The following is a 72,089-nucleotide window of genomic DNA, read 5'->3' on the forward strand; positions in this document are numbered from 1 at the left end:
CATTATTTTTAAGTTAGAGGTACGATTGCTGAAAATATACAGTGGCCATAACAACTTACCTGACTAGATTGTGAAAAAGGGTTCACATAAAAAGCATTTTATGAAATGATACTCCCATTTCCGTGATCAAAATTTACAGCTATTCCTATCTCTTAAACAACCCCAGGTTTTATTTTATGCGAAAAACAAGGAGCCTTCCTGAGCCTGGGCTAGGCCTCTCCATAGCATTAGAAGGGATTCATCTCTGCTAAGTGTAGAAACCTGTACATCTCCTGGCTGATCAAGTGCCTTCCAGTGTTAATAAAGAGACTCTTCAAGAGCATGATTTGTCTCAGGTGTCTTAAATATTCACTCAGTTACCCCAGCCAATCCTGCAGCAGAGACTCTCTCGAAGGCTAGCTGAGAGTAATTAGCTCATTTGTGCCTGAGCAGATCCATGGACACCTGGAACCTGAACTTCCAGAGCTAGCTCAACCACTCTGATTTCATACTCTCTTTCTACGGGCTTGGAACTCTTATTTTTTAAGCTCAAAACAAGAAGGATGGCTTTTTTCTGGTGTGTCTTGTGTTCCTTATTGGAGTGCTTTGTTGTTGAAGACTTCTGAATACCACAAGTGGCCGACCTGATTCACCACCACCAGCCTTTTCTGCTCTGAGTGCTGTGGCCATCGCTGCCTCCTGGATTGCCTGACCCCAGGGAGTGTATGCAGCCTTGCTCCTGCTCCTCGAACAGGTACTGCCAAATACATATTGCTAAGATCATTTTTTGCTGAGTTGATAAGAGCTATGAATATTTTGAGTGTCACAGACAGTGTTTGGCATTCCTGAAACACTATTGTTTTTATTTTGGCTTGACCAAAGAGACAAATGTAAATAACGTTCAAAACTTTTGTTTGAGTAATTGTTATAGAAAGACTGTGCAAGCATAGGTTTAGTTCAAATATCTCTGTTGGTTGATATATAATTATAGTGAGCTTTTTCAATCATGAAGAGCAATGCTGGAGCATTGTGTTGTGAAGTTGCTGTGGGTTCCCTACTGAAACTGCCAACAGGTCTTCAGGTGGTCATACAGATGCCATTTATTTATCACTGAAGCAGATTTTTTTTTTAATCTAATATTTTTTAATGGTTTCTAAGTGGCAGTATCATGTTGTGTGTGGAAATAGTCTTCCTGTTTAATTTCCAGCATGCTGTGTGACTGTCCTTCCATCTGTGGCTTTGTACAAGTTTGTGCTGCGTATGATAAGGCTTTCCCCACATTTTATTACAATGAAGTTATTTCTTTGTCAGAATTTTCAAGTGAAACTAGGAGCACCTGCATGTCTGTAAGGACAAGAAGTGAATACAGCTGGTATCTTGCATCTTCAGTGGTGCTTAAGTCAAGGGGGCATCACCAGTGAAATGAGGGAAAGAATAGAAAGTGTAAAACAAACTTTTCAAAAAGTGATGACCATGTGATTTTGGAGGAAAAGCTTCAAAGATTAGTTGGTTTTCTTTTTTCCCTTGAGCCTTGAGAAACAAAAGCCTTACTTTTTTACTGTTTTAAACCCTTAGGCTTATTTTAGGATAGATGTTTGATTCTTGAAAACTGCTGATTTTGTTGCTGTTTTTACTGCCAAGGGCCATATTTTAACAGAAATGCAAGAAGAGAGAGCTACCTTGACAGGTGCTGACCCATTTGAAGCTCTGCTAAGAAAATAGGTCTCTTCATTCTGAGGAGCAGAGGAAGTTAGAAGGTAGTGGAACCCAGTATAACCCCTTACCTATGCTCCCAAGAGAAGGTGGGAAGGCCAAGAACATTTTAAGGAAGTTGTAAAAATTGAGTAAAACCAGCAGAGTAAGAGGTTGCTTTGATTTACAGATTAACTTCTTCTAAGAGGTGGTGTTTTCTCAGACTTGCAAAGTTTTAGTTTTTTTCTTGTGCTTGTTGCATATTTCTGGCCACTTTTGGGCCTTGTGCATCTGTATTCTCTTTCAGCTCCCACCATCCTGGCTCTTTCTTCTCTCATTTGCTTCATCAGTATGCTTTTCCATTGCTACTCCCTCAGGCAGAGGGAAGCTGAGTGAACTTTACTCCTAATATGTCTTCCTTTGAAGATCCATTAATCTTGGTATAGTTTTCCAAAGTAGGTGGTAACACTGGTGTTACTCTACCAACCTTGTCTCTGTAACAAGCTGATAACTGAGAAAGCAAAATGAGCACTAGCAAGTTTAGTCTTTTATTTGAGACCACTGGAAATGAGCCTGTACTTCTATTTGCGATGGTCAGCTGCATCATCTTGGAAAGTATTTCTCTTCAGAAAAACAATAACTCTCTCCTGGGCACCATGTGTAGGTTTGGGCATTCTTAGGCCACAGGTGAATTAAAAAAGCCTAAAAGCTTCTGCCACTGGCCAGGAGATCCCACCCTATAAATGCTAACACAAGGAACAGAAAGCAGGACTTTGTGTAACTATGCTCTTCTTATTAAATCAATGGCAAAACTTGTCTCAAATGGTAAAATTAATTTTCATGGGCTCTGCCTAAAGTGAAGTCCTTAACTGATTCCACACTAAATAGGTTGCCATTGGCTATGGGAGTAGGAGCATTCTCAGTGATATTTAGTGTAATCCTCCCCATTTAATTCATTCACTGAAGCCACAATTCAGTATTTCTGACGTCAGACTTAATTCCCATTGAGGCCATTGTGGCCTCAAAAGCATTGAACTGTGGCCTTGATGAATGAATCAGGCAGAAGAAATAGGGATAATCATCAAGGAGAAAAGTGTATATTTATACATGGATCGTTGTCATTGACAATAGCTGAAAGTAAAATGCAGAAGAAATACATAAGGGTTTTAATGAGGATTTTGAGTAGCAGTTCTCTAGCCACGCTGCAGGAGTAATTGCTCATCAGAGGTATAACTCGGGGATTATCCTAATGCAGTTTTGTGAAAGTGAACAAGACCTCTTTAAAAAAACACCCACCCCTTTAATCAGTGTTTCCCTTTGACAGCAGGTGCTTTAGCCCTGCCAAGACATTTTTACTATGAAGTCAGTTCAGCATCAAAGTTCTAAATGATGCATAGGATTTCATGGCTAGTTCTGTGGTTTAAATATTATGACTGATCAGGGCAGAAGAAATGCCTTTTCATTTCACTGATACTACAGGAAAGTCTCATGTTGTGTGGAAAGAAACCATCTTTTTTTTTTCTCTACCTTTTCCTCTTCACCACACATCTGAAGTTTTTCCCCCTACTGTTAAAGCAGTTCAGTCTAAACAATAAAGCACCATAGGCAGGCTGTACAAAGATGAAGCCAGTTCCCATGTTTATTAGCCTGCGAGTTCTGGGGTTTAATAATGGCCCAAAGACAGGCTTTTTTTGCAGAGAAGGGGAGTATGAGCAGCCTTCAACCTTCAGGGGTCTGCCTTCTCTAGCAAATATCCCAGTGGTGGTATCGAGCTGTGTGGTTCAAATCTTTGTCTTTGTTCTTGGATCAGCTGAAAAGAGCAGATGTCAGGAGTGCTGCTTTTCACACAGCCTGGTCTCAAACCAAGCTAAAACTTGGGCTTAAGGCTCTGTGGCATCATTTTCTCTGGGCATGAAGAGGGGATGTGGCCAAACCTTTTGGTGCCCAGGGAGTCTTATGGAGAACCAAGGACAACAGAGAACTGCTCTATGCACTTGTTGAGAAATTATGAGTGTAAATAGAGCAAGGGAAACTCTGAGTGGCAGAAAACAATCCTGTATGGTATTGTAGAGGGGAAGCTGCCTCCTTTCTACTGTAGCTCATCCCTTGTCTGACTCTGGAGATTTGCTCACCTGTCTGGTACAGGGTTAGTCCATGCTAGAGGCCAGCAGAGCAGTTGGATTTCCCTGGGGATTGGTTTTTCTTTGAATCTTTCACTTCTGTAACTTCTAATAGGAATGCATGGGGTAGAAGGTTGTTTATGTGTGGAGCCTCAAGTAAGAGGGATGTTTGTTTGAGTTAGTCAAAGAGGAAAGATTCATGCTTAAAACAGAACATCTGGCTATGACTGAGATGGCATTTCCTAACAGAAGATTCAGTGTTAAAGGGATCTATTTATAAATACTGGGGGAAATGGGACACATGTAGATCCATCTCTATTGGATATTTATGAAGTGTCATAGTTTTATTTGGGCAGAGGTTTGGCAATTATCAGCACCAGCCCTGTTTATTAGGTTTGAAAGTAAATCAATAGCAAATTGGAATTCCATTTATTTTTTGACTGCTTTGCTGTTGCCTAAAAAGGTGCAGCAGAACACACCTACTGGACAGTCATGCATAGCAGATATGAGGAGAGACTTGTGTATATATGTATATATATATGCACACTTACCACTGTCAATTGCTTTTGTGAAATGAGTTGTGTTGTAGTAATGAATTTTCAGAGGAAAATCAGGAAGAAATTCCCAAGGTAAAGGAAAATCTAGTGAAATATATAGGGTTTAGCTGATGGATGCCAGTGATAAGGGAAGCCCTTAAGGTGTTGCATGACCTGCTTAGCAGCTCTATTTAAACTACCTTGAAGCTTTTGCAAGTGCTGAGAAAAGCATTTGCTTCTTATTATTATTTCTGAGAGCTGCTAAAAATGCAGAGCACTACCCCAAACTATGAAAAATATTCTGCTCTTGAATTGTGGTCAGTGATGATGAGAGAGCAATTAAAAGAATGCTGTAACAAAAAACAAAGGACACCAAAACCTGAAACCTGTCTGTTTTTACTGGCAACACTGTCTAAGTTTCTGGTGATACAGGTGGAGGAAATAAAATTATTGGAGATGAGCCTCTAATGGGCAGCTCTTGGTAATGACATTATAGTTCTTTGAGGATGGCTTGGCCCTGACAACATCTGAGTTTTGTTGGAGATTGCTGCTATTATGCTCAGGATAGATATATCTTTCTGTTCCTTTGGTTTTGCACTTTATAACCAGGCTGCTGTGGTAGTCCAGGGTTGACATTGAAGTTCCCAGGGAGATGGGAGCATGATCTTGCCCCATCCTATGGACTTGGCTTCAGCTGAGCTCGTGGAATGAATGCTGTGCTTGTGAATGCATGAGAATTAACACTCCTTATTACATATCAAGAAAGGGAGCAAAAATAAAGCTACAATACATGTAGTTTTCAAACTGCTTTGGGTTTTATGGCAACAGCATGAAGGAAGGTCTTTTTGCAGTGGAAAGATGCAGGATTCAGTAACTGAAACCTACCATTGGGTGGTTGCTTGAAGAGATTGAACTAAAATCTAAGATTCTGACTTTTACTGGTACCAGCCTAGCATCCAAACCCAAATCCCTTGGCACAGATTAATCTCTGCATGAAAGTGTGCTGAGAAAGGTATGAAATATTTCAGTCTTGCTAATATTACTCTAATTAAAAACAAAACTGAGGGAAAGAGTCCAGACACTGAGAAAAGACTAATTGCCTGGAAGCTGTTAAGAAAGCATAATGATCCTGGTGCAATTAATCCACAGGAATTACTGGTTTTTAGGCTCTCCCAGAGGTCCTTCTGCCTTTGATTTTGCCTATTGCTGGTTAGCAGGTGGAACATGGTGTGCTGTATTTGTGAGTTTTCTGTTCTGATTTTGTCCTTGTGAACTTGGAGCTGCCAGATGACCTGTGATTTGTTGCACTGAAGGAGAAGTTTGGAATTTTGCATGTAGACGACTTCTAAGGTTACAATTCAGCCTGGGGAGAGGTGGTCCTGCCTTCTGCTTTCAGAATTTATTTCTCAGGAAGCAGAAACTGTGGCTGGTGACATCAGTGCTACTAGGAAAGCAAATGAGTGACCTGTTAGCAGTGGATTTGTCTTTTGAAGCAGAGGCACTGGAAAATTCTCTCATGCTCAAGAACTGATCTGATGGTTACGTGAACTTTTACAGAGGATATTTTCAGTCATGTAAGCAACATACTTGGGTATGTAGCAACATACTTGGTCTTTCCAGCTGAGGATTCTGTAGTTAGGTGTTGTTTTAAAGTGTCCTCCCAGCTGTAAATGCATCGTGGGCAAGAGGGTGTCAGGCTCTAACCTGGCCTGAGGAAAAAGCCAAAATTTCTCAGATTGAAAAGGCTTTTTTTCAAAATCAGAGTTGTTTTTGTTAGGGCAGAAATGGGAAAGATTTCTCTTCTCTGGTAAAGTTGCTGTGTCAGAGGAGTGCAGTAGATAGTGAAATATGAAAATACAAATAACATGGAGCCAACAAGCCATTTAGCTGAAAGTGAATGAAAAATAAATATTCTCCTGCAGAGCAAGCAGGATATGTCCAGAACCTGTCTTTCCTGTGACCTACAGGATTTTAAGAGAAAAGCTTCAGAATTTTATTGGCATTGCCACTATTAGACGAACTTTTCTTTCCCTTCTCCCCAGACTGGGGTCAGCTTTAAAGAGAGCATTAAGTGAATGGCTAATGGAATTAAGGGTATAATAATAGAAGGATATAGTGAGACAATTGTATTAACAAGAAATAAATCATGTTGAGTGTAAGGTAAGTGTTTTTTAATTGATTGATGGGAAGGATGCTCCATAGGTTTTTTCGAGGACTAACAGCCACTTGCCTTCTCATCTACAGTAAAAAGCCAAAAGGGAAAAAGAGATAAGAAAATTATGCAGTGGGGAGATAAATTATTCAGAGAAGATGGCCATTTTGTGCTGACATCACTAATGTGAAAAAGCATTAAATCTTTGATACTAGCTGCATTCCTCAGAGGTTGTGGTGGCTGCACAAAGTATTGGAGATTACAGCTAGAACACTACTTCAGCTTCCTTGGATGCCTTAAGTGGCTTCCCAAGGTGATCCACTAAGTGAAGACTCAGCAGTGCTTGTGGATATCAGGCTGCTCTGACTTTTTCAAAATTTAAATTATTCTAGTGGCTTCATCAACTCCCATGTTTTGTGTAATATGGCCTGGAGATACAGGCAATGTGTGTAGAAATAAATGAAAGCTGGTGGGTATTTTAAGTGTGGAGCTTACACCTTGTACATGTATAATTCCACTGTAAAGGAGAGATAGGAATGTTAAATATGAAGTGAAGCTTTTAAGGCCAAGTCTTTCTGGTCTGTAAATAATCTGATTTTACAAGTAGAAACACAGTGTCAAGCTTGCACCTTTTCAGGACCTGATTTTCTTCAGTCAGAGAGTGGAAAAATTAGGTCCTAGCTAAGATGCAACTGAAATGGAAACTTTGTCAAAAAGCAATTAAGAGTAACTACTAAAGGTCTATAGAGTACGTGAGAAAAATCGAAGTAACATGAAGGAAGAGAGGTCATTTCACACCCTTTTTATTTTTTTTTCCAGTTGAGAGCTTTTAAGCTGCGCAATTAAAGTGCCTTTCGTTGTCAGTAATTCAGCAGGACCCTCTGTGTGATGCAAGACCTTAAATCTAACCTAATTTCATTCCTCAAGACTTTAATCAACTGTTCCCGCAACAATTCCCCCACCTGTTCAGTGCCTGTGTGTGCGGCTTTTGCTGAGGTCAGAGCTGCAGTTGGCAGCCTGCACTGGAGGAGCTGCCTGTGTGGAGGTAGCACACAGAGACCACTTCAGCAGCCTCATTGCTGCACTTTTGATGTGCTCCCACAGTTTTCCATCAGAGAGGCTGGGCTGTCTGGTGAGGCTGTTACATACAGCAGCGCTCATTTTAGTAGAAAGAAAAAATTTGATAGGCTTTGAGAAAGATTTGGAGCCTTTAGTGGTATGTGTGTTGTAGGAAACTGATGTGAGAGTATGAGTGGCTGAGTTGAGGCTTGCTGTATCATCACAGAGTCTGAGGGAGGCGTGGTGACCCACTGAACCTTTCAGAGATGGTCAGCATAAGAGGCTTTTTACTCCAAATAGGGTAACCCCTGGCTTCTTGCACCACTTAGGCAACAGATTTCACCCACAGCCCTTTAGTGAGTGTTAACAACGGTTAATGGGTCTCTTAGAGTTCAGAAATCTAAATCAATCTCACCAGGCAACTTGAGCATAACTGTTGTTGCTGTTTGCAGCCAACTGGAGTTACATATGAACACACACAGTTTTTTCAAATGGAACAGAAACCTGTGTAATTTTTTGATACACTTGTGTAGCTCTCAAATAAAGCAAAAGTGTTTTCAAACAGTCAGATTAGTACAATACAATAAAAATAAAACTGAGATTTCTAATTAATGTATTTTTTTAAAGGCAGTCTCAAAAAACTTGCTAAGTTAGCAGCTTTGGATATTGCTATTATCCCTGAGGAGGAATTGGCTGTGATGTTGCTGTCCTGTAGCTTCAGAACTCTCTAAATGCCTGTCTGCATTAGTGGTGTCCTGTGGTCAGTCTGTCATTGACTTGTCAGTAGCCAATCGCACCAATTTTTGACCAAATGGTGTCATTTGCTGTAAATTAATTTACTTTTGCCATTAAGTGCAGACAGTATGTGGTCAATTCAATTTTGTCCATTAGAGACAATAACCCTAGCCAAGCTCTTTGATGCTATTCTTAGTTCACCCCTTGGGACTACTCTACTTACATCTCCAGAGGTACTGGTAAATTTATATCATCATTCCTTGTCTAATATTCGTGATTTGTTGGATTTGCTTTAAAACATGGATAGTTAAGTCTAAATGCAAATATTCTTGCACAGAGTAATCTTAGGGATGTGAAAATTCTGGGAGGAGTAGAAAGCAGAGTGATTGTAGCAAATCCAGCACTTCTCTAGTTTGGAGAGTGGTTATTTTTCCTAGGCTGACAGACATTTTACTACAAGCCACAGTGGGGACTCCTGGTTTGCTCAACACATGGCCTTAGATTATAGGACAAGTTTTATATATACATATGTAGATATTCTACTGATGGAGGTCCTGCTGCAGATAACTTTGTGAACCCCTGACTTAGAGAATATTTATTATTAAACAGGGAGATTGAGATCCTTGTGGTTAATGACTCTTCCATGGATTTGTCATGTATTGGTGAATCTTCTAAACTGTTCACTTTTGGCTGCTTTTAAATGCAAATATTACTGGAAAATAAGGAGACAGAAACAAAGGAAAACTTTGTGATCTGTCCATCTTTACTCGTTTACATTCTTGTATAAACCCTCACATCCAGGTTCTCCAAAAGTTGTTTTCTTGATCCCCTGTGACATGATGAAAACAAGTTGAGCTGCTGCTTGTGCAGATCTAGTGATGAATGATGCACACACCCAACACTGTTTGCTCCTGGCTTGATACAAATAGCTAAGTGCTTGGTTTTGTTCTACAAAGCAATGTCACATTGCCTGTTGTATATTATCTGCTGATAGTGTGCCTGTGTAGTAGGTACCTTCAGAAGTCATGTTTTCCACTACTGATTCAAAAAGACTAGAAGCTATATTGAATAGCATGTAACTTCTTGTGGTCCCGAGTTCACTTTTTGTCCTACTTGTCCAGTTAATGAGGAGATGGTTTTGCTTCAGTCCTCTCTGTAACAATATTAGTTACGTTTTTCTTTGTAGGACCTTGTTACCTAAAAACTGGATCAGGCACTGGCTTGACAGAACATGGTTAAGTGGAATGCAGTTGTGACTTAACAGTTGTGCCTCTAAAAGGGAGGAAAATGCACACAGCATGACATGGAAACAGCGCCTGTACAGGACACAGAGAACACTCTTCCTCCAAAAGCACATGTGGTCTGCTCTCTCTGTGGTGTAGGAACCCTTCCCACTGTGCTTCATTGCTGTATTTTTGGCTGTCTGTGTAGAATTGAAAGGTGGTGTCAGGTGTTATGTCTTGGTAGTGCTGCATGGTTTTGGACAGGTTGACCAGAAAGATCTTGACTGCCGGTTGTGAGCTTGCAGCATTCAGAGGGATGGAGGAAATGCAGGGGAACATAGAAAAGTGTTAACTACTAATCTCTGAAAAATAAGAAAGCAAATCCAATTTATGTGAGACCTTGGCCAACATAAGGAGCAGAGGCTGCATGTTAATCAGAGTAACTTTAAGAGATAAGAGACTACAAGAAAAATCTCCATTTCTTTGGATTAATGCAGTGCGCTACCCTTTTACCCCTTGAGACAGTAGGATCAATGCAGTTTTGGGTCACGAGTGGAAATGAGGTTGCAGTCTCATGCTAATCTCTAGTGGACATTTACCTACATTGTGGAGTCATTGTGTGATATGTAAGAATGGCCAGCAGCATTTTCAGGGAGTCTGGAGGCACTGGGCCTGCCTCAGCAGTTGTACCTGTAACAAAACCATTACCTCTGTTCTGCTTCAATCTGATTCCCAGGCATTTTGTCTTTTTGCTATCAAAAAAACCCAACAAATAAATGCTTGACCCTGCAGCGAGGCCTACTGTAGTGCTGTCCAAAACAAAGGAGGTCTGGAAATGATTGCTATGGCTGAAATTTGACTTCTAATGTGTGCACTCTGCTAAGTGCTTAAGCCAGTGCTGGTGGAAGGCAATTCTGGCTCTCCAAATATTATGACTTCTACCACTAATAATATCTTCAAAGCAGTTGCAGGAGGTCATCTGAATGGCTGATACCCCTCAGTGAGTAGGATGGTCAAAAAAAGAAGCTGTAGGAAATAAGAAAGCAAATAATAACTTTCAATTGTAAAGAAAGGCAGTAGAAGAGTAAATGCTGCAAAAATGGGAAAGGGATGTATCTGAAGATATACAGGTGACAGTCTTCATATGACAGGCTTCAAAGGGGATTGTTGTTGATCCTGAAGGGCCTGGGATGGAAAACAAACTCAATTTTGGATTCTAGCAATTGCTAATTCACAGGATGGAATTTGCAGGGAGCTAAAGTAAGCTTATGAGTTAGTAGCTTGTTCAGTCTCCTGGTGTGTATTCTTTTTAAAAGGTTAAGATAAAATTATGTGTTGCAGGGTTTCTTGCTCTTGGGTTGAAAGTGAACAAGTGTAAAGCCAAAAATAAAAGGGAAAGAAAAAGACTGTCAGTGGTGTGCAGAGCTGAAACTGTTTAAATACCTGTCTGTAATCTGCTCCATTTCAAAGCTTTCAATTCACCCATTCCTTAATTTAGCTATTTAGCTACTGGAATTGCTTCTTATACCTTGCCTCACAACCCACCTGCTGCTTTTGTGCTTTTCCTGGGGTTGTCTTCTTTACTTTGCAAAATGCTAAAAATAAGTTGTCCTCTCAGGATAAAAACTCAGGGTGCCTTGAAAATGTGTCTGCTGCTGTGTTAAGTGGTGTAGTTCCTGCCCTTTTGATTTCTCCAGCCTGGGGCTGAAGTGGGAGCTCAGTGGGCAGCCTAGCAGCAGGAGGGGGTTGGACAGTGTTTGTTGGCTGTGCCTGCTCCTGTGCTAATGGCCTCATGATTTTAAATTCCCCCAGCCAGCCCATGATGGATCCTTGTAGCCCTCTCCCCATGGCTGACTCTTTAGGCACAATTGCTGTTTCCAGCAGTTGTGTGGGCCCTAGGTGGGAGGTCAAAATGAGGCTCAAAGTAGCTTCCCTGCAGAGTTTTGCTCACTAATAATTTGCAACAGGTGGGATTTTTTTCTTTCTTAATCTGAGGAACTTCCATTTTCTTTGAGACTGATAACAGTGGTTACCTCTGAGTGTAGAGCAAAGACTGGATCCCCTGTTAAACATTTAAGTGCCTGGAGCTGATGTCGGGACTATTGCCACAGTGGGAGCCTGAGTCTCCTTTTCCTGGCAGGAGCCGTGTGTTAGGTCTGTGTTTCTCAACCCTGGCTTTGCCCCTTGGCAGTGTTGGGGGTTATTGGCTCAGTTGCTAATAATTAACTATATCAGAACCTATTTGTTGGAAACTTGTTCAGCCTGATGAGGAAGATATGCAGATTGCAGATTTTGAAGGATGAGCTGCAGTCCATTCAGATGGTGAGTGGGATAGAAGGAACTGAGTTCCTGGAACCAGGATGTGCATAAGTGCCTGCTATTGGAGGCTCAAGACTCCTCCATGCTGGCAAAATGTGGAAAACCATTACTTTCTTCCCCTATTCTTTGTTCCCTTTCTGCTTTGATATCATCAGGTATTCAAGCAACTGGCACCTCACCACAGGCCCGAGTGAGAAAGGCAATTGCCTGTAAACCCTGGTTTAAGAGTACATGTAGAGATTCTCTTTTAATCCAGTACAGGGGATGGGTGGCAATGACAAGCCTCATGCCTCCAAACTGGTGAGGCTCTCCAACAGAAAGTTGTAATTTAATTTTATAAATTACTATTACTGATTAATGTCTACAGGTTTTTGAATGGACCAAGTGAGATAAATCCCCCTGATTTTTGATCCCAGGGAGAAAAGTCAACTTTTCAAGACTTAGCTCCTATATATAATTTTCAAAATTCCAAGTCACAAGGTCATGAAAATCATTGGTTGGCAAATCACTTCCAGTAGATGCTTTTGTGTGAGATGTTTATTTAAAGGGTCTAAGTCTCATTCTGTGGTGGTCTTTCCTGTTAAATACAGAGTAACCACACCTGGTCTAGGAAGTAACTAATCCAAGTCCTACTAGAAACTGAGAAACTATTCCAAGGAGAAGTCTCCAATACTTTACATACCACCCCTTGCACTTTTAATTTTCTTCATTCTTGTCCCTAGACATCTCCTATGTCTAGGAGGAATATCAAGAGCTTTACTTAAGCTGTGCCTTGAAAATACAGGAGGCATTTGTCTCTTGGGATCACTTGAGTAGCCCTGTTAACTTTGCACATGCTGGAGGAGCCCTTGCAAAGACAGAAATGGCAGCATGATCACCTTGCCTTAAAAGTCGATGGTGGGGTCAGATCCTTTCTGCTTAATCAGTAGTGTTTGAACACCGAGCATTTGTCCATGGCATTCAATTATGCCCCAAGTCGTGGGAGTTTTTCATGCTTTTTTCCTGATACAAATTTTGCAGACTTTTATTATAAATGTTGAGACTATGAAATGGCTGGAGTTTGTATATTACAGTCACGGAGTTGGATAGCAATGGTATCTTGTCTAATGGCTTTCTGGTTTTCTCAGGGAGAACTGAATTTGCACTGGGAATGGGCAGAGCTATTAATTGCATGGTTTGCTGCTCAAACTCACAGCGGGCTTTCATCTAGACAAGTGAGAGAGATATGAGTCCACATCTATCTTCTCCCTACACATTTATTTCTTTTTCACATATGTAGAGCCAAGAGCAAAAAAAAAAATATTCTTTTAAAAGCTGTGAAGTGCCATATTATGAATGAAGCATACGTTACGAAAAAATATGGATTGGAAAGTAACATCACTGAGCTGAAAGGAAAGGGCACCCTGCTGAGAGGCAGCTAGCAAGGACATACCACAGAAGCAATAACCAAATTGAGACATTAAAATGTCTTATCTCTCAAGCTGTCAGCAGAGCTCTGTCCTTGCTGCCTTCTCCCTTAACTCAAGTTTTTCTGTGGACTCCTGTGGAGGTGCTGCTCTCTTTCTCAAGAGTTTTGGGTGCCATTTCCAATAGTGGGAGGTGAACTGTGCATGACAGGCTGCCCTCTAAGTGATGGTTGCCATCAAATGCTCTGGAGTGTGCAGCTGCCAGGTCAGTGAGTGCTGCCACACCCTTAGACCCATGGGCAGGGTTGGGACTGACTGTATCAATTCTGATGTGCCGGACTTGTCTGCATGTGCTGCAGCTCTTGCGTGCCCTTGGAGGAGTCAATTTACTGCTTGGTTTACGTACTCTGCCTTTAAAGCAGAAGTGATAGCATGCATTTGATCCTGTTTTCCTATGCTGTCAGAATCCACCTGCATAGGTGAGGGCCATGTAATGAAAAGATGAGATGAAAGAAGGATCCATTCCCAAAAAGATTACAAACCTGCGAAGAAAAACCCCTGAAGGGAATTTTTGTCTTTATGCTTGGATACTGACCCAAAGTAAACCTTCAAAATTGCAAATCTGTAAATAATGGAAGTTCAGTTTATTATTTGTCCTAATAGCACTTGGATGCCAGAGAGAAAAGCAGAAACTTAGTCCAACAGTGCAAATATTGAAGCCTGGATTCTGCTGATACTCTTTTATAACTTGGCAATGTTTTATTTGAAATATTGGAATGCTGGTCACAGACTCTCTGGTAATACAAAATTCCTACATGCTGTTCCTTGGAGGCCAGCAGATAAAATTTCAGGGACCAAGATTTCAGTATATTGAAGGAGATTCTAACAGTCTTTGAGCAAAATCGATGGACTGCAAAAAGTGGGAAGAATATTTTTGTGTTTTCCTGAATTTTTACAGGTCCCTGTTGAGCTCTCTCTGGCCTCCTTGAAGCAAAACAAATAACAATCAGCCTGCTGAGACTTTAGAGGTAAAATGACAACAAATTTTGTTGCTGTGAAGGCTGCCAACATGCAGCTTTAAAATATTGCTGAGAATACTAGATAATCAAATCTTGTTAAGAGAGTTATTTAAACACAGGGTGAATGAGTTGACCAGATCAGCTGAAAGTCAACAGTTGTGTTTCCATTGCACTGCTGAAGTAAGCTAATTTATTGGCCCCTTCCTAGATCTCTGACTCGTGGAAGTGCTGGGGAGAGGCTTGTGTGCCTTTGCCCTGCTTGGGCTGATCTGCCTTTGGACAAGTGGGATATGCTCAGCTCCCTGCAGTTGCCAGTGAAAGCTGCTGTTTTGCAAAGGGCTGGGGTTTTTTGGCTGCCTGATCTTCCCTCAGGAGCAGCTGCTGCACAATGCCAAGGATGTGATGTCTGGTTCAGCAGAGGGGTGGATCATGAATTGCTTTCCCGAACTGAACAAATCAGGCTCTGCTGCTTCTCTTTCACAAGCGTCTGTTTGGCTTGACTTGAGTAAGTTCGTTCCCTAAAAGGCAGCTGCTTACATTCCGCCTGCCTGTTGGATATGTAAATCAGCTTTTTTGGAAATTGTTGTAAGAATATCTGAAGAGCTGAGGTGTTGCTAATCTGATGTGGTCTTAGATGAGCAAGAAATGAGTGTCCCTGGCACTGTTATTCAAGTTCCTCCATGGACCAGAAAACTGTGAGGGAGTGGTTGTCCTGAACTGAAACAGCAGGAGAACAGACCTGTGTGTTAAGAGATGCAGCATCTGAATTCACTGAATCCTGGGTGAATTTTTTTGGCGAGTCCCTCCTCCCAGCTGGCTTCATTCCTCCCCTCACACAGCCTCCTGCACCCATGATAATCATCCACCCCCAACTATTATGAGCAGTACAAACAAATGACAAATCTCTGGGTGCAGGAAGTTAACAAGAGGCTGATCAGTAGCTTTAGTTATCTTTCCTTCATGTTTATTGCAGTCTGCTGCAGTTATTTCAAAGGCACTGACATTGATCGACAACTTCTATTAAGGCCCATCCAAGGCAGCTGGATTGAACAGATACATTAAATAAAGCAGTTATTGCTTTTCATTGCCTTTCCGTAAAATATCACTGCTAAATAGCTTCTGCCATCAGATGCAGTTAGGTACATGGTTTTAATTTGAGGGACTGCTTTATAACACTGCACAATTGACATTGGTCTTTGTTTCCCCTACAATAATGATTGTGTACATCCTGGAGAATTGATGAGCTGTCTTCTGAGGCGGGAGGGGGGGAGCCGGGGAGGGGGCAGCCGCCTTTGTTGCTGTCGCTCTTTTTTTATACTTGCCATGCTTGTCAGTTGTTTGCAGCACAGACAGAAATAATGTCAAGCAGGGCCCCTTATCTCAGGATGTTGTAATGTAGCTGCTGTAAGCCCTCGCCTGGAGACGAGATAAGAGCAACCTTACAAGCTTGTGGGGGAACGAGGAGGGGGCCAGCAGTGCCATCGCTGGGACAACAATGGCAGAGCTGTCACTCGCACATTATGGCTCTTTCTGGTGCCAAGGAAAGATATGTATGCTGAGTGCTGAATAACAAGCACAAAAATAAAAGTCCCGAATGTTCATCTAATAATGATGTATTTGTAACAGGATTATACTGCCCAATGATATTCTTTCTTTATCTCCTCACTAAATGGTGGGGCAGCTGTGTGCTTTGGCAAGGCATGATGTCCTTTCTTTTGTGTGCTGCATATTAATCCTTTATTGAAGTAATTAAATGTGTGCTTAATGGCAATGAGCTGGCAGAATGAACGTACAATTGAATTAGCAGTTATGATGGGGACCATGCTACAAGATGAACTAAATGCAATTACTGTAGGCATTTTTCTCCAAGTCGAATCTGGCTACATGACATGACTTAATTACAGGTTGTTAGACACACTCTGATCCCGTAGAGGAGCATGTGGAAGCACAGCTTCAGCTCTGTTGTGTACCTGTAACACACGTAGAGGCACCGTTCACTGAAAAATTCAGCCTGGTGTCAGTGCAGATTTCTGAAGGCAGCTCTTGGTTGTGCTGGAGAAACACAGATTAAACACCAGGCAAACAACAACAGAGGAACACCAGTACTCTCCTACTGGGAGCATCTGGTGTGGTCTTTGATCTGATGATCATCTTCCCTTTTTCAGGGAGTACTTGTTCTTCCTTGAGGACAAGGTGGACAAAGAACAGGTTGTGGTCTTCTGTACAGTCCTTTTCTCAACATGTGTGCCTCTGGTGAATCTCTGCTCTCAGCAGGAGTACAGACCAACTTGTCTGACCCCAACTGGACATCTCTAGCCTAGCAGGAACACAATTTGGGAGCTGGAGTTTGAAAATGTTTCAGAAAAAAAAAGGAAAAAAGGCAAAACCATTTGAAGCTTTTAATTTTCAACGTTGACCAAGTTCTTAAACATTACCCAGAGCTGAATCAGGGCAATGGTAGTGCTGTAATTTAGGATGTGGTAAATTGCTGAGATTTCTGACACTAGGGGGACTGTAACTACAGTATTGCAAGTACAGGTCTTACAGCTCTTTAGTGATCTAATATGTCAAATCCTGGATTCCCAGAGGAGTTTTGCCACTTGTTCAAAACTGGGCTAAACTTCAGCTGTCACCAAGGGAAGATTTGGTCTGTTTTGATAACTATAGAGTCTGGGTCACTGTAAGCAGCACAGAAACATCTCCAGTGTTGGGGCCTGCTTTCTGTTACTGGCACACAGATGGCAACAAGTCCTTCTTGTCCCATGCTGCTCTGTACCTGCTCTAGCAGCATTGCATTCCCTTGATGGAGGCAGAATCTGAGGTGAGGAATCTGTCAGGGAGGGTCCTGAGTGGGGAATGTGTTGTGGCCACTCTAGAGGCAGCACGAACCTTCCCTTACATCAGCAAGAGTTCTGCTGCCAAGCAAGTGCACCCCAGAGTTTAGCAAGTCCCAAACTGCCAATCTCCTGCCACACTTCCAGGTGGCTGCAAACATTCCAGTGTGTCTCTGAGTTCCTGTGCAAAGGACTCCAGGTCAGTGTCACATTTGGGTGCCTGAGTCTCTTGTCTGCAATTGAATTTCCAGATCTGAGGAGAGGATGGTGGCATAAGTGATGATGAAAGCTGCTGATATAGTATGTAACCATGTATGAAACAAAAGATAATGTTTTCTATTCTAACAAAATAAGAAAAGCCTTCTGGTCACCAGGACTCTCGAGGTTTATTTTACAGCCTTCATTCTCTTTGGTGCCATAAATGAAACCCTTTCATCCCTAATGACCACAATGACTTTCCTCGATCATGTTATTGCTACTTTGGCACATTTATTGCTTTCACATGCACTAATGGATGAGTTTGGATATGTTAACAATTTATATATCATTTAATCCTAAAAAAGAGCCACCTCCCACCAACCAAACTAACTTAGCCTTGAGGATTGAGTAGCTTTTAAGGAGTATAAATGAATTTAATGCTTTAGAAAGAGCTTCTGTAAATTATGAACATGACACCTATTACATTAAGCTGCATTAAACATTAATACATCTTCATTACTGGCAGGTTGCCCAAACCTCCAAGGTTGAAAAAGCTGCCTGAAATGCCCAATGTGGTAGTCACCTAAGCTGAGATTTATGACCTCTTTTTGGGCAGATGGGACACTAACTCTCAACGTGCTGCATTTGCCCATGAAGAAATGTCCTCGGAATACCTGTTGCACGATGGCTTTTTTCCTAGAGTTTTGCTGGCCTGTCTAATCCAAGTGTCAGGCTCTAGGTAAAAAGGTGCGATAAATCTTGTGGAAGCTGCTGTAGAAATAGAAACTGGCTTCACTAACCTTTTTAAGCCACTGGTAGTGGCAGATTTCTTGGCAGATTTTTCTAGTCACTGGCCAAAAATTATCTCACTGAGCATGTAATAATAATTTCTTATTGTAAATCTTTTCTGTACTGTAGGCACCAAAGGCTGGAATTGCTGAATTGGTGTTTCCAATGGTTTTGGAGGAAGAAAGTCTAAAAAATAATCACAGTACATTAATGAGAGCCTGCTCTACACGGTCAGGGAAAGAAATAAAAGTGATTTTAGTGTCTTAAAAAGCAATATCCATTAGACTCAGATTTGGCTAAAAGTGGACTGAAAGGCTCTTATTTCAACAAGATGTACAGGCTCAGGGGAAAAAAACAAGTTAAATGCTTCTGACATTGTAATTGATTTTATGTGGTACATTTATGAGACTTTCAATTCATGTTCCATACGGGATTTAGCACTGAGATGTTATTGCAACTTCTGAGACTGTTATGTTGTCATTTTGAAGGAAGTATTTGGTGCTTCCTCTGCTCCCAGAACAAGTACTGACTAGGGCTCAGTGTTTATGCCTTACCACAGAGAAATACTTTAAACTGGAGACTGTTTTCTCACAGATGGGAGAATACATAGCACATCTTGGGAATTTGGGTGCCACAGGATGCTGTAATGAGCCTCACATTGGCAGGGAGAGGGTAATCCACTGTCTGGGAGAAACTATAATACTGAGACTGTGATCCAAGCATAAAGCAACGTGGTCACTATATGAGATGGAGATTTAATGGATATTGTTCATGGTGTTGGAATATATGAAGCAATAAATTGCTTTTCTGGATGATTTAATGCTGAAGCAAGGTTGAAGACTTAGGTAACTGCAGAGGGTTTACAGCAAATACTAGCTTTACAGAGGTAAATGGATAACCTAATAGACAGCACAGGAGGGAAGGAAAAATAAGCAAACCCCAAAGCCTTTTAATCAAAGCATTATTCTAAGATTCAAAGTCAAGCTCTCAGAAGTTGAGAAATATTGTATTTAAGGCAACCTATTTAAATTACATGCTCTGGGAATGTGTGTGTATTTGTGTGAGGATATTTTTATATGGGTTTCAATTATATAAACATGTTTATTTCTTCCAGATATTACCAGCTTCAGTGCACAGCATGAACCATGCACAAAGTGTGAAACAACTCCGCAATATTTCTTCCTGTAGTGATGGCTCAATGCCAAGGGTTATGTAAACCTTGCAATAAATATGCATTTAATAATTTCCTGATGTTGTTCTTTGTGCTGACTGTCACTGCTGTGGACAAATATTAATGAATTTATCTTTAGTGCTTTTCTGTGAAACAGCCAACTAACATACTTACATCATTGGGCATAATTCACCAGAAGTCAGTGAGAAAGTTCGAGTGCTTGAAGTTAAGCACATGCTTAAATCTGTGAGATCAGGGCCCTGAGTACCTTCACTGGATTAGTGGCAATGTGAAAATTAAATTGTAAATGACATTAGTGTGCCTTATTTGAAACTGTGAAGCTTACCAGTGTATCCTGAAAAAGCACATTAAGAGGAAATACTTACACATGCAGAGTTTAGACACCTGCTTACCTCTAACTGGAGCTGTATTTGTTGTTCCTTGGCTTGTTTGCTTGTTTTTCTTGCTGTTTGCAAGCAAACACAAGTGGTGGTATTGTTGTTTGCTCTCTTAAGAGAAATCTAATTTGAAAGGACCTCAGGTTTTAGGAAGATTATCCTGGTTCTCTCTGTCCATAGCAAAATTCCTATACTGAGAAGTGTATCCAGGGTGATGTCCCTAAAGGTGATATGCCATAAAAGATTCCTTCCTGCTGTAATGTACCTTCAGGAAAGCTCTGTGCCTTTTGCCCCCCTCTAAGAAGTTTGGTGTTTCTTAATATACTTGTTTACTTCATTAACTCATCTTATGGAGATTGTCCAGCTTACTGGGTGTTTCTCAACAGAAAAACAAGATTTGCTTGTTTAATGCCTTTCCAATTTTTAACAGAGGCTTTTCATAAACAGTCATGTTAATTATTTGCCCAGGCCTTGTTATAAATGAAATCTTTGCCAGAAGAATTATCTCTACATTTGCTATATAATTACTCATTATTTCCTACACATTTTAAGTTGTAAAAGGGAATATGGTCTTGAGCCTTTTTAACTATTGTAAAGTCCTGCTCATAAGCTGGTAGAAATTATAGGTCACTGTTGTGCAAAAAAAAAAAAAAAAATTGCATCTACTAGCTCTAAAGGAATTGAGAAAATATCCTTAGATATTGAATAGAATCAACTCTAATATTGAAGCAAAGAACTCACAAGTGTATTTGCACATGGGAGGATCAAGTTCTTGGGGTTTCTCTGGAAGATGGAAAAGGCTGCATTTCAGGTTAGTATCTCCTTTAATTGCAGACTTGTATGATAAATGCATCCAAAGACAAAAGTACATCTAGTTGATTTTTTTTTTCCTTTCCACAAAGTGCTGTTCTGACTCTGAAAGATACTATAGTTTGGTACAAGAATTAATTCTTCCTTTTAGGCAAGGTAAGAGAAAATAAAGATGTATTTAAAGCATGTAAACTGCTTCCTTCTCAGTATAAGCTTTGTGTTTCTAGGTGGTTGATGCTACAGTAAAGAGCTTAGCAACTTATTCTCTACTCTGCTTTACAGGGAAATTTGGTGAATGTACAACACATTCCCTGGCTTAGTAAGTACACACAATGGGTCAGGGCCTGAAATTCTTTCTTGGGAACAGGTGGATAAGAAGAAAGATAAGATGGATAACTCTTTGTAATGCTAGAAACATGTACAGCACAAGTTCTGTGTGTATGTATTATATATATACATAATATATATAATGATAATTATTTTTATATATACACACAAGTACACTGAAAGTGTGGTGTGGATTAGGTGCTAAACTGCATTTTAGTGTGACATTACCTTGTGTATAAGTATCCAAGTGTTGTCAGTTTGAATCACTAACAGGTATAGAAAATTATAGTGATGTTATGTGGAAGAATTTAATATAAATAACTAGTGTTTAATAAACTAAACATATTTTAGAAACTGTGATTATAAAATATTAAACAAAATATTGCACTTCATAGACACGAGGTTGGGAATTGTAAACTCAAAGTTAACCATATTTAAATTTTTCTCTCACAAATAAGTAGAGGAAAAGATAAGAATTAGGCAGCTGTTGTCTTTTAGCCAAGCATCTGAAAGCATTTGGCTGTGCCTAGAACAAATGCAGGGTGGCCTTGGGCCCTTTGGGTGAGCTCATTCTCACAATTGGTAGCTTATGTTGTTGCAGCTTCAGTCCTAACCAGTGGGATGCCAGATTCACTGAAACCATGTCATAGTTAAAACTGTTAAAACTTCAAACATAGTTAAAACTTCATTATTTTAATGCTGCTTGAGCACATGTCTGTTGGGACAGGGACCAGCTTGATGTCTCTTTCACAGCTTGAAGTGGATATTGTTTCTCTGTTGAGTCAGTTAAGTAAGAAAATGCTCTGCTATTGTAAGTAAGGACTGCTTTGTCCCTGTGTAGTCCCCATTTGGTGTACCTGATTGCTTCTTTATTACTCAAGGGTAACCTAAATACCAGAGGTGAGGTCAGTGTAATGCAGCAAGCTGCTTGTAAGGCACATGGGACTCAGCTGATTGTAGTGAAAACCTCAATGACCTTCTTGGTGTCTGTCAACCACCCAAAGAGCAGGGCAGCAACTGATCTGATGACCAATTTCAGCCCAGTTTGGTTGAAAATTGGAAGGCAGGTACAGGAATGAACTCTTTGCAGAAATGGTTTTGTTGCTGGTAATGTCCAAACCACTTCGGTTTCAAGGCAATGTTTGCCCAAGATGACCTAGAGAAAGGAGTATCTTTTAGTTTTCCCGTTCAAGAAGATTTGGCCTTAGACTGATACGTGTTATAGATGTGCTTACAATGTTGCTCTGTGTGTGAATTTGCTTTTGGTCAGCTAGAGAAGTACAGACATTCTGTTTATGAATGTGCTTCAAGTAAAACCTCAGCATTTGAGGACATGAGTTTGGTCAGTTCCCTTTCCCTTCCAGATTTTGGGAGGAAGAGGAGTCTGGCACAGAGCTGTGCGTGGGATGCCTCTGCAGGCATGGGCTTGGGGATGAGGTATTAGGGAACATGAAATGGTTGTAGGCGGTGCTGCCCCATGCTATGTTGATGTGTTTCACAAAGCCTGTTGTGTTTGACCAGCTCCAGTGCTTCCCAACAGGAAAGAAGATTTGAAGTCAGGAATGTTCTGCAGAGTCAGCTCCTAGATTTGTAGCTGTGTTTTAATGGTTCATCTGACTCCAGGGTCACAGACATTTGTTCTTTCAAATCCCAGTAGATGCAAAGTCTTTTGTCTTTGTCCCCGACTGATTTTAGCCAGAATCCGTCCAGCTCAGGTACAAGGGATCCTCTTACTGTTCCTATTAGACAATTTGTTGTCATGATTGCTAGGAGCTTTCTGGATGATATAACTGCTGAAAGTTTTAATGAGACTAAGATTGCTTTTACAAATGAGCACTCAACGTGCCATTAAAATTGTTCTCTCACTGAAAGACTTCATACTTGAGAGGCTGCTGTAGCCATGGGGAAAAAATGGCTCAGGCACCAGCCAATGAAGTCAGTAAATCAAAATAAATAAATGGAAATGCCAGGGGCTATGAGCATGTACTTGATGCAGTTCAGAGCAATTACTGTTACCTGAAGGGTGGGAATCCATCATGTAGAAGCAGCCCTACCTGTGGGTGGAAAACCTGCTCAGATCAGTGTGGTTCCAGTTCCAGCAGTGGCCTCTCAGCAGGAGACATTACCTCTGAGGGCACAGCTTGAAAGTCAAATTTGACTTTTTTCAAGGACTCCGGTTATTTCTTGACTTGCTATTTTTGCACAGGCAGCCTTCTCCGACTGCAAAGTGATGATCCCAACTTCTGTCCAGGAGGGATGTCATTTTCTTTGGACCACTGAGCGCAAACAGATCTTATAATGCTGCTCATTTGCACTGGCCAAACATGTTCTGCATGTAAAAATGATCAGTGAAAGCATGTGTGTTGGTGAAGTGATTTTAAACTTGGATTTTAAACACTGCTGTTGAATTAAAGTAGAATTCCTTCATGTATTTCCTTGTTTGGAATAAATGGTGGTATGAAATTCAGCCTAATTTCCCCAGAAAGAAAATCAGTTGACCCTCACATTCTTAAAGGCTGAACTAAAAATTTGGAGGCTCACATCAAAGCTCTGTAAATAAAGTGAGTAACACTTTGGACGCTTCTGGTGGGGAGCGGGGGAGGGGGAAATTCCCTCCATAAAGAACACCCAAGTATTTAAAAAGAAATGGCTAGATTTAAATATCTCACTGTTTTCCTTCTCCAGGGCTCCATGCTGAGGATTTTATTTTCCTTTGCAATGCCTGTGCTGCTGAGCCCTTTTTTCAGAGGCAGGCTGACGTTAGCACACTGAAGCCACTAGCAGGTTCACCAGAGCAAGTTTATTTGTAGTGTGGACTGAGTTGTGTTTGAGGGTGCCATTAGGATTCAGAAGGCTCCCCAAGGCTTGAATATCAGTGGCACTTCAAAGGACTGGAGCTGTGAATGAGCAGACATGCTCCCTCATAGGCTCTGGGACTAGGAGTGGGAAAGATACAGATTCAAAGGTAGAAAAAGGGGAGCATTTGTCCAAGGGCACTGGTAATGAAGTAGGCACCCCAGGTCTTCATAAACGTGGTGGAGATCTGCAGAATGTGAGAACTCTACAGAAACTACTGAGAGTAGCCAGGCAGCTCTCCCTGCCTTGCTACCTTGTGTAATTCCTTGATCTAGCTAGGAATTGAAGAGAAAGAAATACAGTAACTTTTCATCTATGACATCTTTTTTTTTTTTTCCCTGAGAGATATAAATGGAAACCATATAATTTATCTTAGATTTTCTCAGGCATCATTTTAGATTTTGGGATTGTTTCCTAAACCACCCAAAGCGCCTTCCTTTGTTTTGCCAGTCTAAGTAAACCTTAAACGTGGGGTAGTTTCTTTTTCTTAATCTTGTAGTTTAACTGAATGCTTTTATTTATTGAGGATGAGACCCCAGTGGTAGTATTTGGTCTTAACTGCTTGAGGCACCATTAAAAAATGCATTCAAGACTAGCAAAGGTGAGCAAAACCTCGGACTTCTTGCTAACATGATACCTGCTTTTCTAAGGAGATTGTATGCTTAATAAAGATGGATATGGAAGAAGGCCCATATCCTTAATTTAAGGATGGGAAGCTTGTGAACGAGTATTAAGTGACTTGACCAAGGTCATTCAAGCAAAATGGTGTCAGAAACAGGAAACTGATGGCCAAACAACATGCTTTCATGCTGTAGTAATGAGCTGTAGCTAATAGTGTGGCCTTGATACCTTTTAACTAAATTAACTCAGCCCAGGCAGCTTGTTTCAATGGGTTTTTTGTCCATTTTAATTTTTTTCAACAGGATTTTGCCTTCCCACCTTTCTCTCTGGAGAGTTCTTTCTCTATCAGAACTCATATTGCAAACTTTATGAGGCAGGAGAAACAACTGTGTGTCCATATGGCACAAGACAGTGGCAAAACCTCTTTTGAATTGCATCCAGATCAGGACAGGCTTTCTGGGTATGTCACAAGGCTGGCAAAATACTTTAACATCCACTGATGCAACCTCTTAAGAAATGGTCATGTTTCTCACAAGAGTTTAAAAAGTCAACTCTCTCTTTTTCTGGTGGTGATGTGGTTGTTTCCTGTGTGGAAGTGCCTGTCTCCTGGCTGTGACCCTGCAGTGCTAGGCACCACCACTGACTATTCTGGAGATACTTTGTGCTACATACACCTGTTTATGAGAGAATGTTCCTTCTGTTTATGTTCTGAACTGGCTTTGCATCAACCACAGTAGAAAAGGGGTGAATGACACCTGTCCAAAAGGCACTTACAGGCTGCAGCTGCATCTGGATCCTTGTTTTACCATCTTGTGAACTCTTCTGAGGTAGACATGGTTGTGTGCTTTCATCTGAACCTGAACTGCTGGGGACAGGTTGGGAACCAGTTTGGTCTCTGCAGGCTATTTTTTTTTGGAGCCAGAAATGACATCCTAGCTGACCACATAAACTAGGCTCATTTGAGGAGGGAAAGCAGAATTCAGTTTCAGTTAGACAAATGTGTTCTTATTTTAGGCTTTTCTATGCTAGCAGAAGGCTGCCTAATGTGTGTATTTCTCTGTAACTGTTTTTTGAACTTTTGGAACTTCTATTTTTATTCATCCATATCTGGCCTGAGACATGTTTTCCCTTTTAAATGAACGAGCTGCCCTGTTTTATTCACAAAGAAGCAGTTCTTCCTTCAGAGTAAAGGCTGTATTTTATGTTGATATTCCTAATTAGTTTACCTTCAAAATTACTGGAGCATACTTTTGTGTTCTAACCTTTTGGTATGTGATCTGACCTAGTTTGTTTTGGTGACAATATCTCTTAGCCATTGTTTGCTCAGGTCTTTGATAATACAGGCACTTTGCTAGTGTTAATTATTTGTTTTGCTAGTATTTGGGTTTCTATTACAGCAGACTAAGGCCTGAAACACATTACTCCTGGAGAGCAGCTCATGTAATTCACAGGCATAGTCATCTTATTGCTTTGGCTCCAGTGATAGATCCTGTGTGGGAATCATGGCTTTATTTTTGGCAGCTCAGGAACAATTGCCTATCTTAGTGGTGTTCATGCTGCTCAGCAGGGTTCAGAAGAGACTGGAAACACGTGCAGACTTGAGGCTTGGACTTGCTGTGTGCCGAAAACTGAGGAGCAGTCAGAGGAGGTTCTTGCCATGCCTCAAAGATGGCAGGCAAATATGTATTCAGATGACAAAGAAAGGATCCCAGGATGGTGGAAGAAAGCTTGGGGGTAAAAGCAGTGATCAATTATTGCAGAGAGTTTACAGACATAGAGTACAGATTTTTCTGACCCCTCCTCCAAGCACTCAAGGAATTGCCAAGATGTGAAAACGGAAGAGAGTTCCCACCTTTGGTAAAGGAGTTACTTTTTTCCCTCATTCTGAAGACGTCTCCTCCTAAATTTGTGCAGCATTATTCACTTCTTTAGGGCAGAGGTGCAGAGAAGCACTGAATGAAATGGACACCTGAAGCCATTTGGGGATGTCAAGCCACACAAGGCTGTTTGTTGTGTCACTCCAGCAGCCCATGGCCATTCCTGCCCTTTGCAAGGGCCAAGACCCTTCCAGCACTCCCCAGCACAAAGCAGCAATCCATGACTCCAGGCTTGCTCCTGTGTGAGCTCTGCTGTGGTGTATTAGGGATTCAGCTGCTGTGCCAGCCTGATGACACAGTATTGCCATTTTGTGAACTCCACTGTGCAGACGAGAGCTTATTAGTTCCTGCAAGGATTTACTTTTTTCCCAACTCCATCACTTGTTTTACAAAGCTATCACGTACCATTTAAATACTTACCACTGTTCTACAGTCTTCTTGCACTACTTTTTGCTCTGATATATTGCAAAATGGCCTATGTTAAATCCAGGGCAATAATGATTCCATATCAATCATTATTATAATTTTTTGCTTCAATGATATCTGGTGAGGTTTGACTAAGATAAAAAGAAGTAATCTTTAGGAATAGATAGTCATTATATTTCATTATTTACTTTATTCTTGGAATGTTGCCATTGATTTTATTTTTTTTTCAGATCACTTGCAGTATTAGAATGAGTAAATAGGGTAAGACTGAAGGCATACTGTATAGGAGAGCTCAAAGCTGGGAAAGCAAATTGAGTCTGATAAAATTTTTCTCTGTTAGTGTATTTTCTATGGCATGTGTTTACTGCTCTTAAGTGGTAGTTTTCTATTTTGCTCCAAGTATGCCTTTAGTTCACATGTATTATGGGGGTGCATTCTAGACTTGCTTGTATTTTCTAAGGAGACAATGATTTTTTTGTTGTTGTTGTTTGGGTTTTTGTGAAGTCCATGAACATTCTCAACTTGATCCTCCTTTTATAGAAGTCCTAATTCTTTTTATTAAAACGCTCAGCACCAGTTCTCTAGTGGCCAAGTGATATGTTGTGCTGCTTTGGATGGATGAGCTTTAATAAACATGATTGTATCTGTCTATAATATCTCTTCTGTGAGTAGATGGCTGCATGCAGTTATTTTTCAATACTCAGCCATTACTCTTGACAGCATAACAGAGCGTTTTCTGCAGCGGGTTCTTAGGCATTCCAAGTGACTGCACAGATTGTATCTCATCAGTGACAGGATACAACAAGGAAAACATTTGACACTGTGAATTTAACCCGTAGCTTCAATGTATTTGGCTATTAATTTAAAAAAAATGCCGATAAAAATTGATGTGGGATTTTTCTGTCTGCAAACAGACCAGAAAGCATCATCGGCTCAGGATCTTGAGCCACAGATCCTTCCTGTAAGCTGTGCAGTTTCCCATTGAAGAGGAAGGGGCACTTCATGCCACACCATGGGTGTATCTCTCTGTAGTAGTAGTTTTGGCATCCAGGGGATAGCAGGGAATAGGAAGCAGCTGGGCAATGGATAATTTTCCACATTATATGAAACCTTCATCAAGGAACAGAAGTTCTTTTGGAATCAGCTAAAATGCATGTGGTCCCCATTCTTGAGACAGTGCTGAAATAAGGCAGGCTTCATATACAGTCTTTGAATTTTAGATGCCTCATCTCTGCATTTTTCTGAAAGGAGAATAAGGAAATAGTAGAAAAATTAAAATGCCTACCAAATACAAGGCTAAATCAGAGCTGACCAACTGATAGGAACTGCTTCATGTGATGGAGTCACTGGAACCAAGTGGGACTGCTTGTCAGTCCTATATCCTCCGAGACTGGACAAGCAGAGAGGGGATATCTGGCACTGTCTGCATTGGAATGGACCTGTAGGATGTCACATGTATATTTAGTAAAACTCAAAGCCCTTCTGGAACCCATACTTTATTTTGGCAAACTGATTTTTTTTTTTTCCCCTGGGGGTATGGAGGGGAGTTTTCAGAAGTCACTGTGATGCAGGTTCCCCTTGCCTTGAAATATCACTGTGTGGGCACCAGTAGATAGAGGCTCAGGTGTATGGCACAAAGGATGACATCCTCTCCTTCAGGCTAATTCCACCCAGCTGCTTTGGCTGGGCTGGGCAGCAGGAGCAAGCCCAGGCTCTCTGTGTCAGCCCAGAAGCTGTTGCTGTGGCACTGACAGTGTGAGGGAACAGCAGGCAGGCTGTGAGCTTGGAGGAGCTTCCTGGACTGAGTGTGAGGCATGAATGAACAGCTCACTGCAGCCTTTTGGTTTGGACATGTAGTTTGTGTAGCCTTATGTCTCAGACAAACAAGCCCAGCAGAAAACAGGGATTGTGTTCTGGCTTTGTGAATATCAGATGGGGCAAGACACATTTTGTGCCAGACACAAGGCAGACACTCCAGCTTTTTGTGCCAGAGATGACTGGAAAGGGCTTTGTCTCAAGCTATGTCAGCAGAAAGGTTGTTTGGTGTACACAAGATGTGTACCAGGGCAGGGGAAAAGGAGAATGCTGCAAATTAATCATTATTCAATATTATTAAAGATCACTTCTTTAGCTTAGCTTAATTATGGCTTTCACATAATTAGTCCCCATGAATGAAGTAGATTTTTTTTTTTCTATTAGAGACTCATGTACAGGTTCAACAGACACTTTTTCTTTTTTTGCCAGGACGACCATTAAAGCATGAAACCTTCCAAACCAGGAAAAGGTATTCTGTGAAAGTGTGCAAAAAAGGGCAGCTCCTCAAGGTGTGAGGAGCTCATTGCTGTAATAGAGGGAGATAAGTGAATAGGTGTAGAATAGAAAATCAATTTTATGAGGACTTGTTTGCATTTTATAATTAGGTGACAAATAACACAACCATGCAACCTGACAGCTGATGAAGTTCAGCTGGAGATCATCAGAATTTTGAAAGCTTTGCTTTCTCTTTAATGAATTCCATGATAAATAGAAGCAAAAATTCTCTTTTAAATGATGTTGGTAATACTTAATTTGAATAAAATCCGGGCTCAATTCTGGGAGCTGAATATACAATAGAGTTAAAAGTAGGAAGTAGCCCTATTCTAAAATACCTGAGGTAGTCTTATTGAATCTTTCACTGAAAAAAGTCTCTGAGAATTCCTCCACAAGCCACACACCAGTTGATTAGGTATTTTTCTTATCACAACTTTTCTGGTTGACAAAAAGGTTCTGAACCTTCTCTATGGGTTCAATGCCAAGAATAGTAATGGGGAAAAAGCCTTAGTGTATTTATATGTTCACGTCATTCACTTGCGTAAATAGTTGTAGGAGCTTCTTTGATTTATATGGTCAGCAGATGTTGGAGCTTAAAGCACCTGCTAAGAAAAGCAGATTCTTTACAGCCATGGCTCAGCCTCATCTCCATTGGTTTTTTATTTTTCCCCTGGCCTCCTTGCTGTGGCCCAGCAGTATCTGTGCTATGAGTTCATCTGTGCAGGCAGCGTCTGCGGTGGGTCTTGGATGCTCTGCTCTGTGTATCTGCCAGCCCTGCTTTGATAATGCAGCCAAGCCACTGCTGGTTGAAATGTGAAAAATGCCAGAAGCTTCTTTTTCTGTGTGTACAGAAAATCAGCCCAGGAGGCCTGTGACATGAAGGAAGCATAACTCATTTTACTATGTTGCTTAAAAACACCCAGCAAAACCCAAAATAATTAAGAGGTGTGCTAGCAACACCTAGGCAGCACTGCAGCTCAAAGCAGGGGCTTGTATTATGAGAGCTTGATAGCTGACAAAAGAAGTTGTATTAAGAAACAATGAAGGAACTAAATTAATCCTAAACAGACAAACTGCTCCACTGTTTTCCTTGCACCCAACATCTTGCCTACTATTTCCAGGAGCTGCCCATATTTTCAGTCAAATCACATTGGTTCTAGCCCCCATATATTTGGTTACACAGTAGTAAAAACAATCTAATGTTCATAGCTGCTCTCCTCCCATTATAACCTCCATTGATCTTGCCTGTGCCATCTCTGGCTTTCAAAATAGATGCACAGCAGATGTGGAGCAAGCAGGCCAGAACTGCAAGTTTGACACTAGGCATCAGCAAGCTGATAGAAAGGCAGAGGATGGAAATTCTGTCTTTAGCAGCCTTTGTCTGTTTTTAGTACAACCTTTGTGTGTGTAACTCAGAACAAGTAATGTGTGCTCCATCAATACACGGCCTGTTTTTGGGGAATTCATAGGAAGCTGACATGAAAAACACCATGTGATGCTGGAAACAGTTGAAAACCTCAGCTATCTGCGCCAAGATGCACACAGAAAGGTGATGTCCTCTTTAAGGGCAAACTGAAGTCCTTGAAGGGAAAAGGCAAACACTAGGCATGGCACTCAGGGCACACAGGTTGGTGGAGCCAGTCCTTACCCACTGTGAGGTTAGATTAATTGGTTTGGGTGCACTGAGGTAACTGAGTAACAGATGACTCTTGGAAGAACAGTGAAATGTATGCAGCAACTGTATTCCATCCCCTTCCCTGGACAACTCCCATGCAGAAATGTGTGCTTGCCAATTTTCAGCATGCAATGAGGAGCTCTGCCTCACTGGAGTCCTGAGTTTGTATAAGGTACTACAACTTCAGAGTGAATGATGTAACTGAAATGTGAAAATAAGGTTTACCTATCTTAAAAAAAAAATCGCATCACAGTTTGTAAATCCACTACTGATAAGATTTTTAATTCAGTTATAAATCTCTAAATTATATTTAGATCCAGGTTGCTGCTGTTATAAGTGTCTGTAATACTATGAATACTCTGCCAAGCACAGAAGCTGGAGAGTTAAAGGAATACATCATACCAATTAGTTAATGATGTACTTTTGTCTGGCCAAGTATTGGTAAAAAAAAAAGCTGGCGAGCATTAAAGGAAGTGACATAGTTTGGCATCTTGACTGACACTGTGTGATCCTTGAACTCATTAATTGAAGTAGTAACTGATCTTAAACACGGTATTTCTTTCAGCTCAGAGTGACGTTCGCAATGCCTGCTTGTGGAGCCAGTCCTTTGCCATGGCTGTTCACAGCTTGCTCTGAGTTCTCAGTAAGCCTTGGCTTCTGCCTTACCCTGAGCTGCTGAAGTCCATGCCTTGGCATTAGTCTCGAGCGATCCAGTATTAGTCCTTAGCACGGAAGGTACTCTCTGTAGTAGATGTTGCTCTGCCTTGCTGCTAGGGGAGGTAGGACAAGTCTAAGTCATCTCCCCATGACGGAGATGATGGACTGGGACAGTTATCCCTAAAGTACCTAACAGAGCCCTCCTACTGTTTGTATCAATGGGAGTTGTTTTACTTAATCTGAAACCAAGTCCCTTCCAGTTGGGAGAGTGATTTTTCTCTTAACCTTCATCTCGATCTGACGTGCTTCACAACTGTTCCCTCTCATCTTTTCCAGACAGCTGGCAAGTTAGAAAGGAGGATTGCTGAGGTTTGTTTGTCAGAACACAACTTTGTGGGTTTTCCTGCTATCTGGCCTGCCAGCTAGGGAGAAGTAGTAAAAACAGATGGTGTGTTACGGGGTGGAAATGAGAGCAGGGCATTTGTATTGTTCAGCAAACTGGCATGCTGTCCTGGCAGAAGCCAGCTCTTGGGAAGGTGTTTTTGGCTTCACTTCATCTCATTCACTAAAGCAATCTCCTTTGAACACTGGCTGAATCTGATTCTTTAGCAGAGCATTTAATCTTGCGCTTGGCATTAAGTTGTAGCTTTATTCTGAGACACATCAGAGAATAGCCTGATGTGTTATAATGGACTCTACTGGTGAGCAGGGATGGACTCTGTGCAGAATTTCCAGGGCACTGAATGACTGGGAAGAAAATGGGAGAAGAATTTAGACCTGTGGTGTGTAAATTAAGTTAGATGAAACATCTTCTTAATCAGATGTGACAGTCATACTGCTGTAGTTTATTAGTGATAAACTAATATAGGCTATCCATAGCTGATGGAATTGGCATATCATTCCTTATTGAAGTCATTCCTAATTTAAGGCAGAGGCCTCTATCCCTTGACTGAGTGAAACTGTTGCTGACACAAAATGAGAGGCTTTCTTGGGTTTAGGATTGCACACAGAAATAGCTGTTTGTGAATGACAAACTCAGCTTGAAAAGGCACACTTAAGGATGTGGGCAAAGCAGAAATGACTTGGGCATCAACACAGCTTAGAACTGGCATACCATATCACCAAAAAGAAAAATCCCTTAACAGTAAGTATATATCATTGGCACAAAGATGTGTGAGAAGCCACTGCATCTCATACTAATCACCATGCTGAAATGAAGAATAGATCCACTGGCTCAGCTGACATAGGGACCAACACAGAGTGAGCATCTCTGAGGTACCTGGTCCAGGGGAGAATTCCTTCCCCTGGCTGGGGACAGGAGATACAGGTCAGTGATGTACACAGGATCCAGGGAAGACATCTGGATCCCCTCTGTGGAGAGATGGTTCTATTGACAGGCAAGGTTTTGTTTTGCCCAGATGGCTACTGGAGCAGAACACAAAAGTAACCAGGGAAACTTAGTGTGGAGAGGCTCTGGCATCCATCCTGGTGGAGTCTTAGAAATATCTAAGATATTTCTGCTTGAAAGGAAGGGAAGACACAAGACTTGATGAATAGAGGATGACTGATCTCTAGAAGAAATTATTAGTTACACTTAAAATTATTAGGTTGGAAATTCAAATCTTTTCCCCTTAAAAAAAAACGAGGAGAGGTGAGGGGTGACCAGACTTGAAACAGTAAGGTGAATTTAATCACGTATATACAATACAGCTCTGAGAGACAAAATGCTGAGGAAGAAGGTTTAAGATATTATTTAACGTCTTTAATGATCTTGAAAGGTAGTAGGCAGTACATTAATGAACTGATAATAAATTAGGAGGATCTTTGGATAGATAAATGATAAAAAAGGGGGCATTGATTTCTTAATACAGAAAGAATAGCAAAATGATTTTCGAGTCATTGCCACTGCAGACATCTGTGAATGCCAGAAATATCTAATATTAAAGAAGTACTTGTATAAAACAATGAGTGCTCTGGCTGCATGCTGTTTGAAGCTAAAAATTTGTGCTTAAGCGTCATCTTCTAGTAAGTGACACAAATAACTCTCCTATACTTTCTAAATATTTAAATTTTGGTAATTTATCCTTGCTAACATGTTTTCCAAAGATGATTAACTGGGTACCAACAATACATTGCTAGTATGATATTGTGAGGTTGTTTCCAAAATGTTCGTCAAATATTAGCTGTCCTTTTCCCATTCACATCTGTATGTTCCTCTGCAGTTGGACCATCAAGCTAAGACAAAAATTATCAATGATTGTTCGGAATTTTTCCCAATATTTGACTGCAGCTGAAAAATGAGAAAACATTGCACAAGATAATCTATAGCTTCCCCTCTACCTCTACACAATAACAACAGAAAAAAAATTAGTAGTGTTCTGAGTTAAATATGAAATGTTCCTTAAAATTAGATGGTTAGCAGCAAAACCCTCTTGGCCAGGCCAGTTGGAAGAGAAGGTCCCTGAACTAAGGCAGTTGAGATAAAGCTGAATCACAGGAAAGGAATGCGAGCATTCCAGGTTCTGAATGCACCCGTGCCATAGAGTAATTGCATGGCTTGTTTCAGGCTGCTTAGGGTGAGGGTGTGTGAAGTGATCCCTTTGCTCAGAGACAAGATGTTTTGATCACAAGCTTAGGAAAAAAGTTATCTATTGATATTGCAAACATTTTTCTTTCATTCTTAAACTTCTGTAATGGAATCCTTGCAATTATTTTGGTTCATTGATGGAGCAGTGGTAAATATTTGCTGAAACTAGGAAAAGTAAAACCAGAAGAGAAACTGTCTCTTTAGTATGTGCTGACAGAAAACTAAAATACTCTTAAGTACCTTAGAAACAAGGTTGATAATCAATTTTAATAGGAAATGTAACTAATTTCTAGTTTCTCTATTTAGGTAGGGCCCAAAAAGCCTAGATGGTTTGGGTTTGTAGTGTATGTATCATCCAGTGGCACAAAGCAGGGCCTGGAGGGGTTTTTGTGTTAAGAATTTGATTCTCTCCAACTGCTAGAAACAGCAGCCCATAGCTCATGCCATGTGTCTTACATGCATTCCCTTCTCTGACTTTTGCATGTACAATTGTAATTTGGCATTTATTTACTCATTGTGTTCTTTTGAACCTGTTTTTTATTAGACTGAAACTATCCAAGCAGTGTAAGCAGGAGAGTTTCCAGGGGGAAGCTCTTGAGGATCATGGGGAGCTGGGTATTGCATAGTGCAGGTCCTTCTCCCTCACCCTGCAGTCTGCAGCTGACATGCCAGGTACAAATACAAACTGCTGGCACATCATACAGGCAAATATTCTGATGTTCTCACTGAAGCATGGGAAAGGGCTCCCAGGAGAAGCTGTGTTTCTTAGAGGCCTCAGCTGCAGCTGTGGTTTCTGGAGATAACATTTGATTAAATGAAAGCTGCTGCTCAGCACAGCTTGTGGAGCCACAGTACCATCCCCTGCTCTTTGTGCTCACAGCTCCCCTTGACTGGGCTGGGCTGAGGAGCTTCTTGCAGCAGGATGAGCTGTGGTTTGTTAACTTGTGTGGGAGCAAGCCTTGCCCTCCCTGGCCAGCCTCCAGGGGCTCCCTGGTCTTGCCTTGTCCCCCTGTGCTGTGCAGGGGTAGCCTGAGGGTGCTCACTTTTGCCTCCCAGCAGTGCTGCCCCAACAGCTCCCTGGAAGTGTTTGTTGTAGTGTAGAAACCCTGGGGTGCTGCAGTTAAAGATGTGTATATGGAAGTTTCTCAGGAAACAGCTATTGCTGGTAACAAGGCTTCTTTGGAAGCTCCCAGCTATCAAAATTCTGGAGCCTCCTCTTAGAGTAGTGTTGGAAACTCAAGGATGGCTCCTTCCATTTTAACCAGGGACATATTTGTGCTATAGATCACATACAGCCATTGTGTTTAATTCTGGAAAAATGCATACAAATGAAATGAAGGTGCCTGGGATCTGCCTGGTCTCAGGGGGAACAGGCAGCAAAAGCCTGCAGTAGGTGACAAGTGCTAGGACCCTAAATCCCATAAGAAACACACATGGGCTTCTTGGGTGAAAAGTATTGCTAATACTGTGTTCTATTTTACAAGTATTTTATTTTTACATGTTTGGGGGCTTCTGCCTAAAACTGTTTGCTTGTTTGGGTTCTTTAGATTTAGTAACTTCAGCTTTATGAAACTTCTGATGAACTGAAAAGGGACTTTTTTTTTTTAATGGCAACGAAACTCTGTCCTTTGTTTTACTGGTAACTCTAAGTGTTGAGTGATTTGATCTTTTCTTGCTGTGCAACCAAAAAGGCTTTTTTCCCAAGCTGTCCTGCAGTGAAAGGGGAGTGGTTCTCACTGCTCCTCGTTGGTTGGTCTCAGGAATGTTTACCAATAAATTACTTTGCAAATCTTTTGAGACCCTAGTTTTGTACCCTGTCCTGTTGGTATCTCTTGGGCATAGGCCCTGATTAACAACATACCTGTAACGCACAATATATAGTCCATAGACATTGAGAGCTGTAAATGTCAAGAGAAAACATGGCTCAGGACTGCTGTTACCAGGGTCTAATTAGATATCTCTGCCACCCTCACCTACTAGGTCAGGCCTTCAGTGAAAGATTTGGTTCTGAGTGCTAGTACCTTATGAAACTGTAATTTTTTTAATCCAGGCTTAATACTCTTCCTTCTGAATAAGTAGGTTAAATGTGCCATGTTAATTTGAGAGAGAATGTAGCAGTAAGAGGCAATCATGTACAATTGGAAAGAAATATTTACAGTCAGTTTAGCAGGATCAGCTATCAGATGACCTCTGACATCCACCATCATCTACTGAAGAGCTAATTAGCTGTAAAAGTAGATGACAAGTCAATTGCATCAGCACAAAGGATGAATTTGTCTTTTTGAGTTTTACTGATAATAAAGACTGCTAGATACAGATAGCCAGGGAGCCACCTGCGTGTGAAAAGCAAACTTTCCTGAGGGAAGGCTAAAAGAAGATTCAGTTGTAAAGAGAAGAATAAAGCAAGGTAATGGTACAGGATGAGGCAGTGCTTGGGTTGAAATGAGTGGAAGTTCTCATAGCTACACTGAGGTAATGAAGCACAGGAGACATTTCAGTCTGTGGACACTAGATTTATTTCCATGCTAATTCAGATTGTCCTGGTTTTTAAAAAGTTCAGCATCTCGTTGCAGCTCTTGGAGTGTGACATTTTTTTTGGTCAGTGCTGTACCATGCTGTTCTCAGCATAAAATGTTGATTGGTGGCTTTACCCAGTAACAACTCAGAGCTGCCCCTTCACTCTTGCAGCCTCTGAAAGGCTGGTTATCATTGTGAACAGTATGGCACAAAGACTGGACCTACTAAGGGCTTAAAAACACTAGTTACTAGTTAAAAAATACAGTGAGAGGAAAAATAGGAGCAAACTGCACCTTCCCTAGTATGTGAGATGGGCTCTGTGGGGTATAGCAAGTCTAGTTAGCAAGTGATTCCCACTTCTGTAGTAGCACAGCTAGCTACACTGACTAATTTAAAAAAACGAAAAATGAGTGTTTATTTTTGAAGGGGACCTGAATGGAGTTATGCTCACATTCAGAATACGTTGGTGCTTTGTGCCATTCTGGACCTGGCAAATGCTTCTCTGCATTAATAAGTGGTTTAGGCATGGTTGCCACTATAATTTTTGTGCACACCCCTGAGTTTCTGGAGCCCTAAGCCAGGCCAGGTTGTTCTCAATTGTCTTCTGCTGCTGAAACACTCTGACAGCTGTTACAATTGTGGCAGCTGCTTTGTCTTCATTACATGGTTGAAATAAAAAACAAAATGAAAACAACTCGGGCCAATTTCTAAGGTTTGTAGCTGAGCACAAATCCTCAACAAAGCTGACAGGCAGTTATTTAATTGTTCTAAAAAACTGGATCAGTTTGTAAACTGTAGCTCTAGGGAAGTCTCAAAACACCTGAAAACCTTTAGCTGGGATGTTTTAGAACTGAACTCAGCAACTTCTACTCCACTGTGGGCTCTAGTTAACTGGGCTACCTTTAAAAAAGCTTCAGAAGCCACTGGGAGCTTCTTCCCTCTGCTCTTTCATAGCTGAGCTACTTTACTTTTGAGATATGGGTTTTTTATCTCCGCCATGTGTCCTACTGATCCAAGTGATAAATTCAAGCAATTGAAAAGGACGAATCCCGTGCCTAGGCACATGCTGGACAACAGCATCCCTGACACATTGAGCCAGGGACTCACAGGGAAAGAATGGTGTGCAGAAAGCATCTCTCTACTGCTGTGCTGCGTGCTTTAACTTTTTAGTACAAATGCTTCAACAGTGGAGACCCCATATAAATTCAAACTACAGTCCAGAGCAGATTGTCCACATCTTCAAATGACTTCAAACTAATAAATAATTTAAAAAAAGATATTCTAACTAAACCTCCATTATCCATATATATATAAAAACTCAAAGTAAAATTATCTATCAAACTCCACAATGCTCAACTGTTTGTGCTGCTTTTCATATTTTTAATCAAAAATCCTTTACGAAAACAACTTTTAAAATTACTTATTAAAAAGGAGAACATTCTCCTCTGCTGTTGTCTTCTTATATTTTATTCAGACTCTTCTATTGTGCCCACTTCCATGGTGCATGGGCACTTAACTACCAGTGCACTACAGCAGACCAGCATGAAATGGTATAAAACACTATGCTGTCAGTGAGAAAGCATTATGGAAGATTTTAAAGGGCTGTACAGGGCAGGGAGAGCACCTTGAAGCTAATGTGAAAACTGACTGGCGTGTTGGAAGCAGAATTACACACTTACTCCACCTGGTGCCAGTCAGAATCCCAGCAGCATTTGGTACCAGCTGCAGCCTGTTAATTGTGTGTTCAGGGAGACTGACAAAAAGGGCATTACAGTGGTTCAAACTGAGTGAAACAAACGAAAAAAAAAGGCAGGAGCAAATACCTTTGCTTCTGAAAGGGCAACTTGCTGGCACAGTCAGCTGGTGTTCCTGAGCTAACCTGTTCCTAGTTAGAACAAAGAGTGTATTTTAGTAATTAGTCAATGGTATAAACACTGATGATGGCTCAGTTTGACTTGGGAATTGATGCAAAAACAGGTACCTAGGAAAAGTAACGGAGTTTATTGATCTACATCTCAGTACTGGCCAAATGGACAAGAAACAGAAGCAGAGCAAATTTGGGCCTTGCTTACACAGGGTAATGTGTCAGAAGAGAGAAGTGCAGAGGGCCCAATTCAGCTTCTTTTTGTGCCTCACCTTTTCATGCAAGTGAAATACTTACGTCCCAGGAACATGGGGGTTCAAGTCTTTATTTTCTAAAATAAATAATTTTCAGGAAGTAGTGTGTGACAAAGGCATGCAGATCTTAAATACCTGAGGCACAGCACATAAATATCAAAATACCAGGAGGGCAATTAGAGATGAGCTTTAGCTACAATTAGCTGTTCATCACAAAGGGTGTGAGATGCTTGAGTCTTCTCTATATCATAGAGTGACAAAGCTCATGCACTTGGCTGAACACTCAATGTACCTTCCTGGAATTCTTTGCCTTTCAAATCTGCAAGCAAACAGCTGACTCTGCATTGCAGTGTTTGTTCTACCTGTCCTCATCAGGTCTGTACAAGCTGAAGGAAAGATGTTGACGGAAGTAATCGATAGAGTAAAGAATGATGAACCAATGAAAAGAATCTGACTGAAAGGCCGCGACAGAGACCACAACAGTCATGACAGTATCATAATTGTCATTTTGGGGGATGCTAAATTAAAGTGCTAGCACAGAAATTACAGAATCGATAATTTAAACCTTGGCAAGTGTAAGGTTTTAGAAGAAAAGGCCAAACTACTGTATACAGAGGAGCACTTTCCTACTCTTTAGTTTACAACCATCAGCCATGATGGGATTCCAGGCCTCTTTGCAGACTCTTTCAAACAGCAATAGTATGTCAGAGAACTGGAGGGTGTGGGGGAAAGGGTGTTTTTATATGTGGAGATTACAGAAAACAGGTTTCTCCTGGGTTGTATTGCTATCAGCTGCTTGTGTGACCCTGAGCACAGAACAGACTTCCTGATGACTCAGTTTTTTCAACAGAACAAGGATTGTGCCTTTTAAATTTGTGTTTTGAGGGCTCCTTGCATGGGTGGCAACTGTTAAAGCTCACATCCAACTTTTAACTTTGCATCGGAATCATGTGAGTTAGTGTGAACTGTAGTAAAAATGTGCCTTCAGATCTTGATTCACAAACTCTCCTTCTGTTAATACTTGCCATACTTGTAGTTCAGGGCAAGAACATGACTGAAGGTTCACAAGACTTGTGGAACCATGCAGGACAGCGTACGATGGATAAGAAAATAAGTTGTTTTTAAATCTGTGACAACGCTCTTGTGCATAGAACCAGAGTTTTAATTTCATGAGTTGAAAGATCTGCTTCCATTGTAAGAAAATTAAAACCTGAAAAAGAAAAAATGAAGGGACAAAAAAGACCTAAACTGGACAGGAGGAAAGGAAGTTAAATACTGGAGGTGAAAGAGAAGTATAAAGAGAAAATGGGAAATTATGTGTAAGAGCTTTGCTAGATGTCTTGAGGAGCCGTATTTGTAAACATAAAATCAGAGTTGAGGCTGGCAGGCCTCTAGAAACAAGATGAGCCCCTCTCACAGGGGCTGAGTCAAGGGGAGTTCTCTGTCTTGACCTGCTGGCCACTACCTTCCTGATTCAGCAGTTTTTGGGGCCTAATCTTTGCAGAAAATCAGCTCTTAAAAAAATTATGAGCCAACGGATTCTCAAGAACCCTGTGTAATTTTGAAAGTCATCCCTGATATGTAGTTCCTTAGTGTATGCAAGTCTGTAGTGCTCTGAAGATGGAAAGAAATGCTATTTAATACTAAACCTAAAGCTTCAGTTGGTAGGCAGGTTTTGGGCTATAGCCTTTATTTGTTATCATGCATAAAAAGGAAAAGTAACTTTTAAAGCAGGAAAATTCATTATGATTACCAAAAAACAGCTTAACTTGTTCCAAGGAATTAGGGTTTTTTTAGCAAATCTGCATTTCCCATGAAAGAATCAAGCCTGAGTTCTTAATTCTTAATGTTTTCTGACTCTATACTGCACCTGCACCTTCTCAGGATCTCATATAACTTAGGTTTTTCTGTACTCTTCTATTCTGAGTTCCACTCACCTTATTCAAGGCTGACAAACACCATGTGATGTGCACCAATAGCTTTTTTTCAGATGCATTCTGCTTTAATTGCCGTGTGTCATACATTTCCAACCAGCTTGTGTTCTTGCAGAAAACATTTAAACATCTCCATAAAGCAGTTAAAAAAATATCCAAAACTAGGCTAAACTTGAACCATGAATATATTAATGGAAATATCAATCTGTTCATGGGCATTTTGTGAGTCACAAAAAGCAGCATTAGTCAAGTCAATTACCCAATTTGCATTTTTCACTTGATGGTCACAGCATTTGGCCCTCTAAGTTCTGGTAGTAACACAGAAAAGGGAACTTGATTTTCAGCTTTCTCTTCAATGCATCTGTGCTTTAAAACTTTTGTTTGAGGATAGGTTTTTCTCCTTTTGAGGACTATAAGAAAAAAACGTGTTTGTTAGCTCACACAGTGTCCACGTGTTTCCCTGTGCATTCAGATGAAAACAAAGCCTGGCACTTAGAGTGTGTGTCCTGCCCATAATTCATGCTGGAGGTGTCAATCAGTAAGCTAAATTGTCTACAGGTATCTGTGTCGGTGTCCATAGGGTAATATCACTTTTCATTTTCTAGTGAAGGGCGTTATTCTGGTAATGGCACCATTCCCAGCGTGTCTGTGAGCTTGCCTAGGAGTAAAGCATCGCTCCTGAATATAGGTCAGGGAAGGACGTTGTTATAACTTGTGTCCTTGATGGAAACTGGTATGTGCTGAATTTGCAAAAAGTCTGAGTTCAGTGTCATCCGTTTTCAGTATTTCCCGAACAATTGATTTATTTCACATTATTAATGAACTTTGCAGCAGTTCCACTTGTCAGGCCTACTCTGCAGGGGTCAATAATGAGAGGAAACCTGATGTTAGTGGATCCAGCTTAAGTGATTCTGTCATGCTAACGATTCAATATATCAGGACAAATGTCAGCTCCTTCCAATATGTTAATTCCTCTGATCCTATTTGCATAAACTACAGTCAATGAAATACAAGTTTTCCCTCTAGGATAGTTAATGGAGATTTGTAAAGGCTTTTTTATTTTCTTTTTTCTGAGTTTCTGAGAAGGCTGGGGTGGATGAGACCTCATTCCTGAGTCCCATGTATCACCTAGAAGCAAAGATGTGGCTTTATTTGAACATGAACTGTGCACCCTTTGTATCTGTTTTTGTAGGTCTCAGGAAGGATTGCTTGTGGGGTTGATTTCTGATCTGTTCTTAAAAGAAAGGATTAACCCCTCAGGTTAGTGTGCTGTGAGACATTTCCCAGCTTTTATAGCAAAAATGTTACTTTATTCTGTGTCTTCATAAAATGAAACCTGTCAACAAAGTACCCTTGGTAGCTCTGCCTGGGAACGCTTTTGGAGCATGTACTTCTGGCTCTCTGACCTGTCTGAGTTCTCAGTTGCTTAAACGAAGGTTTTTTCTTGGATTCTTTAGTTTTGTGAAATTCTTACCTGTGGCTCATAAGTTCTTTAACAAAACTTTAGCATGGTTTGCGCCTGAATTTACCACAGGAATGACCTTACTTTCTCCTTAAAGTGCAGTTCTATCTGCACCAACCTTCCCTTAGGAATAAAAAAAAAGAACATTAGAAGTGGCAAAAAAAATCCCCAGATATTTTGTGGAAGAGATAATATTTTTTTCATGTACTTTCTTGTGGCCCATGTAGTCTCTTGCTTGGTACCTGAAGGTGCTGCAGTATTTTAGTAACTTAAATATTTTTTTCCACAAACAACTTCAAGGCATGCATTTAAAACAAAGTTTCACTGAGTGTCACCACTTTGCTTCTACCAAGATTAAATCAAAAATGAGGGATTTTGTTTAGTACTTCCCCTCTTCCCTGAATTTGTGAGATAATGCTTCAGTGTTTAGGCACAGCATAAAAGCATGGAATACTAGTAGTTGAAAACACCATGAGGGGAAGCAGTCTTTCCCACAGTGTGTTAAAGTTTCTCAGGACAAAAAAAAAAGATAAGTAGCTACTGCTTTGTTTTCCTCTACTTCCTCTGTGTATGAAATCACTTTGATAGATCTGCAGGAAGAGATTTAGTTGCAGATGGCAGAGGTCAGTGTATTGTGTATTCAATGTAGTCAATAATAAAGTCAGGACTTATGCTAACTGAATGTTAATAAGGAATCACAAGGACCTTGGAAAGTCATTATGTCTGGTCATTTGCTTCACAATATTGCTCCAAACAGGCTCTGGAGGCCAATGCAAGGGGATTAAAAAAATAATCTGGAGGAATAAGGGAAAGCGGAAAGGCTAAAAATAGAAGGTTGGTGTAATGTGTAGCAGACTATTGTAAAGACAGAGAAGAAAACAGTCTTACTTCATTAAATTACTTCAACACTGAACCTCATCCTGGTTGTCCTCTCTCCCCATGAGTTTGCTGTCCTGTTGGCTTTGGAGATCATGAAACTACGTGTTTTCCCTGTAAGAGCAGAAATCTTTATCTACAGCTGTAAAACTGTGGCATCCACTGCATTCAATTACCAGGACTGCAGAGGAAATAGTCATATATTAACCCACATGAGTGGGTTAATTCCTGTTAATTCTAGATAATTGAGCAAAATTTTTGCTTGCTGGGATTTTAATGTCTGAACAATTCAAGATTTGTCGTAGGAGCTCTATTTTTGAGTTGGGCTCAAAAGAAAAAAAACTTTGGGTCATAACCTGGTCAATATTGACCCAAGTCTTTCCTTCCTGCAAACCAACTATTTATTCTCTCTTATGTTGAGTTACTGCTTTGTGTCCCAACCTTGGGATGACCAAAACTGCAAATCAAAACTTCAAATCCTAAATTGAATTATTTAACCTCACCAAAATGACAAAGTGATCTTTGGAGGTGCCATGTCACTCTACTTGATGTAGGATTTCAGTGCTGCTCCTCATCCTTGTTTCCAGAGGCTGATAAGGAAGAAAACCTCTCTCATGGCATTGTAAGTGTAGTCATCCAGATGTTGATGTCCTATGATACATGGTTATCCCTCTCCTGGCTGCTTGAAACTCCAGCCTTCAACATTTCAGTGAGCCATGACCTGTTCTGCACTATACCCAGTTCGACTACTTGGCTATGCATGATACTGTCTCTGTGCCACCGAGCTGGCCTCACCAGCTAATTTATTTCAAATGCCTATAAAATGCGTGTAGAAGGCAGATAGGTCTGTCATAAATCTCAAAGTGTTAGCTTAATGCTCCTATTGTTTTCAGGCTGGGTCTGTGAGCATAATGCCTGTGTTCATTATAATTTGGTTCAAGAGTAAGAGTTCAGTAGACAAAATTACTGGTTATACAGCAATGTTCCAGTATATTTACAGTAGAAAGAACCAGTGAGATTGTTAATTTTGCATTGAATTCCATTACTGGACAAGGTTCAAACCCTTTGCATAGGGCACCTTAATTTCCAGCAGTTTTACTGTAGTGAGGAAGCTCAGCCTTTGCACAGAAAGTCAGTATGGGACATAAGACTTCAGATGATTTGGGGTTAGGAAAATTGATAATCTCATGTATAGATACGCTCCTGTCATGAAACCACATCGACAATGTAGATGAAACAGCTTGAATCCTGGAAAAATGCAGCCTGGTGAGTGACAGGGTTTCCATTGGGGTTAATTAATTTTTCTTATCATGCAGTCTCAAGATTTGGGCACAAATCTTTTTTGCTGCCAAGTCCCCCTGAACTAGGAGTGACTTGTACTTTTGAAAAATTGTTGCTTGTGTTCAAAAATATCAGGCCTTACAAAGCATTGTATTTTGAGGCGGATCACTTCCATGCTCAGCTTCTACACACAGTTGAGCTAAATATGATTCAGACAGGGTTTGCCTAACCCATCTTCTTGCAGATGTGAAATCAGGTAGTGATTTAGTTCATCACCCAGAATGCAGTCTGAATGTTGAGGCTTTCCTCTTAACACATTGGATGTTCCTAGGAGGAGTTCTCCATGCTGGATAGGTTTGAGTAAGAAAATGTATGAAACATCTTCCAAGGACTCATCTTGTCAGTACTCATAGAGCAGATGGTAAATATAAATAAACTGTGGAGCAGTTTTTCTTTAACCTATGCCCTCCACTTGTATCTTCACAGAACCAATGCTGGTCCATCACAATTTGCTCCTCAAATATCACCTTCCTGTTATATTGAAAAAGCTTTTGGGAAATGTCCTGCATGCTGCCCTACAGGTGGAGAAAATTAACAAAAAATGACTGAGTTGTCCCCCGAAAACTTGGTATTAACTGTTCTGCCACTATGTTAGTGCTCAGAGGAACATGTTCAGGGGATTCCAGCAGCACAGAAGCTTAGTATTTTGGTATATACTGGAGTCTTGATCCAGCAAAATGCTTCATGCCCTCAGCTTCCATACAATTTCTTCAGAGGAGAGAGCATGGGTTGCAGAGTTTGTGTTTCCCGTGCCACTGTCTTTGTTGAAATCTTACACATAACTCCTGGATTGTATTGCATATGAGGGGCTGTGAGGAATGGAAGCTTTAATGAGCATGCACGTTCTTTTCTTGCTTTTTTGCTCAGTGATCCTTTGTTAAGGAATTGCAGTGTTTCAAAGTTTCAATATGTAAAACCGTGTGCATTTTAATGAACTTGGAAGCTTGGAGATTAACTGCCTCTTTTTGCTCAGCGCCAGGCTAAATGACATGTGTGTGGGGAAAAAATGAGGGTGAAATACTTGTTTCTATAGTGCAATCAAGGTATAGAAAAGGTATTTCTTTCATCACTTCCTTATACTTCTAAAGAAAATGTGACTGCTGTGTATTGGATAACTTCTATCTCAGAATAATAATATGTTGGAAGCTCTGATAGTCTTGTCTTCCTAAAACATGGAAATTAGTAGTGGATTAGTTATGTGTCAGTGACACACTTTCATACCACCCTGGTTAAAAACCAATGTGACTGTTTCCAGTATTAATACTCTTCCTCTACCAGTAATTAGGGTTAATGGGACTTACCTAGGCATTTCTCACAGCATGCAGGAGGCAAAAGGAGACATGAATTGGGGAAGACTTTTTAAGGAAGCAAGCACAGACTCTAAAAAGCTGCACAAGCGCTCAAATGGAGCATAGTGCTCATGAGCAGCAATCTGGATATCCCCAATTCCTGCACAAAACTGAAGATCAAGTCTCCATTATAGACCTTTCAGAAACATTTGGAAAATGCTGCTACCTCATGTGTATTGATCTCCTTATTGAAATCGGTATTCATGTAATGAGCTCTCACATGTTTCTGACCTGTATAAATGCAGTAAATTCTTGGAATGGGGAGTGGTGAAGGAGAAAACCCTGGTAATGGAAATTTAAGGATGTATCTTAAACCTGTGTGAGAGACAGCTCTTGCAAGATGTTCCTCCTAAGGCAGAGGATACTGTGGTGATCTTAAGTTTGATCTTGACTGCTTAGGAAGTTTTAGGTATGAGAGAGTCTTTGCTTATGCAATCACCTAGCATTAACAAAATTAAAATATATGGAAATAAAAGATATTGAGATCATATGCACTTTGCAAATCCTTAGTGGTACAAAACTGAATAAACCCTTGGGCAATACAGTTGGTCAGCATCTCTGCTGCTGGGAAAGTCAAGATGAGGACAGTGGATATGAAAGCTCATGTCAGAATAACACATGCTGAGTTGGAGCAGACCTACAAGGATGATTGAGTCCAGCTCCTGACCCTGCACTGGACATCCCCAAGAGTCACACCCTGTGCCTGACAGCATTGTCCAAGCACTCCTTGAGCTCTTTTAGGCTGGTGCTGTGACCACTTCACTGGGGAGCCTCTTTCAGTGTTCCAATACCCTCTTTGAAGAGAAAAAAAGCTTTTTCTAATACCCAACCCAAACCTTTCCTGGCACAGCTTCAGCCAAGTGCATGTTGCCTGAGTGGTATGAAGAGAACTTGGATGTAGACTGCAAAGTTGTTCAAGGTAAACGTACTGTGTGTTAATTTCAGAATACAGCAGGAGGTTCTCGTGTACATATCAGGCTGTGGCTGTTTTTGCTTCTGCTAGGGTCTTGTAAATAAAGCAATCAAGAGATCTGACATATATGTTTGGCACTATTACTGCTGTTCTGGGTAGGTTTGTTCTGATAGAAAATAGTTGATTAGGTAACCTGGTTATTTTTCCATGCTAGTAGCAGATGTTTGCACAGCAGTAGATGTAATGTGTTTTCAGCTTTGTAGGAAGCAGCTCAAATTATGATGTTCTCAGTTACAACAGTCTAAGCTGTTGATCTAGAAGTAATTGAAGATGGCATGAAAATGCTGAATGAGATCAAAGTTCATGATTTATTTATCAAAGACAAATTGTGACAGTCTAACCTGGCACCTGGTTTTAACATGAGAGGTTGACTATTTAGCAGGTGTGGGATGTCCAACAGGTTTCCCACATGGGAAAGCAATTGGCAGCAATTGGGGTTGATAGAAGTGCAAAGGGGACAAAGTTACATGCTGATGAAAGGCAGAGTGGCTACAAATCTTGAAGCAAGGTTGCTAAGGGGCTTTCCCATCTAGGTATTGGTTTTGGTGGTTCTTGCTCAAATTTTCATCAGGGGCATTGTCAGAATATTCACTTTTTGTGCTAAAGCTAGAAAAATGTGGGATTTAACAAGAGAACTGAGATATCACAACGCAGAAGAGGAAGGTACTGAAGACTGGAATAAAAAAACACAGGTGGCTTTGCTACAGCAGAAAATGTGTCCAATGCCTTGTATATCAAATGCATCCATAATAAGGTAAGAAAATACAGTTTGTGGGTGGCTAATGATAAAGAGGGGAATGAATGATAGAGTTAACCAAGGTGAGATGGCTGCAGGAAAAATAAATATTGCTCTAACCAAGGTAGATGTCAATCTGTGGAGGGGTGAGGTGCTGCTATTGTAACAGGCATTGAGGAGACCTCACATAGATGCACAGGTCTGTTCAGATATAGTACAGAAATGATTCAAATGCAAAAGAGGCACCTGGAAATAATTAAAGGACTGATCTGACTGTCATTCCAGAACTGAAAGAGCATGGCTTGCTTAGCCTAGCAGTATTCAGAGGTGATATCATTGTTGCCTATAAATCTATCAGGAGAGTAAATTTCTGCAATAGAGGTTACTGTCAGCACAAAGCCATGGATATAAACTGAACTGATTTCAACTGGAAACCAGGAGGGTTTTTGTGCTGCTCACTGGGACAATGAGGGAATTTCTCCTTTCAGCTCCTTTTGGCTCTTACCTAAGGGTAGCATGAAACTTGACTGGGGTATATAGGAATGGCAGGGGTACCTGAACCCACTGGGTCTAAACTCCATGGCCAAGTGGAAAACTTGAAAGTTGTGAGAAGAAAATACCTTATACTATTAAACAGCTTAATGGCCCTTTACTGAGTAGTCACCTGTCTCCTCTCCAGAAATCTGGGAGAGGAAGAGCGCTGTCCTAATTGAGAAAGTATTCTGGCTCAGAAAAGGACCTTGAAAGCTGTTAGAAAAACATGGACACCACATGGAACAAAGTAGAAAGCTGGTAGTAATTACCATAAGATAAGGACAATAGAAATTTGGGTTGGAAGCAAAAAAGTACAAGGAGAAACATGTGGCTGGCACTCTTGAGGGTAGTAAACGCATAATTTTATAACTGCATTAAGGAATTAGAGATATCTCAGGAATAGTATTGGTTTGTTGCAGGAGAGAAAATAAAACTGGAGATAAGAAAGCAGACCTTATCAAGTAAAGTCTCTATTCTGTATTTGCAGTTAAGGTCAGATGGTCATCATGTGATGTTGATCTACACAGCAGTGTAAACATTGTCAAACAGCAACATCGAGGTGGATGCTTCTGAAGTGGTGGGGTATGGGGTCTTGAAGGTCTGCTCATTTGTTTTTCAAGAACTGCCCCAGAATTGTCTGAGGACTTACTTGATAATAATCTTGAAATATGTGCTTAAATTATGTTGAGACTATGGAGAAACCAGGATGATGCAAAGTTAGGGCAGTGCTTGCTATTGCTTGAAATACTGGCAAGATTAATTTTCAGAAGCTGTTTCTAAGCAGCCACTCTTTCCTGAGTAGGGACTGAGTTGTCAGCAGGATTTGTTGGGATTGTTTCTTGGCTCTGAGACATTTACACTCTTAGTGACCTGGCAGAAAGAACAAACCATAGCAGGTAACATTTTCAGCAGGGAGCAGAAATCTGGATCTTGCTATGTGGAACTGAACAAATAGTATACGATGGGAGAAAATAGCTCCAGTAGCAATTTACCAAAATTGTGTTGGATTTTTTCACTCATGCTGTTTAAAATCTAAACGTTTTCCTCCATTTAGCATGCTTCAGACAGCAGTCGTGCCTGTTGCCTTTGTGGAACATATAAATAGTACCTCTGGAATCATCTGATGTGGGTTCAGCTTCTCTGTCATGTGCATCTCCTCCAGATGCTTGGATATCCTGTGTTGGTTGAGAAGCAAACTGTGAGGTTTGATGTTGAGCTGCTGTTAACACAGTAGCTATTTGGATTCTTAGAGCAGGGGGCAGGTGTCCAAACTTTTGCCTTGCATGACTATTAATGCTAAAGGTTGTAAGGGAAAATGGCTTTAAAATTCTTTCAGAATGGTTCTAGTTAGCAGGGAGAAACAGTTTACTGGAGTGACAAACACAACTCCTGATGTATTAATGTCACTTTATCAGCATAATGAGTTCTTTCAATGTGTGACCTGACCATATGTGGTACTGTCAAATAATTTCTTGCTGTCATGGAAGCCAAAGGGTATAATGCATCTCAGTCTGGAACCTGACTGAGCCCATTGGTTTTCAGCCAGTTTCTGCAGAGCTGTAGGAATCAGAACACAAGTTCAAAAGCTGAGTTTGGCAAGTTCAAGTTCTTCAGTTTAAGCAAGGGGGAAAATAATCCAAATTTGGCAAACTGAAAAGTCCAAAATCACCGGGGAGTAGTGGTTTTGTAAAAATTGGTATCTTCTATTTAGAAGGCAGATGACTGAGACCCTTGGTATGACCTTTCTTCTAGAATTCTATTTCCTATAATATAATAAGGTGTTTTTGCATAAAGTTGACTTAAAATGCTGGTTTTGAGCAAGGTCACTCATACAGGAAAGGCCACTTAGACACATGACATTGAGGACTGTTGTAAAGATAACCAGGATTAATGGTACACAGACCTAGGGAATGAATGTGCACCCCATGGGTTCCCATTTCTCTTTTCCTTTATCAGTATTTTGGCTCACGTTTGTAGTTAATATGTTCCTGCCTGACTTCTAAGGTTCAGAGTTGTGGGTTTGATTTTTACCTTTTTACTTTTTCTTCTCCTTACATCAAGGTTGGTTGCAGCTTGTAGGGACCTATCCCCTGCAGCTGTCCAGGAAACAAAGCCATACAACCACAGTAAAGCTCTGCACGGGCAGCAATTAACAAGCAAGCAAAATGCAACTTGCTTTTTAAAAGTTGCAAATGCTAAACACAGGGTCAGTCTTTTAATTTCACAAATTAAGGTGCAAAACTTACCCCAATGCCCTTAGGTATTTTTGAACAGCTCGTGAATGTAGGTATAGGTGTTTAATCCCAGAATCCATTTAAAAGGGCTCAAATCCATACATATGTACAAATGATGAATTAAGTGGATCAATTTTGCCTTATGTGTATTCATCACCATACTGTTCATTAGCTGAACAAAGAAAATAGCTTCAAGATTTCAGATCAAGAGTCTATCAAGGTTTGGCAAGCTGAACAACTTATGCAGAAGCTTGGCCTCGTGGGACATGAGTGCTCTGGAGTGACCTTGAAAGTGTGATTTTGCAGGACAGAATGGGCAGCAGTGTCATGACTGTAGTGCTGTGTGGGTGGGTGTAGGAGCTTGGGTTTGTTAGCTGGGCTGTGAAATCAGAAAATTCCCTGGGGCCAACCTCAAAGTACAAATACCCTTAGTGAAACAGAACAAAACCACAGTGGACTGTGGGAAATGTTCACTATTGCCTATGACCCTGAAATATTTCATTTTGGTTAAATTCTTTAAATATTAATGACTTTTGAAGCAAAACATTGTTTCAACACAGGAAAGAAATTATTCAAAAGCCTTTTCTTTATATTTTTTCAAGGAGAGAAAACACGTCAAAACAGTGTGCACTTTTTGAACCACTTAGCAAGTCAGGATGCCCACTGGGTGTTAGAATTCAGATTTTCTGGTAGCAGTATAATTCCTACTTTCATGGCTGGGTTGTGGAAGCTTGCTAGAGGAGGAAAAGAAGGGAAAAAATGGGGTTGAAAGGAAGGATTACTGTTGCTCTCATTGATGGGAGTGGCATAGCATAGCAAGAACTTCTGTGCTGACCAAACTCACTTCTTGCCCTGCTTTCAACCTTGGTCTCTTCAAATCTGTTTTGTTTTATCCGGATGTGAAATGTGGGAAGGTTTGGAGGGAGGAAGAGCCAATTCTTAATGACCTGTAGCTAAAAAGGGCTGCTTGTCTGGAAAGCCTTGTTATTACTGGAGCTCATCTGAAGCTTCCTACTGAAGCTGCCTCAGCTGAGCTGAGAGACAGAGTGGAAACCCATTAATGTTTGAGAAATTTAACTTGAATGTGCCTTGACATGAAGTTTGGAAAACTTTTTCCTGGTGTTTTCAGGACTAAAGGAGGAGGATGTGTAGACAAGTGAACCTGATCTATTGAGGCAGTTGAAGACTTTTGTGTGAAGGTAGTGAATAAACTCAACCCAACACTGTTCTTAATTGTTCTAATGAAATTCTGCTACATGGCAGCATTCAGATTGACCAACGTCTACACCCTGTAGCTGCACTGCAACTCAACCAATTCCTCTTCATTTCATCATGTAATTCATCCCACCATCATCTCCAGTCTGAACTACACTTGTAACCTCAGCTTCCAATATGCTGAATTGGCGATAAAATCAAAGTGGGGGGAGAAATATTTTTTACAAAGAACAGACATTACTCCCTTTTGACAAGAGACAAATGTTTCATTCAAATGCTGCATTTCGCATATTGGAAACAGTAATGAATTCTTGTGCACCTTTCTCCCTAGTTCACAATGTCAACCCCAGGCGTAGAGGCACTTCAGGCTTTTCTTACAAAATTAAATTTAATGTTACACCCTCCAGTGGAATGATGCATAAATCAAGTGTTTGATTTGCATGGACTCTAGTGAACAGCCCCATTCCGTGCAAATATAAACCCAGACTTGAATATTATGTCAGGGACAGGAACAAAGCAATCTAGGGTTTCCAATGAGAGTCTGGTACCAAGTGTAATTCAGGTTGGTATTATGTTGCTCTCATGTCAGGGCTGTTATTAAAATTCTTAGGTTTTGCCTCCTTTTTTTCATCTCAAAAGAAAATGTTTTTTCTGACCTTCTCGTGCTTGGGCAAACCAGTATACACCAGTGCTATTTATACACTGTCTGTGAGGAGCTGAGATGGAGTTGTGGAGGGTTTTAGCTTTCTCCTAGACTAGCAGGACAGAGGAGTAATTGAAACAAGGCAAAGCCAAGATGATCATGGAATAAAAATGCAAGCAGAAAGAAAAAGATTAGGTAGGTTTGTACCCTTTTTGCAAATAGGTCGTTTTCCATGTGAGTATTCAGAGCCTGGACCAGGTCAACAAATGCAATCTGCTTGAACACACAAATGCATTTGTGTTCTACACTACACAAATCCCCCTGCAGGGCTTTCTCCTGGAGCTGTTGGGTACTGCACTGCCATGTGTTTATTGCAGATGGCTGTTCTTGAGTTCTTCGTGGTGGTTGTTGGTTTAGTGCAGTGAATTGTAAATGTTGTTCATCACAAACTGAAATTTTGATTGCTTTGTGAGCCTGAAGTTTGTTGATGAGATGATTAGTTTCCAGCTGATAAAGGAAGTCTTTCCACAACACTTGAATATCAACTCCATTGGGCAAAAACATACCACTGCATTAAAACTTAGCACTGAATTACTAATATAATTTATATTTTAACAATTAGCATTTAATTCTTAGCAATTTAATCTTTGGTTTAGTCTTGCCTTTGTTTCCAAACAAGAAACACTCAGTTTTCTTGGATCAGTCACAAACTGCCCAGAAATCGAACCTGAATATTCTCTAATTCCTCTTTGCTAAAGGAGGGCATCTGCTGAATCTGGTTTTTAACCATGACCAAGATCTGCCTGGGGCTGTGGTACTCAGTGGCTGTGCTGGTTGCAGTGACATGAACTGGTAGAGTTTCAGATCCAAAGAGGAGTGGAGCAAGCTAACATCTGGATAAAGCTCTGATTGCTAGGGAGTGAGCTTTGATTTTCCAAGGATCTTCTAGGCAGGATCCCATGGGAAGCTGCTTGGTAGGACAGATGAGTTTTGGGAAACCTATTTGACCTTCAAGGACAGCCTTTTCAAGGATCAATCAACTTTGATCCTGCGATGCAGGAAAATTAGGAAGGTGACCTGATGATGATCAAGGTGATCAAGATGGATGAAATGGGTAAATTCAGTTGCATTTTAAACTGGCATAGGATGCAAAGGAAAAAGGTAAAGTAAGAGAAGCATGTGCTCTCAGCCGAAGTGACAAAGGGGAAGAATGGACTAAAGTGTCTGATGCTGTCTTTGCTGGCAGGGCTGGGTTGCAGGACTGGTTTTGGGAGAAAGTGATTACCTGCTGTAGAGAAATGGATAATTTGCTGCTAACTGGGTATAGACAAGTTTCCAGGAAGGCATGGGATAGAATGTTCCTGTGGGTGCTGAGAGAGCTGGTGAATGTCACTGCAGTTATTGTCTAAAATGCTGGACAGATTTTGGTAATTGAGGGAGCCCCTGATGGTAGAAAAGGCAAATGCCCATTTCAAAGTAAGGACTAGACTAGCAAATTGCAGGCTTGTCAACTAACATAATGTCTGGAAGATAACCTTTAAAAGGGTCTGATTTAGTTCTGGAAACTTAGGACACTTAAACTCCACCCAACCTTATATATCTCATCATACCTCTCATGTATTTAGAATTATCTTTTCTTGTCTCATTATGGTGCTAAACTATAATCCTTACTTATAGCATTCAAGCTCTTATTCTGCGGCTGGTATCAGTTTGTTCATATAGGCTCCTGCTTTTCTCACACAGATCTTACATTTTGATCTGAAAACTGAGAGCTGGATGGAGCCCATTGTATTGAGGCTCTGTCTGCTGGAAAGAACTGAAAAGGCAGAATATTAATAATGCTGTAAGTGTTGAGAAGGAGCTTGAGGCCAGATTTCACTAGAAGGCCTGAAATCTATTCTCAAATATCACTGCAGAGAGAGACCCTCTCAGAAAGATGAAGAGCTCTCTTGGAGTGATGAACTTATACACACAAGTGAAAAAGTGCATTTATGGTCAGCTACATATCTTAGAAGGATCCTAAGGGCTTTTGAAATGCTTTTGGGAGCTGTACTTTCAAACTGTACTTGAGCCTTTGGGAGTATACCTGCTTTTGGTGCTCAAACAATAGTTACCTTTATGGTAAAATGAGCAGGACACTTATGAGGGTTGTATATACCCTCTACAACACTAACTGACTTCAAAGTCTGTTTCCTTTGAAATAAAAACAGGTACATTGAGTTATGGGTAAGTAAAATTTATTATTATTATTGTTTAGAGAAGCATAAGAATAACTTGATAAGCCTAAGACATTAACAGTTGAATAAGATGAAAATAAGACCCAGAGTATGGCACATACCTAGAATATTAGAAGGAGAATGAGCTTTTTAGACTTGATGATACAGTAAGGAGAGAATTTCTAGATGACTTGAAGATTTTTGTCTTACTTTTTCCCTGTTTGTACAATAATATTAAATGTGTGATGTTTTCCTGCTGCCACAAGGGTAGTCATACATTCAAATATCAGTTTCCAAAGCCCTTCTCTGGCAGCTACTAAACAGGTCTAAAGTGCCACTACTGTTAGCCACCTACATTTTCCTCCTGTTAGCATTTTCACTGTGAAATGTGCTGAAAACATCCTGAAAGGTCAGAGATTCTGCAGCATGACCTTGATACAGCAGCTTGCTTTGATTTAATTATCCTTTACTGATGTTATGGAAGTCAATAGGACTTATTAATTTTCCTGTATAAAGTACAAGTTAAGTGTTTTGATGGATGGGAATGCTTTTAAAAGTGTGTTTTAAGTTCCACACCTGCCTAAGTGCTTAGATGAATTGGTGCCTTGGCAACTTACTGTTTTGATTGTCATCATCTATGTGATGAAACTTGGAAAGTTAACTAGATATTCTCAAACAGGTGAGTGATATCAGGTGCTTATTCTCTTAATCTTCAGGTTTTTTACAAGTCTTTAAACCTTGAGTTCTTAGCTTACTGAGGTAGCTGCTGTAGTTGGCAGAGGTTGCATCTGCAAGAAGGATGTGACCTGAGCAATGAGGAATAAAATGAGGATATAGGGTAATATCTGATTAATATAATAGTTGGTTCATGATATGAAAAGGTTTGGGATCTTGAATACCAGGACTTGTAGCCATAATTTCTATGTATGGATGTGCATACAGTGCCCTGTGTATGTGAAATATGCAGGTAACACCCTTGTTATGTTTCATCTGTTGCCTAGGCTTAAGCATCTTTAGATCGTGCCTTTGTGTCATGCCACACTTAATCGGGACTCAGCATCTTAGTTTGGGGTGCCAAAGCACTTTTGGTGTAGATAAAAAGAAAAATAGACTGTCATTCTGTATGAAGACCAATATTTTAACTTTTACATTTTCTATCTGTCCACAAGTGCCTTCCAGGTAAAGTGTGCTGGAAATGTCCTCTCAAAATTTCATTTAAAAAAATTCATTGCTGTACAACTAGGAAGGATGCATAACTTGTAAATTGTGTCTGTTAGTCCCTGAGCAGCAATCAGTGCTTCTCAGCCAATTCCTTACTGTTTTTATACTGGGCATGACATTCTCTGGGACAGCTTTTGGCCACTTCAGATCAGCTGCTCTGGCCATGATCCCTCTTGGCTTTTTGTGCACTTCCTTGCTGGCAGAGCACAGGAAACAAAAAAGTCCTTGACTTGGGCCCAGCACTGCTCAGGGAAGCCAACACATCAGTGTGTTATCAACATTATTCTCCTTCTAAATCCAAAACACACCTACAGCTACTGTGCCACCTACTAGAAAGAAAATTATCTCTGTCTCAGCTGAAACTGGGATAATCAGGTCTAATAGAATACATCCAAGGTTTGATAAAAAAAAATTAGATCCCATTGAGATCAAGCAGTCACCTTGAGAGACTTTATTCCAAAAAGTGTGGTTCTCTGTTTCATAAAAAAGATCATTGAGCAACATCCACAATGGCATGGCTTACAGGGCCACTAAAGAACAAATACAATTTTAGTTGCTTTAAGATTGTTTAAATGAGCTATCTAGTTAATAAATTTGGTACCTGCACATGATAGTCTTGTGTGCAATAATGACCCCTATACAAGATTTGACTTGTGCAAAGGACATGTCTACTATGGTTACTGGGAGCACGTAGCCACAGGGATGGACATATTGGAAAACCAACCTTACCAAATGCTTTGAAATTCATCCAGACACCAGCCATTTCCAGGCTTTCTTACCTCACATCCCTCTTCTCTCCTGGGATTTTGCTAGTATTTCAAAAGGAAAGAGTTTGGCATCTCCCACTTCTGTGGCACCCTTTTGTCAGGGCCAACAAGAGAACCATTCTTCAACAGAGATTTAAGACTTCATCTTGGAGGAAAGCAAAGTTTGATGGAAGGGTTTATGGTGCGCTTGGAAATCAGAACCATGTCGGATTTCTGTTTGTGATGAAGGGAGGATGTGAATGGTGACCTTTGTGTGTATTGAATACATAGTAAATAATATGGATCACGAGAATATATTTTAATCAGAGTGGGGAGAAATTTCAGCTTCAAAAGGTGATGTAGGAAAAACCTCTGGTTTTATCCACTTTACCTAGTAATGTGATATGATAAAGTACCAAGGATCTTGTTCTTAATACAAATGGGGAGAATTCAATTTACTTCATAGAACAACCTTAATAACATCCTTGTAAGGCCTGACTTGCTTAAATATTTTCTCATATTAATGACGATGTAGTTTAGGGATGTCGTCTCTAAAAAGTTTATTCTAAGTTGGGCATCTTGAACGAAAAAAAAAAAAGGAAAAAAATTAAATTCCCCCTATCAGCTTCACCATGTGGGACCTAATAGATAGAGCTGTGCAAGTGCACACGGTGTTTCAGCCCACAGAAGTGCATTCCCTGTAACCAAGTCTCTTCTTGCAGACAAAGTATTGTCCTTCTGTCCTTCCAACTTTTAAAAGTTATCTTTTGCATGTTGAATCAGTCCTGTTTTTAAGAATTTAGAAGGAACTTGGCTCAGGCTAAGTGTGATGATTTTTGCCTCAGCAGTTTTCTTATTAAATTCTTGTGGGTAACAGTTGCAAGGTTATTCAGTGAAACAAGCACAAAATACAGCAACCCAACTCTGTGCTTTTATACTCAGTCGTGAAGTCTGATGAATCAGAGCCAGTTGCTGTGGCAAAATCCAAATGTAGATATTTGTTCCCTTGCTAATGGAGGAAAATATAGCATAATATTGGTTTAAAGGCTCCAGCCGTGATTCCTTTGTAACTTGGAGTATATTTAAAAAAAAAGCTTCAGTCAGCAAGATAAGTTAATTTTTATGACCTTTATAAACTGTTTTAGACTGGAACTTGGGAGTATCTCTTTAAAATTAAATGTGTAAATCCTTCTGTCTCAGGATTGCTAGGCATCTTGAGGACTCTTTGTTTCTTAGGAAAACTCCAAAATCTATAAAGAAATTTTGTTTGTGACAATTATGGTAAAAGGAATGATCAGCTAATGTGGAATTCTAAGGTTTTCAATGGGTCCCAGCACTACAGTACTGGCCTAATAGAGGGGAGCTGATTTCCCTGAATGTAGGGCTTCTCAGGTTGTGTGTCAGTTGCTGTTTCTACACTTAAAAGCACTTGGAGGAACAAATTGACTTGTCACCAGAGTCATTACTTTGTCCTGCCCAACTGATGCCTTGGCCAAAGAAATTGAAGAGAGGGGCAAACCTCTCTCCTGTGGAGGTGCATAGGTGTGAAACACTGGGCTGCTTTGAGAAATTGCACTAGAACCAAAGTCATGGCACGTCAAATGAAACAGGTGAAGAAAAAGGAGCTGAGACTTCATGTGGGCTTCTTGACTGTCACAGCTCAGCTCCATTCTGGTGCTTTGTGCAAATCTGTGCATATCTGCATTTCCAGAGTTGTGGCAGAGGATGGATCTGATAACAGCACCTCTGGAACAGCCTGCTGAGTGTCAGTGGAGCTAGTCTCCTGTGTATAACAAGCTGTTCACTCCTGGGTGTGTGAGCTGATTGATTTTTAAACTAAGCTATTTACATTTTGTTTTCCTAATTAATGCTCAGAATGAATAAAGCAACGTGGCAGTGGTAGAATGTAAGCAAATTAGGTACCAAGTATATTATGTTGTCTTTGTTTAGGGCATAAGTTCAGCTAAAGATTCCCTGTCCAGAGTTGGATGCTGACACTGTAAAATCACAAGTATATTTTGTACATTTTTGGTTTTGTAACTTGAAATAATATCTTTAATCAACAGATTTAAGTGGGAAAAGTAACTGTGATAGGGAGAAGGAGCTTTTTTCCTTGTCTGACCAGAATCTGAGATCCAGACAAGCATTTAAAAATTTAATATATTTCTCCCAACTACATCCATCTAATGTAAGATATTATCCCACCTACAAACATTGCCTTGCCTTGTTCTCCACACTGAGCACTGAAGTGGGCTGGCTCAAATAGAAATGTTTATTTTCTTGCCATGTCAAACTAAATGAGATGCATTCATAAAGACCTTGTCTTTATGGTGGCTAGGATGAAGCAGCTATCCTGGATGGTATTTTATGACATCACAGACAAACAGTTCAGGATTTTTCCTTTAACTTAGCTGTATTAAGTTGTTGGTGTCCGAGGCTGACATTTTGCTCCCATTTGGTGCAAAGTCAAGAAATGCGTGTATTTAATAAACTATTGGAAAGTGTGGTAGTTACAGTACTGACTTCAGAGTAAATTTCATTTTTCTCTTTTGGTAGTCTGAGATTCCTCCTTTTTGTGTTGGAGTTTTAAGGGTTTTTTTGAAGGATGTAAACAGTAGCCAGTGGTTGCTGTTTAATTCATTCATTTGTGGTTTATAACTTGACAGCCTCATTTGATCACACACCAAATCAAAAAAATCCTGTTTCAGACTGAATTCAGAAAAGGACAAAGGTTTTGCACAGCATTAACAACAAATAATTGTGCATCCTTTTGTGAAAATAAGACTGGTTAGGGAAGTTTCTTCTGCTTTTAATTTACATACAAGAAATATCTCTAAATGTAATTGACCCAACCAGGCACGACTGCTGCTTGTAGTTCTTTCGAATACTGAAAAGTGACTAGACAACACATGGGCACATCATTTTGTGCAGAAATCTGTACCTTCTGCACGCTGCTGAACAATACAAAATGTGTTATTGATCATATACATGATTAGATGGAGGTTAGTGGAGGGGATACCCTCTGTAAATTTCCTTTGATCCTGCTAAATGTTGTTACCAGTGTGCTACAGGAAATAAGTGAGTGTAATGATTTTAGAGTGGCGTTACTGTTGGTTATATCAAAGATGAAACACTGCCTGTGTTCCCTTAGCAGACTTTACAGTAGTGCCACCATGAAAGATCTGAAGATCATTATTTACTGGAAATAAAAGAACAAGGCAGAAATCGATTACTACGACACTAGATTTATGTCTCCATTGCACTCTATATACATCTCCTATTTGTTCTAACTTCATGGAAGGATATTTAATACATAATGGAAAGAGGCTTTTGCTTTTGATTTATTTTTTGTTTATTATTTTTGGCATTCCTTGGAGAAATTCTGGAAATCAATACTTGGATGTGAGTGTGCCTGGATGTAGGTAGTGGGAGGCAGTGGCAATTGATGTATCTGTGTGTTTTTGAGCTGGCGTACATCTGGCACACTCAGAACTCTGTCGCAGTACAATGTGCTCAGAGCTCAGACTAAGTCATATTTCTTCCATCATCTGTTTACATAAAATGATCCAAGAGGCATAGATAAATTTGGGTAGTTAAGTTCAAGCTTGGAAATCTGTCCCACTGAAGCATTTAGTTGCAAGTGTACATATTTGTTGCATCAAGATGAGAGATGAAGACAGATGATGGAAAGCATGAGCACAGACTGACTTAAAATGAGGCAGGGGATGGTGGGGGATGCCAAGTGCTCAGAAATTTCAAGCAAAGCTACAGATTGCTTAAAAATGGACATGGTTTTTCTTCCTGTCTTTTTATCTGATAGGTGGCACTTCACTGATTTTTGTTCTTGCCCTAATTCCAGCTGAGCATCTTAGATATTACAGTTTCTGCAGTCATGTGGTAAGGGAATATGCAAAACACTGCTCTTCTTAAAATAAAATAGTGGGATTTGTTTTTAAAATCCTAAAGTTGGTCACATGCTGTAGCAGGATTAGACCTTAGAGAGGTTTGAAATCAAAGTTCAGTTTGTTGTCCCACAGATACCTTTTGGCAAGATAACATGTGAACAGTGGATGAAACAAAAGTAGGACCAACTAGCTGGCTGCTTGGTGCATGGAAAGGAACAGATCAAAGGCAGGGATGTAATGTGTCACAGCACAGAGAGCCACACAAAGTACCCAAGAAAGAGCACAACACCACCTCAGATCCCCTGCCACCATAGCTGTGGTCTCACAGGATATAAAACAAACTTTTCCACAAAAATAACCCCTTTTCCCAAGCAAGCAGATGCTTTGGAAGCTTATTGCTACCCCTTTTTGACTCCTGATGTCTCATTCATAGGAGGACTTATTAAAGCTGACTATAATCCACATAAACCATGATCTTTGATAGTGTTTAAGACCCTTGTGGGAGCAGTTGCTTCCTTCCTGCAGAGAAGGTTTCAGTGTTGTGTTCCTGCAAAGCCAGTGAGTGAACTCTTGTCACTGAGATGTGGCAAGATCAAATCTGGTAATTGTCTCATCCCTGTTCCCTGTGTGGGGGGCAGGATGGAAGGAAGTAAAAGCTTTCTTGATGTCTTCCCCCTCCCCCAATTTAGATAAATAACTTGAGTATTGTTGGTTCACCTTAAGATGTTTAATCTGTGGGTCACTTGTGACCATTCAAGTTATTGTGGATAACTGGTCCTATGAAACAACACTAGGCTTCACCCAGGAAAAATACCTATTTTTTTTTAATTCAGGAGCAACTTGGAAACCCTGTACTTGCATGGTTTTCTAAAACATTAAAATGCTTCCCCTTCTGCAGAGATTATTTTGTGACAAAGGGAAAAAACCTCATACTGTTTCCCAGGCTGAAATGTTTATTCCCTTTGTTCTTTGTTGGTTTTAGCCATGATTATGAGCAGCAGATGGCCAACCGCAGTGGTCTGGTGTTTTTCCTCTTTAGCACTGACCAGTGCTGGGTCAGATTCTGGATCTTATCTGTGATTATGCAGTTTTAAAAACACCTCTACCTTGCTAAAACATCTCTCAATAACAATTTCTAGCTGATGTATATAGCTTTGTGAAAAAGAGTCAGCATCAGCTGCAGTCTAACACTGCATCTCCACCAGGGCCTCCTGGAGCAGAGCGATCAATACCCTCAGTTAAGTTTATGAGGATGCTGTGAAACCCTCTAAATGCAGTGGCATTCTCTTCAACCTTTCTTGTAGCCCATCAATTGCAGACTAAAAGGTCAGTCTTACTGTAGGAAAAGTCCTCCTCCAGTAAAGATTTTTTTTTTCCTTACTTTTCCTGCTAGGGGGTGGGTAGAGATGTTTGTTTTGGCAGGATCTGTTCCTTTATAACAAAGCTTGCCAAAAGAGCCAGAGGACAGCCTTCTCCGTGCATGTTTTGCTATTTTTATTTCTGAATCCTCTCTGGTAAAGCAGAGGTATTTTGAGGCTTGTGACTGCCTGCTCCAAGTAGTGAAAGAGCCAGTGGTGATGCACAATCTGTACTGAGCTGGTAGGGAATAAATGGAACTCAAAAAGTAAGTGCCACATTACGTTGTTAACAATTTCCTGCTTTGCTGTCATTCCTTCTAAAATAATTTCAGTTTTCCATTAAGAACTCCATGAGGTTAGAAAACAACTGCAAAGGGAATGCCTGTCTTGTACATGCCTTAATGTTCTCTTTCCTCTTTGAGTGTATATGCAAAGTTTTTCACATATTTTGTTGTCTGAATCCAGGCAAAAAAGCAGTCCTGGTGTCTTTGGCTGGATGTTTCTCTACCCCAAACTTTGCTAGGCAAGAGGCTTCAGCAACATTACATGTCTCAACCTCTTTGGAGCAGAGCTTTTGGAAACTTGTTTCATTCATGGTCAGTTATTTTAAAAATTGTCAGCATCAGCATAGTTCCATTCACCCTGGTGCTCTGGCTGCAAGTAGAAAGAATTTGTCTATTGCTGAGCAGTTCTGAATGCAGCTTTCTAATGTTTTATGGAAAAACTGTCACCAAATGCATATGCCTTCATGTATATTCATAAATTACGTGAGAAGTTCACCAAATAATAAAGGGGATGGAAGGAGGGGAGGAAATGCAAAGTAAAAATCTTTAAAAATACAGTGGAAATGAGTAAACACCTTTTTAAAAAAATGTGAGTAATTTGAGGCAAAGAACTTTATCATCCTCTTTTAAAATGGCAATTTCTAACCCTGAATTTTGAGTGAAAGTTTTCTACCAGAGTCAAATTTCACCCTTGGGGAAAACCATACGAATCCTTCATGTTAGGCTGGATGAGAGTGCAGAAGTGATGTTCCTTCTATTTTTTTCCCCATGAACTGAAGGCTTTTTCCTGTAAAGCAGCTTTTAGGACTATGACAATTCACTTTCCCATACCTGGAGTGTTCTGATCACTGTTCTCCACATCATGCACAGGGTAGTTGTCAGGTAGCAGCATAACCAAAGAGAAGGTCAAGTTGGATCAAGTGAACATTTCCTTTTTTTTTTTTTGAAGCTGTGCCCTTGGAGTCGGCAGCTACCAGTGGGTTGCTGGTGTTGTACTGTAAGGGAGGATTTCATCTGGATAGCTTAAAAAGACATGGGAAATGCACTGAAGGAAGAGATTTATGTAAACAGCGAGTATGTTGATGGTAATTTGGTATGAGGTCTTGCTGTGTGTTAGGTTAAGTGGAAGCTGCTGTTTGTTAATGACTTGCCAGGCTCGTGATTCCACAAATGGATTTATTACGACGTACTACTCTGAGGACAACTGCCCCATTAGCTTTGCTTCACAGTTCCTCTACTTGGGGAAACCTGGCATCAAACATGATGCCAAAAGCAATCGGAGCTATTCCTGGGGCAGATAAGTCTCTTGTGCCTGTGCCTCCACGAAAACCTGCTGCAGCACAGCTGGACCTCTGCCCTTTGTGCCGCTGCTGTGACAGAAGCCTTCCTCTCTCAGGTAGTTTTTCAGAACTAAAACGCAGACAATTGGATTCCAGACAATCCCAGACTTGCAGTGTCTTCAAGGACCAGATTTTAGCAATTCATTAGCACCTCATAAATTGGTATGGGATTAGGAGGTTTTGGAGACCAAAGCAGAGATGGGAACAGAAGGGCTGTGGAGGAGTTCTGATTTTTCTCTCAGAGGGATCTCAGTGCTCCTCCAACTCTGTCATTGCACCCGTCACTGTGGCCAACTCCCTACCCTCTCTTGGTTCTTATATGCCAGAAAATCAGTGACAGTCTGATAGTGGCAGTACTTTTGGACTCTGGATTTTAGAATGAGAGCTGGAAACACACCAAAACAGGCAGACTCTTGTGCCTCATCAACCAGGTATGGAGTTACCACACAACTTCAAGAGGGAGGGGTGCAGCAGCCCTTCCAGAAGGGTGTTTGCTTTGGTTTCCTTTAACTAAAGGCAGACTTCAGTTCTAGAGAATCCTCAAATTATTTTCCTTTTATTTTACCAGTTTTAGGGCAAACCATAAAATATTTAAGCTCTATCAATTTTGAGGTAACAGCAAACAAGTGAAAATGTAGGATTAGGATTAAAATAAGAAAATTGATTTCCTACCATCGAGTTAATCACAAATATATACAGTGCATCGTACTGCTACATTTCAAGTTGTCTCTGTGTGTATATATACATATAAATATGCATGTGAGCATGTTTTCCACATATACACTTCCAGCTTTGCACCCAGAGCAGATCAGCAAGTTAAATTCTGTTCCAGAAGGCAATACACAGTCTGTGGATCATCCTCTGTGTTAAAGCCTGGCACAATTCCAACTTGGATTACTTTTTTTTCCCTGTGAGGAGGGGATGGACACACCTTTCTCTGGAAACACAACCAGTCATATAAGGGGTTACACAGAACTTGTGCAGCACATGACAAGAGGTAGGCTCTTACATGGTAAATGTTGGGAGGCTGTAAGGAGCCATCACACAAATTAATAAACTTTTGTATGGATGTGTTCAGATAACCACTACATGGAACCCTGCTTGGCTGGGCATCCTTCACTCTCAAGAGCAACTGAAGTACCATTTTTCTCCAGGAGCTCTAGCAAGCAGAAGAAACCACCACAAGTGCAACCCTTTCATCCTGTCACTTCAGGCAGCAGGATTTGATCAAGACCAGTTTGTTGAGGAAGGATTTCTCACCTAGAAGCACAATGTAAATGATGGTTACTCTTCCCTGGCTCCCTCTGCTTGCAGGCTTCCCCTTCAGGACAGAGTGTCTGGGACACCATGGTCATAATTCAAAGCATTTTCTAAATAAATTATAAATAAATCCAGTAAAGAGTTAAATGCACCATATATTAGATTTCAGTGATGAAGCCTCTGATTAATATAATGAAAAGCCTGGTTTAATTGCATTACCTTCCATTAGCTCCCATCTTCCTTTTTTTAATAATTGTTTCTAAGGCTCTGTGTACTTCATCCCTACTGGGACTTTCATCCCACATTTATTCAAGTGAGACTTCTGCTTTCAAAACTGCACCTTTCATCAATCTCCTATTAATTAGCCAAATGCCACATCATATTATACATTGATGCATTCACTCAAGCATGTGCCATAAGGAGAGGAGAGCCCACAGTCTGTCCCAGCTCCTCTCAGGAGCTGGTCATTGGTATTCCAGGATAAGTCAGCTTACTGTAATTTGAAATTGGTCTGCCGTCCCATTAGGAATCTGCCTGATCAATACCAAGTGAATTAGAGTTTCAGTGATCTGATTAACTCCCCATTATTTTCTACCCTGGCTGATTTAGAATGCATGATGAGACAATATTCCAGTTTCTTTGCTTTATCCCAGTTTAAATGAAATATAGACATCTGAGGAAGCAGTGGCTGTGCATTTGATTTGGCTGTGGTGTTATAAAGTCAAACACTGTGAGTGTCTGCCTTGCTTTGACAGCCGGGGGTGAGGGCTGCCATGTCACACAGAGAGATGGCAGGAGGGAACAGGGGCATCTTTCCACACTGCTGCTCCTTTCTGGCTCATCCATTCTGTGCCTTGGTTGGACAGTCTTGGTAGACTTGCCTAACTTAGGGTGGTTCATGCTGAGTAGGTGGCCACACCATTCTGGTCCTACACATCTGTAAGCCAAGATTTAGACATGGAAAACTCTCTGTACTGACTCTGTGACTGTGAGCCTGGGAAGGGATCTAGAATATGTGCAGTGGAAATGTGAGATTTGCTCCAATTCATGGGATCTCTGCCATCATGAAAGAGGAATTAGGAAAGAGGATTAGGAAATCTCATCAAGTTTTGTTAGGTCACAAGTGCTTCACCTTCAGGGCATGGATGATTATTTTTGTGTTGGCAGCTTGTGGATGCAATCCATAAAAGGAGCTTCCAGCTGCTGTTTTCTTGCAAGTATATAACAATGTGAAACAGGACCAGAAAAAAAAAGGCCTGATTTTGTGAGTCTAGAAGGTAGATTTTAAATAGAAAGCTCACTGGCTTTGGTTCATTTGCAAATCTTGAAATGATAATAGATCCCACGTATCAACTCTATTTTTTTTAATTTTTGCACTTCCAAGGTAAAAAGGCTTAGTGTTTTTACTGCCAATTTTCTTGGCAGTGCATGTTAATATTGGCCTGGGGAAACAGAGGTGAAAAAAACAATCTTGGTATGCTGAAAAGGACTAACTGCAAACCCTGATAGCCCTTAACTCTGTCTCAGTTTTCACTGCTCACTGGCTGTGGAAAAGAAGTAAGATAGTCAAAAAAGGTTGCCCTTGTAGTAGCTGGAGGTGTTCCAGCAGGGTATTCTTACCTAAAGAAGTTGCCTCTAAAAAATCAGGCCTTTCCACCAACACACACAAAAGATAAAAAAGGAAAAGCTTTCTCATCATGCTTAGATACTCAAAGAGAGGATTTGGACTCAAAGCTGTATTTTAATGTGCCAGTAGACAAGAATTAAATACTTTAAAAATGAGAAAATTATTTGGGAAATGCTGCAGATGCATTTATTTTAGGAGACAAAATCCTGTTTGTAGTCTCCTTCAAGGTGTTCATAGTGTCCTAGCCCCTTTAATGCATTTCAGGGCATCAAGTAATGAGCAGGGCTGCACAATTTGTGTGCCAATAGGCAAAAAGCAGGTCAAAATCTGCTTAAGATGTGCAATGTGTATATTAATATTAATTTCTCTCTTTTACAAATTAATACAGATTTGCTGAGTAGTACATGTATAATGCATAAATACATACATAAAAGGTTAATGTGGACATACACTTGTACCTTCTGCCCGTGTGCATTGACATAATTTTAGTGTTTCTTCATTGCTGCTTCATGGACAATTTGCAGGCTGTGGTTTTTGGGGGGTGTTCTTGTTTGGGGGATTGTGTTTATTTAGGGATCGGTTGGTCTGTTTGGTTCCTTTTTTTTGTTTTTTGGTTGGGTTTTTTTGTGCCATGTGCGTGGGTTTTTGTTGTTGTTTTTTTTTTTTTTTTTTTTTTTTTTTTTTTTTTTTTTCTTTGAGAAAAGAAAATATAACAGAGAGGAGAATTGCAAGTGCCAAGAGCTTGAGTCACCTGTGGGCAATGAAAACTGAAAACTCTGAGTCCTGAAGTTAAGGCTCTTCAGAGGTCCTGGGGCAGGAAGTCACCGATGGGACGGTAAAGCTCTGTACGTAGCCCACTAGAGGGTGACAAAGCCTAATGTTAGGGACATGGAGGTGACACTGGGGGTCCAGAGCCCTCGGCATCCTCCTTGCCTGCCTGGGGTGCATGCCCTGGTCCAGCCACCAGGCTTAATGTCCACATTTAATGGCATGAAAAACATCCCTGCCTGAGGAAGATGAGCTGAACTTCTATGAATAACAGCCACCTCAGGAATCTCCTCAGATCATCATGAAATGGAGGAAACAACTCAAAAATTATGGGAAAAAATAATAGAGCAGATGCAGAGCAGCTGACCTGATCCCCAGTACCATATGCAAGGGTTGAAAACGATGCATTACAGGGTCAGTTTTGCCAGCAAATAAGACAAGGAGCCGCACAGAGATGACCACAAACTAATTTTGTGAGCCAATAGCCAACTGGTTCATTCCAAACCCACTGGAGCTAGTGGGAAGATGGTCTGTTGACTTGGCTGGGTTTCAGTCATGACCACAGCAGAAAGGCACATTGTGGTGTGCTCCACCAAACACAGCTCAGCCTTGGGCTGGAAAGAAAGCATCATTTCTTGGGTTTGTGGGGTTTAGGTTCATGAGGATAAAAATAACACATTTCCAGGAGAAATATTGTGAGCTCTGGACTGTGTGTAACTTGATGTTTGAGTGCTGTGGATTGGCTCAGTATTTGTCAGGGATCGAGGCAATAAAACAGGAAGGGGAGAAAAAAGAGTGTTGGTAAACATTCATGTAAAATTTTGGGCTAAGCTAGCAATAAAAATTTTTAATAATTTAAAAGTACTACAGTAGCATTAAAAAAGAGCTAGTCATCTTTGGAATTGTGCAAACTGTGGAATTCTAAATTTAAAAAATCTGTAGGATTTGAAAGAAGTTTGTGACAAATTTCAGATGTGATTTACTACTTCAATGTTTTATTATTATTTCTGAGAAACCCATATAGGACTCTATTAATTAAAACTCAGACTGACACTTTGGCTCCATAAGATTTAGGAATTAGTGTGATTTTATCTCATTAGTGCATTTATTGCAGTGTTCGTCCTTTTAATTAAGCATTAAGTCCCTCCAAGGTGAGTTTTATCATCCCATAATGCATCTGGGTTTTCACTACTTGTCTAAATACACATTAGGGGATGACAGCCACTTTGGAGAAACCTTAATTGTGTTGTCCCTGAAGTTGGAGTCTTTTATTTGTCTGGATTTTGGTGACAGGTTTACATTTCTTTAAGGGTCTTGCTGCAAGGAAACACTCTGATGTCAGTTGTGTCTGTGTGGGTAGGAAGGCTGAATCCAAAGGGCTCAAGAAGGACCAGAACTAGTGCCCAAAGAGGTTCCCACTGGTCCTGGGGGCCTTTGGAATAGGATCCAGGATGTGGTGCTGAGCACTTAGCAAGTGTTGATGTACCTCATATCACACTTGAGCTTCCCAGCCAGTCAGGCTAGTGCTGGGTGCCATCTCATGTGGCCAGCTGAGCTGGAAAGTGGCTACTGCTCCTGGATCTAAGGACATCCCCTCAGATCTTCTGGGGACCTCTGCTTCCCATGTAAAATACAGAGGGAATGAGCCCAGGCTTCCGTGGTGCCAGTCAGCCATCACTTTAATGGAAAAAGAGGGGTGTCTTGTATGTGTACACACCTGTGTGTACATAAATGTAGACATATATGTATATACAAAAAAATGGGCCATTTTTGCTCCAAAGAACTTGAAGAATGCTAGGTGGGCATGCAGAAGTGATGTGCAGTGACCGAAGAAAAGACTTCTACAAAGAAGTTATCCCTGCAGACATGCTCAGCTGTGAACACAGTCCTGTTTAAATAGCTGTTGGTGCAGTATGGGTATGTGTATATCTCTACAGGAGCAGAGGTGATATTGTCAGCCTATTTCAATAAACCATTTTGCTGTCACCAGATGGCAATGTAATGATATTTTGCCATTCTTTTACCTTGATATGTTGCTGCCAACTCGTGCTACTTGGTGTTTTCCTATAAGCCCTCAATAGAACAGTTATCTTTTTGCATTTAAAAGTACCCAACAAACCAACAGTTTGTTTCCATCTTATTTTCCTTTTATTGTTGCTAACTCCTTTATTTAAAAGAATAACTTTATTCATTTAGAAGAGTGCAAGAATGAAGACATTTGCTGCAAATGTCTGGCTTACAAGTCTAAACCTCCCAGGTCAAATAGAAAATCTCGTGATTTATTGTCATGGCTCTTACTGCTATTAACATGACTATGTGAAATTTTCTTAAGTGTATCATGACTATAAAATGGAGTTGGGCAGCAATACAGACTTTTTCAGTAAACAAAGCTGAAAAAGAGAAGATTGGTGGGTGGTACAAGTCAGAGCAAAGACCCAGAAATTAGGAAAAATTATTGCTGTTAGCCTGAGCTGTGTTACTTCTGACTTAGTGGGAATTATGTGCGATTTAATAAAATTAAAATTGGGGAGTTAAGTAGTATCTAAAAAAATCTCAGCAAAAAGACTTCTAGGCTCCTTAACTATTGTTATGAAGCTGGGATATTCTCGTGTTTTTCAATCTAAAAAAGAAAAAGATAATTTTTGTTTTTCTCAATGCTAGTACAAAATATACCATTAAAATAACCAACATGTGGTTCCTGGCGCTTTGAGACAATCTAGTCAGAAAATCTGCTGCTATTCTATGCATGTGTAAATCAAAAGATGTTCTCCTGAAGTCAGCTTGAACTGTGTTTGGATGGAAGTGCCCTGAGGAAAAACTGAGTCACATACAGTAGTACTTATTAAGCAATATAGAGCATTTGTGATTGAGTGCTGTCAAATTCATTTCCCTAAATTTCAGTTTTCTCTGTAGGCAATCCTAGTGCTGTCCCCTAGGAGAGAGGTAAGATTACTCTGTACAATTGCAGTGAAGCTGTAGTTGGAAGTCCAGGTGTAGGGACTTGCCCCCTCCTATATAAGAGGATTATCAATTCTGAATATAGTGTGAGGAAAAGTTAACCTGCCCTGCTTCAGTAATAAAAAGTCACCTACTTTTCCAACAAATTACAAGAAAAGGTTTTTTTATTGCATGAGAAATCCAGCCTAGCACTCTGCACGGGGTGCAGGAATCACCTTTTGATCCCAAATATGGATGCTCAAGTTTGTAAATTTAATAAAAAAGATAAAAACCCCTATGGCAGTGCTTATACCAGAAGCAATAAATTCTGATTAGATCTCACTATTTCTGTACCAGAGTCTCTTTGGCTTGCACAGAGGTGAGAGCTCTGGATGAGATAATGGCTTCAGATAAATGCTGGAGTATATGGAGTTTAAAGACCCATTCAGATCTCACAATGTTTAGGAAATGAAAATAATCAAGTAAGTTTTCTGTCACTGTCCCCTGTCTGTGTCTGTTCATCATTTGTTCCTGCATAATTGAGGCTGGATCTACGCTCCTTTGCATGGTCTGGATGTCTGTGTGTGATGAATATCTCCATCAGCTCATCTTTATTAACCTATAAAACAGTGAAGAGTCCTAACCAAGCAATCAGGTACCATCAAACATCAGAGATGCTTCTGGTATTTGTGTCTTATTGTTGGCACTTACAGCTGAGGAAAATGAATATGTAAGAAGTGCAACAACATGCTTGTCCTGCATTTCTCTCAGCACAAGCAGTTAAAGAAGGGGAAAGATTAGGGTTAAAGGCAGGAAGGACCTGTTGTGTTTTCCAGGCTGACTTCATGGGCTTTAACTGGTACTGAACTGTAAGCTGTATCTGGGCAAAGACAACTGACAACAAACTGAACCTCAAAACTGAGATCTCAGTCAGCAACTTTTATTAAGTCACCTTCAGGATGAAAGAACACTTGCAGAGATTGCACATGTCTTCTCAGTAATAAATTCCTTGAGATTAATTGGGTTGAAAGAAACAAGTTAGAAAGTCTGTAGCTTTTTTTCAAAGTATTGAGTTTTAAATTTGGAAGAAGACATATGATAACTTGTAAATACTTTTGCAGTGGACACTCTCAGACTTCAGTTGTGGACAAAAATTTGCTCCTACTTGCCTTTTCTTACTGTGCCTATTACGTGAAGCTGATGAATTACCAGAAATAAAATAATCCACCACTACTCTGTGCTATTGCAAAACCACAAAAAAAATTTAGAAAGTGTGTGGAATCCCTTGAATATTGGACATATCTATTGGAAAGTCATTTTCTGGGTGAAAGACTCCTTATGCTGAGCTGAGGTGCTTGAAGTTTTGGGTGTTCTGCACTGCATATTTCCAAGCCTTTATTCCCACTGCTGCTGGGCAGCTGCTTATCACAAAACAGCAATTTCTTCATTTTGCTTGAGCAGTATCAAAGTATTACACCTGCTCCCCATGCTGCTTTGATAAACTTCTTTGATAAAGAGGCTTGATAACCTTCTGTTTTCTGGGTTGCCTGTGGACATTGTTGGGTCATGCTTAACTTCTCATCCACCAAAATCCCCAGTTCTCCTCAGGGCTGCCCTCAATCCCTTCCCTGGCCATCCTCTATTTGTGCTTGGGATTGCTCTGACCCAGGTGCACAACCTTGAACTTGGCCTTGTTGAGCTTCAAGTGGCAAATCTCCTCAACTACAGTGCTTGAAGCAGCAGAAGCCTCAGGTGTGTTACAAGAGGATGTATGTGTGAGGGAGGACTGTCCTCTCGCAGCTTCTGGAGAAGTCTCTTTGCAGCAGCAAGGACGGTGCCTTACACTGGAGCAGCTGTGTATATACAGTCTTTTTTGTAGACAGCATCAACTCAATAGAAAATATAAATGCAAATATAATCACAAACCAAGGAATGCTTGCCTAAGATCACAACATAAAGTGAGCCTGAAAGTCACTCATAAAGGACAGGATATTAAAGATGGTGGTGGGGAAGGAGCAGGCTATTAATCCATGTGTCAGTGATGCCAAATGGGTCTTCTCTTGAACATCTTCCAGCAGAGACACTCACCAGTCCAAGCGTAGATAGACCATGGCCCATCTTCCACCCTACTCTCTGATTTCCAGGGAAAGAGCACTAAATATTTTGCAGCGAATTGTAACTGGTGTAAACAGGATTGAACTAGAGCAGTTCAGGAAGCACTGAGTGTGACAAATCCTCCTGCTCATGAGACAAGCATGCTCTCTGTAAAACTGTATAGAATTAGCTTGTCCTGAACATCTTAGACACTGTTTCTAGACAGAATTTGTGGCAGAAGTTGGTTATTTTCTCATAAACTTGTGAGCCAGATTATCAGGCTACTTGGAGTCATGATGCAATGATGATGGGGGTCAGATGGGGACTGGACTGTTGGGAAGGAACCTGATCCATATGTTGTGCCTGCCTCTGGCTTAGGTCAGACCATGAGGGAAAAGTTTTTCTTCACCCCTGAAGAAACAGAGTTGTCTTCTAGAGGAAGTGACTACCAAACTTGCTTTTGCAATTTTTGAATGAAAAAGTATCAGGAAGTGGAAGGATGGGCTCCTACACAAGCAGACTTTTTGTTGAATTTTTGTTTCCTCAGATCCGTTTAGGTGGAGAGAGTGAAGCCCAGGTGAACCTGCTCAAGCTGGCTGGTAAGAGACAGCCAGGATGTGGTGTC

Source organism: Catharus ustulatus, chromosome 5, assembly GCF_009819885.2.
Source record: "Catharus ustulatus isolate bCatUst1 chromosome 5, bCatUst1.pri.v2, whole genome shotgun sequence".
NCBI classification, from domain to species: Eukaryota; Metazoa; Chordata; class Aves; order Passeriformes; family Turdidae; genus Catharus; species Catharus ustulatus.